Source organism: Tiliqua scincoides, chromosome 3, assembly GCF_035046505.1.
Source record: "Tiliqua scincoides isolate rTilSci1 chromosome 3, rTilSci1.hap2, whole genome shotgun sequence".
Lineage (NCBI taxonomy): Eukaryota > Metazoa > Chordata > Lepidosauria > Squamata > Scincidae > Tiliqua > Tiliqua scincoides.
Window position 1 is genome coordinate 133,122,839 of NC_089823.1, and position 64,259 is coordinate 133,187,097.

Below are 64,259 nucleotides of genomic sequence, written 5' to 3' on the forward strand. Positions count from 1 at the left end.
TCCTAACCTTGCTCCTGATGTGGTTTCTTCAAACACAGATGTGCAGGACTTCTGGTTTCATTTATAGGAACTACTTGAATGAAGGAAGGCTATCATTTGCATGGTTCCTTGAAATCAAAAGTCCTGCACTTGCGCAATCAAAGCAACTGCACAAGAAGTGTGCTAAATGGCTGCTTTGGGTTTCTCTAATTGTGCAGAGGCAGCGGACCCAAGGCAGCATCAGGTGGCATTCTGGGTTGCATCATTGCTGGATGGGTAGGAGAAGCTGCTGTGCAGGTCTGTTGGCCTTCTCCTCTTGTCCTCTCCATTTACCATTAGCCTTTCTCCCTGCAGTGAAGCAGGGGCTTTCGGGAGAAAGTTGAGAGGTCAGTGGAGAGGATAGGAGATGGAGCTGCTGCCACCACTGAGGGAATCGGCAGTGGCAGTAGTTCCCATTTTTCTCAGGCTCTGTTCCCACCAATGGGTGGGGGTGGGACGTGGCAGTGGCTTCTCTTCCACCTTCTTCCTTCAGCCACCTCCCATGGCTGAAGATTCTCCTTGTTCACTGATGGTGGAAGAAAATGCTCAAGAAGGTGTGGGGGCCAATGTGTCATGGGGGACCAGTGCAGGGCTTTGCCCCAACCCTCTGTCACAAGAATGGTCTAAGCCAGTGTTTCTCAACGTTTGTCTTTCACCATACTACTTTGCATGGGCCACCTACTAGAAGTACCACTGGAAGTAACTAGTAATGATATCATTGCCCATTACTTCTGGATTGAGAGACCAGATGCAATGCAACAAACTCTGGTAAGAGGTTCATGGTGAATGGGAGGGTTTTTCCTGCGTGTGCAAAAAGTACTGCCGAGCTGAACCTCCTACCACTGTTTGTCACATTGCTTTGCTGGGACCACTGGGAGTTCTGCAAGTACCACTTGACACCATCCTAAATAACACTGGTAGAGAAACACTGGTCCAAGCTGAACAGAGATGTTCTGATGTCAGAGACACCAACTTTGGGAACACTACAACATACGACTGCAAGGGGTACACACTGAGTTTAGCCATTAGGGAAAAAAATGGAGAACCACACACAGCACAATCCTATGCATGTTTACTCAGAGGGAAGTCCAGTTGTGATCAGTGGAGCTTGCTTCTTAGTAAGCATGCTTAGGGTTGCAGACTGAGAGTCCTCAACGAAAACAGCTGCAGTATCTCAGGACCCTTCAAGTGGAGAAAGGCTCACTATGTTTGTGAATAGGCAGAGTATGTGGGAGGAGAGGGACAGAAACCCTTTTGGAGCTGCATTCCCTGTTAGATTTTATTTTCAGGCAGGCAGGCAGGAGTTAATCATCAGCATCTGCAGACAGAATCCTGTTGATTTCTCTTTGCAATAAGCCCATCTTTCAAGCTCCCAAAATAAATACAATTAAAAATGATTATAATAAAAATAAAACAGGCACTGAAGAAAGCCTCACAAACCTTATGCATGTCTCTGTTTATTGCAAGAGGAACATGAAACCACTTTCTGGGATGTAAAGGTTCAATCACTTTTTCTAAAGGTGAAAAAAATTAGGATTCTTGTAAGCTACAATTGCAACCACACTTTTCAAGCCTAGAATTAAAATACATCTCATTTTTCTTTCATTTGAACACTTGACAGCATTATACCGCAGGATATCATTAGATCTTAAGATTACCATGTTTTAGCAGTTCACTACTTCTATGCTGAAATACTGATGTTGTTGAATTTTTCCAGTTCTTACATTTGTAACTGTTAATCCTAATGTTTCCGGTACTCAAACGCAAGCCTCTCAAGTTTAGACGTACAAATATTGTGTGAAGATGCAATCTTACTATTTGACATGTATAGTGTGCCATTCAGATCCTCAGCCACTCTCTCACTCTTGAGTTGATTTGGCAAACTGATCCCTTCCTCCTGCATTTTGCCACCCAGTTAAAAACAACATACAAAATGGGGGGGGGGGGAATAGGACTAAACAAAGAGCCTTGCAGTACCCGAAAGACTAACCGTGCAATCCTTACCTACCCTGGAGCAGGCAGGCCAGGAGTCCTGAGCTGCATCCAAGGCAGGATTGGGGCTGAAAGCAGCTCAGCCCAGGGCAAGGCAAATCACTTCCCCATACCCCAGGTCCAGCGACAGCAGCCTCAGTGGGGCTACTTGAATCTGCACCACCACGAGAGGTAGCATAAATCTGAGCAGCCCGGGACTGCCCTGGGCCACCCTGGAATGGGGTCAGGATCCAGCATAATTGCCGAATTCTGGCTCTGCCTCCCACTTCCTGCCCACCTGCCCCTGGGAACACCCACCACTCACCCTCCCCCCACCCCAAAAAGCCTCCCACTTCCTCCCCATGCTCCTGCATTGGCCAAGCTCAGCTGACGCAAACTCATCCTCCATGGGGCCTGCATAGGCGTGGGGAGGTACTGACTGAAGTGCAGTTGTGTCAGTGTGAAAGTGCTTTATGGCACTTTTGTGACAATGTTGGGCCAGTGCTGGTCTATCTGCAGGTCAGGATTGCACCCTAACACATTTATTTCAGCACAGGCTTCCATGGACTAATGGTCCACTTCATCAAATGCATGAAGTGAAATTGGTAGTCCACAAACATTTATGCTTAAATAAATGGGTATACCTTTCAGGTGCCACTAGACTGCTTGTTTTTGCTGCAACAAACTAATGGGGTGACACCTGTGGAAGCTCCCCTGGAGCCATCAATTTTTTATGAATTTCCAGAATGAAAAATAAGCCCTAAGTAGGAAGTTCTAGCAGCATAGGACCAAAACCAAGGAAACTCTGCCACCAATCATATCCAAGATGGTGGCGGCAACCAGAATTCTCACTAAGGTGCAAAGCAGCATAGCCACACACCTTCCAGCCAAACTCCACACAGTGAGATCGGCAACCAAGAAGTTCAGTGATGATGTCATCGCCAAACATCCGGAAGTAGCATCGAAACGAGTAGCAATACTGCACAGCTGCTGAAGGAGTCCATACACTGGCACAAACCCCTTAGAGAACAGTGGTAGCAGACTCAGCAGTATCTCTTCCAATCATCTTAGTGTACTGGGAGGTAAGAGGGGGCAGCAGTTGCATCTGGCATGCTATCTCTAGTGCTAGGAGGTTTTGGGTTGACCCTGGAGGCAAGGAGAAACTGCGAATGTTAACTGCTGATGGTGGCACGCTTCAGAGGGAGGAGCAGGGAGGCTGAAAAGGAGGGGAACTGACAAGCCCTTCAGGAGTGAGTGAGTGATGTCCAGCTTAGGAGAGATGGTGGAGAACAACCACGTCGTGGCCAGTGGAAGCGCCACCTGGTCAAACCAACCCCTGAACCCTGCATAGCAGTGGCGTGTCCTTCAAGAGGTGGGGTGTCCACATGCATGATTTTGCCCCAGGGCTTCCAGCAACCTGGCGGCAATGCTGGTGCAGCTGCTTGGCTGATCAGCACCAGCAACAATAAGGTCACAGTTCTGTGGATGATGTCCTGGCAGAAAACCCCATAGAACACAGTGGAAGTCACTTCTAAGTAAACGTTGCACTGCAAGTTATTGGAACCCTCCCCAGCTGCTTCAGAGATCTTCAGAGAGGTGCATACACAGTGGAGACTTCCTTAGTAAGAAAACAATCTGAAAACTTGAGCCATCCTTCTGGAAGTCCCATCTCAGGTGACAGAAGGCCTGGAAAGGTTCTGGCCATTTTAAAAGGAGCTGCACTGATTATAGTCCCAAAGACTTCCCACAATTTTTCACAGGTTTCAACTTGCTTGAAATATCCATCCCCACATTATCTTCCTGAAAAAACTCACAAGCAAGTAAACATATGTGAGGGGTGGAATTCACTCTTCTAGCACTGTTTAATCACAAAACTGTACAGCCATGTTTCAGAGTCTTGATCCTGAGAGGCCCAATGACCCTCCTGTATTTTCAAGCCCATGTGTTAAGGATGCTTAATTGTGAAGTGCATTACAAAGGCGCCACCTAGTGGTTGCTTTCTATACTTTACCTGCAAGAAATTGTCAAAGCCAGAGTTAGCACCAAGATTAAGTGAAGGTTTTTGCTGCTATTGATTAAAACAAGATCAACAGTTAATAAAAAAAACAACCAACGATAGCTGATCTCAATCATGAATCCTGTGTGGGACCAGTAGTGTAGTGGTAAATTTTGAACTGAAGGAGTTCATCACGATAGCCATGTCCCATTAAGACTATACAACAGTGGTTTTCAACCTTTGTCATCTCAAGACACTAAAATTGTCAAGACACACCATCAGTTTTTGACCATTGACAAAGCACACTGCCCTGTCAGCCTTTTCAGCCACACTAGACGCTGTTCCAGAACCACCTTTCAGAGCGCGATACCATAGTCTTTCGAGACTGAAGGTTGCCAACTAATGTTCTATAAATGCAACGTTGGGCAGAAATGGCTTAAAAGGCTGAGCACTTTTCATTCCAAACTTTTGGAGGGGGTTCCAATGGTTTTAAAACAGATGTTTTAAACACGTAAAATATTAAACACTGAAAAACAGAATAAAAAATATGAAAGATGTGTTTTAATGTTATACTATGCATGTTTACTCACAAATAAGCCCCACTATGTTTGGCCAGACTTGCTCCCAGGTAGATTTACATAGGATTGTAGCATTAATGTAACATGACCTAAAGTATACACTATCTTCTGAGGCAGCCCTTGGGAAAGAAAATGGAGAGCTGTCACACTATGCCCCTGGGCAAGTTTCTCAGTTTGCCTTCTGCTGAGCCTGATACTTCTTCTCAGCTATCCTGGGAATTCGTTCCATATTGGAATCCTTTTCAGTTTTATTTGCTGTACTAAATAAGATTGGGGAATTAGAATGTGTGATTTAAAGCACCAAAGAAGCAAATATGTGGGGGGGGGGGGGGAATGCTGACTGACTGCTACTCTTCTTATGTCTGCGGTTCATCAAGATCCTTCCCCTATATACGAGAAGCAAGTCAGCTTGGGAGAAAAATACCATAGAGGGAATTGGGTTGCAGCGCTCAAGATGGTGAGAGGGGGGTTCAGTGCTATCCTCATGCTTCTTCGATGAATCATAACCCACCTCCTATTTTAGATCCAATGCTAGAACTGCTTGTATTTGAACTTGCTGTTGCTGTCATGTGCAGTTTGGCTTGGCACCAGTTCCAATAGCCATCAGCAGAAAGGAAAAGAGCCAGCTAGTCACTCAACAGGATCCATATGTCAGCCAGAGCCATTTCTTGGGTAGGGTAACTGGGGCAGCTGTCCTGGACCCCAAACTTTCATATGCTATAATAGCCTGCTCCCCCCCCCACCCCGCTTGAGTTACCTGGGCTCACAGCCTTCAAGGAACTGCTCTGGGACAGCTCTTAGATTTGCTGAAGTCCTGGACCTGAGCTTGGCCTGCTGGCTTAGGGATGGGACCTTAGTAGTGAGTTTACACAGCTCTGAACCAAAAGCCTTTCCCATTTGCAGCACAGGATAACAACAGCCTGGAATCAGTAGACAAACTCATTGCTGCAACTCCTTTCTTCACCCTGAATTCTTTTCTGTATGAGCAGAGGCCTAGAAACTGTAAAGTGAGGAGCTGCCACAAAGCTAGAGAAGTCATCGTACCACCTCTACAACAGCCTGAACTTTTTTATCCTATGCCAAATGTGCATCCGAAGACACACAGCAGAAACTGGCACAACTCCTAACACAGGCCTGCAAAATTGAGGGACAACAAACTTCCCCCCCCCAAAAAAAAATTTATGGGGGTTTTATATGAATTTGGGGTGCTGATTCCAAAAAATGGCATCATTTTTGCTCTATCACATATAGTTTCCTTGTGAGGATGCCATTGCATAGGTTTCCTCATGAGGAAGTTGCTTGAGCCATTCACTAACAAGGCTATGTACTATCTCAAAAACTAGACTTGATAGGGCAAAACTGATGCCGTTTTTGGAATCAGCACCCCAAACATACCCAGGAATAAGTCTAACTTTTAAGACAGCAAAATGTGTATTAGCTTGTGTAATCATTCTCTTTTCATGGACATGGAGTTTGTACCAAAACAGAGTGCTGCTGTAAAATAAAATTTTTAAAAATGCTGACATTCACACATGGGATTGCAGTCCTTCCTGCTTTAATATAGTGTTAGTTCCTTGCAAGATAAAGACGAAAAAATCCAATGGACACAAAGGTATGTGATCAATAAGACAAGTTGGAGAAGCCAATGTGAAGATGCTTGGAGGCACTGGTGAGCGTAAGTAATGAAGGCTGCAATCCTAACCTCACTTTTCTGGGAGTAAGTCCCATTGAACACAATAGGACTTACTTCTGAGTAGACCTGGTTAGGATTGTGCCTGAAGAGTCTTAAACAGGTCCAGCCTTGTCACACACAGATTTGTATTGGCAACCTTCAGTCTCGGAAGACTATGGTATCGTGCTCTGAAAGGTGGTTCTGGCACAGCGTCTAGTGTGGCTGAAAAGGCCAATCCGGGAGTGACAATCCCTTCCACACCGGGAGCAAGTGCAGTCTGTCCTTGGTCTGTCTCCCTGGCTATGGGCCTTCCTTCTTTGCCTCTTTGCCTCAGACTGTTGGCCAAGTGTCTCTTCAAACTGGGAAAGGCCATGTTGCACAGCCTGCCTCCAAGCGGGCCGCTCAGAGGCCAGGGTTTCCCACTTGTTGAGGTCCACTCCTAAGGCCTTCAGATCCCTCTTGCAGATGTCCTTGTATCGCAGCTGTGGTCTACCTGTAGGGCGCTTTCCTTGCACAAGTTCTCCATAGAGGAGATCCTTTGGGATCCGGCCATCATCCATTCTCACGACATGACCGAGCCAACGCAGGCGTCTCTGTTTCAGAAGTGCATACATGCTAGGGATTCCAGCACGTTCCAGGACTGTGTTAGGAACTTTGTCCTGCCAGGTGATGCCGAGAATGCGTCGGAGGCAGCACATGTGGAAAGCGTTCAGTTTCCTCTCCTGTTGTGAGCGGAGAGTTCATGACTCGCTGCAGTACAGAAGTGTACTCAGGATGCAAGCTCTGTAGACCTGGAACTTGGTATGTTTCGTCAGCTTCTTGTTGGACCAGACTCTCTTTGTGAGTCTGGAAAACGTGGTAGCTGCTTTACCGATGCGTTTGTTTAGCTAAGTATCAAGAGATAAGAGTGTCGGAGATCGTTGAGCCAAGGTACACAAAGTCATGGACAACCTCCAGTTCATGCGCAGAGATTGTAATGCAGGGAGGTGAGTCCACATCCTGAACCATGACCTGTGTTTTCTTCAGGCTGATCGTCAGTCCAAAATCTTGGCAGGCCTTGCTAAAATGATCCATGAGCTGCTGGAGATCTTTGGCAGAGTGGGTAGTGACAGCTGCGTCGTCGGCAAAGAGGAAGTCATGAAGACATTTCAGCTGGACTTTGGACTTTGCTCTCAGTCTGGAGAGGTTGAAGAGCTTTCCATCTGATCTGGTCCGGAGATAGATGCCTTCTGTTGCAGTTCCAAAGGCCTGCTTCAGCAGGACAGCGAAGAAAATCCCAAACAAGGTTGGTGCAAGAACACAGCCCTGCTTCACACCACTTCAGATGTCGAAGGGGTCTGATGTGGAGCCATCGAAGACAACAGTGCCCTTCATGTCCTTGTGGAAGGATCTGATGATGCTGAGGAGCCTGGGTGGACATCCGATCTTGGGGAGAATCTTGAAGAGGCCGTCCCTGCTGACCAGGTCGAAAGCCTTCATGAGATCTATGAAGGCTATAAAGAGTGGCTGATGTTGTTCCCTGCATTTCTCCTGCAGTTGTCTAAGGGAGAATACCATATCAGTGGTGGACCTGCTGGCTCGGAATCCGCACTGTGATTCTGGATAGACGCTCTCTGCAAGTACCTGGAGCCTCTTTAGTGCAACTAAAGAGACACACAGATTTAACTCAATACAAATGACCACTGCAAATGAGAAGGAACGTGTTGATCCCTGGAGAAAGGGAAAAATGCATCCCTTTAAAATCACAGTTTTAAAAACTGCTTTTTACTGTTGTAGACAGTCATGCATGTGATTATAGGTATAACCTAATTATCCACAGATTTTTCTATCTCAGCATGAAGAGAACGGCCCTTTAAATTAAAGGAAAACAATCCTTTAATAATAACCTCATTAGTGCAAGAGAGGGCAGCTGGCTGACAATCCATCAATCATTTTCTCTCCAGGCACAAGGCAAACCCCTTCCTTCCCCTTGAGCAGGAGAAGGAAGCTATATGGCAGTGATTATCACCCCCATTCTTTCCCCCTCACTGCAGTTCCTGGTGAAAGGGGGGGATTGCTGCCTCCTAGTGAAGCCTAAGTGCCTGGAGAGAGACTGATTGCCTCTGTGTGCATTTCAAAAGGTCAGCAAGGCTGTTTTTCAATCACCTGAGCAAAGGGACTTTGTTTTTTAAATTGATTTGCTTTAGTGTGTTTTTTGCTATCCACATGAGTTCTGGGAACAGAATAATGAGACTCAACCTGTAGTACCTTAAAGACTACTAACTTTATTTTGGCACAAGCTGTCATTAAAGCTTAGGCTAAGTAAATTTTTTTCATCTTTAAGTTACTACTAGATGCTTTTGCTGCTACCTCTCTAACTCTTAAGCAGTAAATCCCAGCATTTCACCCTCTGGAAGGCACCTAGACCAAGACTTGAACAGAATCTTTTAGCTTTTAAAAGTATATAGATTTTTTTAAAAAACACACTTCTTTGGGGAAAATCTCAGAATCCTGCAAGCTTTATCAGATGATATAGCCAATATTCTCATCAAGATAGCAGCTGAACAAAATAAAAAGCCCCTCCCCTGCTCTGCATATTCCCTTAGTGTTATCTGTTTGAGGAAAAAGTCCATTGTCATTTTCAGTAGCAATTGGTGGAAAGGGCGAGGGGAATTTATCAGTCCCACATATGTGACCAAACAAGCTCCACTTGCCATGTATGCAAAAACTGCCAAAACAGTGTGCATAAGCTGCATTATTAGATCCACTCCTGTAGACAAACTCATTAATTTAGAAGATCTGCCTGGATGCTACTCCTATACATTGTTCACATACCTTTCTTTCATCATCAGATTCCCATAATTACCTTGGATGCTATCTGCATTGACAAGCCAGTTTTTTCACCTTGACTGGGTGAGGTCCTTAGTAATCTAACAGCACAAGACAAACCTGAACAAATTAACTCTCTCCTTATGGAAACCACAAGGGATCAAATCATCTGCTCTCAGCCTCTCTCTATGAATTTTTCACCAGAAGGGTTACTGGCTGGAATATCAATGCTGGCAGTTCTGTTCTGGAAAGCCAGGGTGGGAGAGTAGCAAGATCCCTTGATCCCTTGATCCAGATCTTTTATTTGGATCCAGATCCAGATTTGTCATGATCTCAGATGAAGCACTCTTTGTTAACAGGACCAAAGAAACTCTGAATGGCTGAAAGCACAGGCCAAACCTCCCCTACCATTAACCTACTGTGCTCCAGGCAAAGGCAGTTCTTTTCTCTGACACTCCCCAATTTTCAACCCTTTTCTGCAACCCAATCAAATATGCAGGCAAGTCTGGTGGAGGTAGAGAAGTCTTTATTTTCCTTCTTCTACCCTCAAGCTTTCATTAAAAAATGTTATATTTTCTAGAATACCCTTCCTAAGAGCTCAGGACAGTACAGATAGCCCCTCTCTCTCCATATACATTCTCACAACCACCCTGGGAGGTAGATTAGATGGAGAGATGGTGACTGGCTCAAAGTCACATAAAGTTTTATTAAGCTTTATGGCTGAGCAGGGATGAACTCAAAGCTTTATGCCTGATCCAGTGAACAGTCCCAGATCACTGTTATAACCACTGTATTATACTTACAGCTATACTTAAAGCTATTGACTTACAGTCAATGCAGCTTCCTCTTAGCTACAATTCCAGCTTATTTTAGCTGGCTATTCACTTCTTCACAAGAAGCTTCTTTGGCTTCTTGTATTTTCTTCCCATGTTTATGCTTTCATTTTTTATTACATATATTAATGCATCTGACATAGCCCATTTCTAAAATCAGGAGGTTGCACATACACATCATGGCTTGTAACCTGTAATGGATTTTTCCTCCAGAAACTTGTCCAAACCCCTTTTAAAGGCATCCAGGCCAGATGCCGGCACCACATCCTGCAGCAAGGAGTTCCACAGACCGACCACACTTGACTCACCAACCACAATTGACTCACATATGCCTGCAAATTACGAACAAGGCCAAGCTGGACAAAGGTTCCCCAGGCTACCACTGCCACCTGAGCATCCAGGAAGGATTTCTTCAGAAAAGGACACCTCACAGCCTGTTCTAATGTCACTTGCAACATCCCCTCCATCAGAGATGCATTATTAACCCTCCCTGTTCATCCTGCCTGATCACTTCAGCAGATCTGGTAATGCATTAGTAAAAATGACACCTAACCCCAAAACAGGGGAAAAGAAACAAGGTAACTATGTAAAGGAGTGTTGGATCCTAGCAGTTAGGTATATAAAGAATGCATTATCAGTAAAAGGGACTTGTTTTTAAATATTGATTGATCTGTTTAATTATTAACCACTTCATTGGGTTATCAACATTAATTACACAGTGTTTTAGGCTGCAATCCTAACCACACTTTCGTGAGAGTAAGCCCTATTGAACAAAATGGGACTTACTTCAGAGTAGACCTGATTAGTATTGTGCCCTTAATCAGATAAAAAACCAAACTGCCTTAGGGCCCAATCCTGTTCAGCTTTCCAAGGCTGATGCAACCATGCCAAGGGGGCATGTGCTGCATCCTGCCATGGGGAGGGGGAATAATGGAAGGCCTCCTCAGTGTAAGGAAATGTGCAGACCTTGAGTCTGCATTGGTGCTGGTTAACTGAACAGAATTGGGCCCCTAGTCCTCCTTCCTCTTACGACCCTCAAGACATACACTGGTCCCACTTCTTTAACAAAGTAATAACTTTGTCCCATATTCCCTACTAAACTGAGAATATACAAGACAAAAAATGATAGAAGGAAAGACAAGATAGGGGAAGGTTGCGTAAACAATGTCTGTTAAACAATGTGTTTAGAGACCTTTGACAGAGCCAGAAGACAAAAACCAATGAAAGTGGGACTGAGAGGCTAGTCGAAGGGCATTTACTCACTTTTCTAGTTGGGTTCAACAAAACAGATAGGCCCTGCAAAGAAGAAATGCTTAAAATTCTGCCCAGCCCAGAGGAAGACACATTTTATCCCTGTTGCTTATATGCAACATTGGGCAGAAATGGCTTTTAACCCATTTTTGCCTGGCCCACAGGTGTGCACATTTGGTCCCTGTTGCATATATGCAACGTTGGGCAGAAATGGCTTTTTAATATTGTCCATGCTTTCACACAAGCTCTTTTTCTGAAATTGCTCTTTTCTGTTCCCATATGTTTGAACAACTGTGGGCCCAATCCTATCCAACTTTCCAGCTCCAGTGTAGCTACAATGCAGCCCTGTAGTAAGGGAATACATGTCCCCATACCTTGAGAAGCCCGCAGTGACTGCCCCTCCACCACAGGATGTAGCACACACCCCACTGGCACACCAGCACCAGCTCTGGAAAACTGGATAGGATTGGGTCCTGTGATGTTATTTCCAAAAAACTGATTTCAATGTTTTTCTCTTTCCCCCTCCCTATATATTTCAGCCCTCAGTTGTGGTGGGTTTTTTCTTTCAAGTAATTAAAAAAGTCGCAATTGAAACTTTGATCTATCCACAAAGAGCTATTGGGGCTTATGTGCGTTTAAATTAAACTGTGATACATAGGAGGCCATTTGGAACAATGGTAACAGCTTCTCACTTTGTACCAGCTTCATGGAATTATTACAAAGTAATGACATCATGATATAACATATGCTATAGGTTAGATATTGTTTCTCAAACTGTGGGTGGGGACCCACTAGGTCAATCGCAAGCCAATTTCAGGTGGGCCCCCATTCATTTCAATATTTTATTTTTAATGTATTAGACTTGATGCTACCATGGTACGTGACATTTGGGGAAATGTTACAGATTTGTACTTTTAACAGGCTAGTATGTAGAAGCTTTTAATAATGATAGCCAATGGGGCTTACTCCTGGATAAGTGTGGGTAGGATTGCAGCCTAGGATTGTGAAAAAATTTCCCACTTGATGATGTCACTTCCGGTCATGACATCACTTCCAGTGGGTCCTGACAGGTTCTCATTCTAGAAAGTGGGCTCCAGTGCTAAAAGTTTGAGAACTACTGGATTAGATTAAACAAAGTAACAGACACTTTCAATGCTGGAAATGCAAGAATGCTACTGGCACAGTAGCAGACTTGTCCAATAGCACAGAAATACTGGATGGATACCCAAGCATAATGTACAAGATTATGTTTTCATAAACAAAGATCCCATTTATTTCTGTCAACAAACAGAAGCTTAGAGCACAATCCTATGCATGTCTACTTGGAGTAAGTCCCATTGAATTCAGTGGGACTTACTCCCAAGAAAGTACATATAGGATTGCAATACAGAGATAGACACTGATGTACAAGAGAAAGGCAGCAGTTGTCTGAAGAACTTGTTTCACTACATTCTCTTTATTTCCAACTACAGGCATGCGCCACTTAACAACCATTCACAACAGACCGCATATATGACCATATATATGACCGCATATATGTGGTCAAAGCACAATAGAGATGTTCTTAATGAGGCAATCCAATCTCCCATAGCCTGCAGCAGATGGTCTGTTTACACAACAGAGAGGCTCTTAATGCAAAGAAGAGGCAATCTAACTCCAATAACCTATGCAGCCAGTTAGTGTCTGGCAGGGTGTTTGTTTACACAACAAAGGCAATAGATTTGACTGCATGTTCACTTTATGACCTAATCACATAACAGGGATTAGAAAACATATCCCTGTCGTTAAGTGGTACACACCTGCAATTTAAATTACCTGTGTTGACATACAGGGAATTCTCCCTTAAGCAAGGAACAGGACTAGATGATCTGCAAGTGCCTCCTAACCATATCACAACTGGAAGCAAAAACTGAAATCATATCTGCCTCTGCTTTCAAAATTCACATTCAGACGGATATAGACTGCTTGAAGCTCATCAATGAAAGGAAGCAATGTTGTTACAAATAATTTGGTATTACACAAGAGCGTAGAGCAGGGGCGTCAAACATAAGGCCCGTGGGCCGAATGCGGCCCCTCGCTATAATTAGGCTCTCCCAGCATGATAATTGGGCTGTCTCATACCTTGAAAATATAAACAAGACTTGCACATTTTATCTTCTACATTTGCAGCTAATGCATTTCTATGTGAGAACAAAGTGATTATTTCAGGCCATAATCTGCTTAATGATGTCACTTCCAGCCCTCCATAGGTACCATGAATGCTAACTTCATCCCTCTGTAGGAAATGAGTTTGACACCCCTGGTACAGAGTATCACCTTGCCAATGTAGTGTACCAAAGAATCTAGAATACCACCTGCTGAAAAGTTTAAACACACTTTGGATTCCTTGCAGTAAACAAAGGGGCTTGAACATCTCTTGGGATCCTTCCTTGTGGCACTGGTGACAGTGGTGCAACTCAGATACTCACCCACAACAGTATCATTCCTGTCTCCTCTATCTTCCCCATCTTAACATTACCATATGAAAAGGGAAGAAAGGATCCATAACATAGACACATGCCCATCTCCACACTCCCAGAAAGTTTTGGACAACAGTATCCACTTTGGCAACTGTCCTCTATACACAGAGGCACAATTGGTTTTGAGAATAGTCCATCTCAAATCTGGCCAAGCCCTACTCCATTTTCTTGTCCTCTGGCACATGACCATTGAAATAGCGGCCATTTAGATGAACTTGGTTGACTTCTGATCTCCTGGACCTCCCACACAGTATGTATACAGCACAGAAGATGCCCCCAAGGCACATGATCAGAACTGCCAAAATATCCAGGCAATAATACTCATAGAAAGAAAGCTTGTAGAGAGCAGGGCGGAGATGTGGTGCTCCATTATGACGAAGGACATACTGCAGCCAGTAGATCGTGCGGTTGAGGGGAGGCATAGGTACATCTCGAAACAATTCTGATATCTTCTTAGCTGCCTTTTGGAAGCTGAAAGAGAGAAAGGCAACAGTCACACAGTCTGGCTGAAGCAGAATGAAGAGTTTCTTCTTGATTGGTACTAGCTCAAAGTCTGACGTGATTGTCCATGATATCCTTTCAACTTCAGTAACAAACTTACCCCTCTTTGGCAGAAGCTCCTAGTGGTGACAATCCATATCTATCACTGAGATGGTATTATTCCTATAAACCACGATTTCCACAATTTTGGACACTAGTCAACCCCACCCCCAACGGTGTTACCTTACTAACACCTTATTGGTTCCATGCTGTGTCATAACATCATCTCACTGATTCTTCAAACAATCAGTCTCATTGGTCTGTTCTGAGTTAAGGAAATCTACTTTTTGTTACTTACACCAGGGGTCTTTAAACTTTTCAGCCGAAGGGCCGTATCAAATATCTGGCACAGTGTGGAGGTCCGGAAAAAAAATTAAACGTAAAATCTAAATAAATACATTAGAGATGGAACTTACATGAATGAATGAATTGGCTCAAATGTCCAGGATTTCTCCAAGCACAACAGAGCCCAAGAAATAAAGCACACACTTAAATGAACCCCCATTCACCCACCCCACAAGCACAATTCTGGTTGTGTTTGGTCAACTGAGCCAGAGGCTCTCAGGGGATCAGAGGTTGGCCACAGGCCAGATAGAGGCTCTCCATGGGCCACATCTGGCCCCCGGGCAGGGGTGTAGAAATTCCTGCATAAGACAGTTGTATTTTTATTTTCTGAAGTTTTGGTCATAACTTTTGATAGAACAAAGGTATTTCACTCTGGTTTGTTTCATTGTATTTTGTTGTAAACTACATATCAAATGATTTATAACATGATATTTCTAACAGCTGCGATTTTGGTCACTAGTTGGTATGACCCCTCCTGAGCGTGGCACCTGTGGCATCCCGCCCCCCTGCATCCACTGCATCCACATTTAGTATTTTTAGAGTATTTATCTAGATGTCCTGGCTGCCCTCCTTCCCTGATCCTTTTGGTGGTGTTATGTTGTCAAGTTGCATGTTTTTTGTTCCAAGGGTCATGAAATTGTGGTTTATAGGAAGAATACCATCATGTTATTTATCAACAGCAAAACCTATGAGACAGAGAAAGAAAGTATACATCTAAGACTGCAAGCTTCAGCAACCACTAAGTGGTCCCCCCAGATAACTGGCCTCTATGAAATAAGATGGATGATTCATAAATATTGGGTTATAAAGTCATGAACCTTGGAATGAAAAACAAAATGCTGATACTACAAAAATAAAATCTGGCAACTGGAATTGAATTGTGCAAGGCAGTCAAAAACTATATTTTTATCCTACTTTGAGAAGTACAGCACAATCCTGACTACCACCACCACGCGGATGCAGCTGTGCCAATGGAAAATGTGCTGTCACAGAGGTCTCTTCATGGTCTCCTCATTTGTTCTCCTACCTTGGCACAAGACTCCACTGGAATGGGTCTCCTCTGATCTGCCCTCCTCCCCACTCTCCCACTGCCCTGTTACACTTCCTCCCCACCCCATTCTACCCTCCCACTGTCCTGCAGGGTGCCTACCTGCTTCAACGGACACTGGCCTCCAGCTAACAGTGAGAGGATGGCACAGGCCTTTCCAACAGTGATACCGGCCTCAACGTTGGCACAACAGGCCTTATCACACGTTTGCAACAGTGCACATGCCTACTGGTGAAGGCCGGCATAGGATTGGGCTACCAGTTATGTTTTAGGTACCTTTATGTGCATCAGCTTGCTGCTCTATCTCTAATACTGGATATATTTATAAGCATTATGTTAAAAAAAAAAAAGACATTCATACTTTTAAATTACAGTAACAAATTCAGCTCTCAGCAACAGATGCACAAGTCCCTGCTAGCAATAGCCTTGTGACAGCTTAACACTTGCACTAGGACAGGTTGCCTGTCTCATTCGTTCAGCACCAACATATGCTGTGATTTTGCATACTACTGTTTGATCTGCACTGAGCTACTTTGCACAGGTGTGCAAAACTGCATTACCTGCTTATATCCAGTAAAAAGCACCAAAGAAGCCAATAAACATGTGCATTGGCTTTCACTGACAAAAGCCTACATCTATACCATAACCAAAGGTTCCTTTCCTTCCCCTCCTTTGAACAAGACAGTTCCGAAGCACACTCACCTGGGGTCAGAATGGACTGTGGACAACGCTTGGTATAAACCATCTTCAGTGACATGACGCCAGTGCATGAGGATCCCCATTCCTTTAGCCTGAATTCGTGTCATAATGTCAAACTGGTCCCCGTAGACAGGGATGCCCACAACTGGCACCCCATGGTAGATGGCCTCGTATATGCTGTTCATACCACAGTGGCTGACAAGAGCTGTCACACTAGGATGGCCTGCAGCAAAATCAAGATTTAAAGTGGTCAGGTCTTAAGACTACTTACCACAGTACATTATTATTAACCAGCAAGGGGATAAGAACTGTGGCTGTATCTAAAAGCTAAACAGTGCCTGTTTAGGTCACTATCTACCTGAATTAAATATGGTTATGAGACTGGATAGAGTTATTAAATATAGACATAAATATAGATATAAATAGATTAAATATGGTTATGAGACCGCGTAGACGGAACTCGTTAGCCTGGGAATGCAGCTCATCTAAGAGAAGGAAAACTCTGATCCCAAACCTCCACTGCCTTGTGGCTACATCCAGTTAAGGAAAAGGCTTCAGGAGTCAACTTCGAGGCAAAATCCGGAGCCAGAGTCCCTGAGGCAGTTCATGGCTGAACACAGTCATATTCTGGCAACTCCTGCGACGCCGCTGGAACCAACTGTATTGGCCTCTGCCTTTCCATTGGACCATTTCAGCGACGTGGAGAGGAGGGATTTGCTGCATGGGAAATGGTCTATCCTCCATATCTACTCTACCCAGGCTTTGCACACTGGAGAGGACACTGTTCCAGAACCACCATTCAGAGCATAATACCATAGTCTTCCGAGACTGAAGGATGCCAAGAGTTATGAGACTGGAGTTACAAAGGCTGGCTGTTTGTCAAGCAGATGTCTGATGTTAGTCCAGGATATGCTTGTGTTCCTGTTTCAAGCACTGAGAGACAGAGAGGAACCTGGAATGTTCCAAATGGGGGAAGCCTTCAGACCTTGTACAGTGACACCCCCCCATCATACAACTATTGGGAGATAGTGGGGTGAGTGAGAAGAACAAAAGAGGCTGCAGTTTTGGAGATTCACAGCACAAGCCTATTCTTTGCTAGTGCCAGCTTGTGATGACTCTGGAGTAAGCAATGCTGGCAAGAAGGCCTGCACTGCCCCACCAATGCTGTATCCTGATCTCTGACTGCTGACAGAGATGAGTGCTGTGCCAAGCACAGCAGGTGTGGGGGGAAGGTGAAACAGAGGCAAGAGGGGTGTTTTGGGATGGAGAAGGTGGAATGGGAGTGAGGCAGGTCCAGGAGGGTGGCAGAATCGGCGGACAAGGCCTCCTCCATATCCTGTCCTTGCTCCTGAGCCTGGAAGCCCTATGAGGGGCTTCTTGGATTTGTGCACATTAAATAGCTGGTGCAGATCCAAGTAGCCCCATTAAGCAGGCTGCTGCCTGATAGGGGGTAAGGTGAAAAATATCTCTTACCCCAGGGAGACCTCCAGCCTGCTCCTAACCTGCACTGGATTTGGCACAGGCCACTCAGCCCTGCTGCGCCAGCACAGGTTAGGATTGGGCTGAGAGTTTTTCTTTAAACTAACTAAGGGTGCAATCCTAGCCCACTTTCCAGCACCAACATAAGGGCAATGCAGCTCTGAGGTAAGAGAACAGACATTCCCTATATTCCCTCCCTATTTTGAGGATGCCTCCGTGAGTGCCACCCAACTAGTCCCATTGGCATCACTATGCCAGTTCTGAAAAGTTGGTTAGGATTTGGGCCTAAATGTCATAAATCTCCAGTGATCTCTTCTTCAGAGGAAGCCCAAGCTGGATTGCACTGTTCCTGGAACTTCTCACTGTTCAGGAAAGTAGGAGTCTGTAACAATATACTTGCATTTGCCATCAGCTTTGCTCTCTGCAGGGGGGAAAACATAGCTAGTTTCTCACAGGGCTGGGTGGGTGCAGTGCAGCGTGACTCAAACTGAGTCACAAGTCTCTGCCCCCCCCCCATTTGACTCAAAGTCCTAATGGGTGAACTTTCCTACTCACCCAGGGCAGTTTCACAACTTGAAAAGACTCAGATCTGAGCCTTTCCCCTTTAAAAAGTCAGCCACGACTCTGCAGAAAAAAACAGGGCTGCTGCTGGGCTGTGGGTGTGTTTTGGAGTTCCCTTTAAACACTCCCCTACTGTCCCTGCCCATCCCCTCTGTAAGGCAGCATAATGCACTGATCAGTTGCCTCCGTAGGATCCCACCCCAGCCACGATGAAACCCACCCCTCTTCACATCATGGGCGGGCCTACAGGGAGGGAGGGAGGATGCATCCCAGCTCGGCAAGGTGGGAAGGGACTAATACAGCTTGGGAGCAAGTGATGCAATGAGCTTTGGGTGGTTCCTTTTCTATCAGTCCAAGAACTGCCTCCCCCCCCCGCCTCCTCCATTTCACTCCACCCCTCCCGCCCTGTCTCTGAATGTAACATACCCTGCTGCTGCTGCTGCTGCTGCTCATGAGAGAAAAGCACAGCTTCCAGATCGATGCAAGACAGAGACGGTGCTTTTTCGGGCGAGACAGAGGCCGTGCTACCCTAGCCGTTTGTGGACAACTTGAACCGCCCAAAACCATAGCAACTCCTAAGACAGGAGCCCCAGACTCGAGTGTTTGCCTAAGTCTTTGACACTCGTGACTCAAGTCTGCATGAGTCAGCGAAAACCACACATTTTTGCGACCTGGACTCAAGTCACTTGACTTGGGTTCCCATCCCTAGTTTTTCTTTCTACTGGATGACAAGGACCTTTGCTATTCAAAAGCATATTAGTGTAGCCATGTTGTAAAACTGTGGAATGTTGGTTGCATGAAGGGAGGGGCAAGGAATATTTTGAGGGGAGGAGAAGGTAGCTGGAGGCCACTGAGAAAGAAAAGAGAGAGAAGCTGTACATGGTGTTAGGAAGCAAGGCACTGACAACAAAATCCTGAAGAGAGGGAGTCATTGGTTGAAGATGGGCACTAGAAGAGAGAGGTGGGAAAGAGTGGGAATTGTTCTCCAAGTCTCTGATTCTTGTCACTACTGAGGAAGAGGAGGAGGATTCAGGACAGAGGCTTTTTGTGCTTCAGGGCCCTCCAAAAGCTGGAGCCACTACTAACCAGGACAGGGAACTTCAAGCAGCACATTAAGTCAAATGGCTATGGAAAGGCTTCCTCTTGATCAGTGGTTCCCAACTTTTAGAAGCCCACAGACCACCGAGGCAAAAATTGGAATCATCATGGGTAATATGCAACCCCCTCCCCCCAAAAATACAGTTAAATTTGGTTGTCCATGGAGAAGAGCTCGGCAAGAGACTGGAAGCGCCAGCTGTAGGCAGACTGTTGTCTACTCTCTCTGGTTGTTTGTGGGGAAGCATCTTGCTGAGCGAGCACTTCTCCACAGTCTACAAGAGAGGGCAGAGAATGGACTGCCCATAGTCGAAGCTCACATTTCAGTGCTGGCTGCTGGCAGTCCATTTGCTGCCCTCATTGGTTGTCCATGGGGCAGAGCTCCCTTGGAAAGATGTTGGAAGTGTTGGCTGTGGCTATAGGTGTCCATTTCCCATCCTCTGATGGTCCCTCAGAGAGATACTGGAAGTGGTAGAAGACAATCTTTTTTCTGAGACCTCACATTCCACTTCTCATAGTCTTGTGGACCACCTGTGGTTCACAGATCACAGGTTAGGAACCACCAGTCTGTATTATGGCAGATAGTTCTTTGCTCTCATTTGGCTGCTATTTCCAGCTTACCCAGCAAGTCATTTTGAGGGAGCCATTCCATCATCAGAGTATTCTCACCCAGATTCTTTGGCTTCTGACCAGAGTATCTACAGTTGGGGGTAGAATAAAAGCAAGAGAGCCATCACTTAAGTAAAACTTTATTCCTCCTTCTCCCAATCCAGGGAGTGGAAGGAGAGGGAAGAGAAGTAGAGGCAAATGGGTGCCCCTCCCCCACCAACCTGCTGCCTCAGGTAACTGAAAGGCCAACCTGCAGCGGAGATTCCCTGGAGTAAAATTGTCAAATATAAGGTTACTCCAGGGACTCTTTCCCTGCAGGGTTGGCCTTTCAGCTTGCTGGTCTATAATGCCAGCACAAAAGAAGCTGCAAGTTGATGGATACTTAGTAGATTCAATTGAACTCAGCAGAGCTTACCTCAGCCTCCATCAGATCAGGCTGTGCTTGAAATATATTTGAGGCTGCTCTTTCACATGTTTTATGATGGACACCAGCTTGACTAATTCTTCTGGCGGGGGGGGGGCAGGGATAGAAAGAAAATATGGTTGCCTATCCTGGCTGGGGAGATGAGAGGGGGGAGCCACTGCATTTATGAGGAAAGGCTACAGTGTTTGGGCCTATTCAGCCTAGAAAAGAGGCGCCTGAGGGGGTGACATGATTGAGACATACAAAATTATGCATGGGAAGGATAAAGTGGATAGAGAGATGCTCTTTACACTCTCACATAACACCAGAACCAGGGGACATCCACTCAAATTGAGTGTTGGGAGAGTTAGGACAGACAAAAGAAAATATTTCTTTACTCAGCGTGTGGTTGGTCTGTGGAACTCCTTGCCGCAGGATGTGGTGACGGCATCTGGCCTGGATGCCTTTAAAAGGGGTTTGGACAAGTTTCTGGAGGAAAAATCCATTACTGGTTACAAGCCATGATGTGTATGTGCAACCTCCTGATTTTAGAAATGGGCTATGTCAGATGCAAGGGAGGGCACCAGGATGCAGATCTCTTGTTTTCTGGTGTGCTTCCTGGGGCATTTGGTGGGCCACTGTGAGATACTGGAAGCTGGACTAGATGGGCCTATGGCCTGATGCAGTGGGGCTGTTCTTATGTTCTTATGTACTCATGTCAGGTTACATGGGCCCTGGGACAAAGTATGATTCCCAGCCATTCCCATAGCCGCCGCCACCACAGGGGCTGCAGGAGCTGACCAGGTGAGCCCTCTGATGGGTGTGGGCCCCTCTTTGCCAGTCCCTGATGCTGACCCTAGACACACATGTAGACTCTCCTCTTGCTTTGCCCTTTCCCCCTTTCTCAGGCTATAATGCCATCTGTATCTTCAGCTGAACAAAGAGTCAAAGTGACAGGACAACCCAGTTGTGGCCAATGTATTTGTTGCTCTGCTCCATTCTGCCACTCCAGAGTGAATGCCATCCTTAATCCAAAATCCAAGCACCAGACAAACAGCTGGAACACTGGAGCTATATTCTTTTGCTTGCCTGCTGCTAGAAGAAAAGTGGTGTCACCCACATCAGTCACGCTTTGAACTGCTATCATCCATGCACTGTTGGTGACAAGGCTACACCACCACAAATGCTACACAATACAGATTACTAAAAAGTAAGACTTACCTCCACACAACCCTCTGTGGAAGGCGAGCAAATGCCCCAGCCATCTTCTCCACTAAGTCTCCTGGGAGTGTGTATATACCATTGCCAAACGAGACCACAACAACACCAGCATCTGCAGCTTCCACCCAAAAACGCAGGCCCTATACATTCACATGAACCCAAGTTGGGCATTAACACATAGCCAATGTTTCTTCCAGCAAGATAAGCTAGAAAGTGCACACAAACAGGAGGCAAACTACACATTACAATTAGTGCATATGATTGGTTCTTGTTCTGTTTCGCCCCCCCCCTTTCAGATAGCATGGGGGGGGGGACAGGCCATTAGGACAACTCCTTATGCAGTGGTTCTCAAACTTTTAGCACCAGGACCCACTTTTTAGAATGACCATCTGTCTGGGACCCACTGGAAGTGGCAGGATCAAGCAAATTAAAATTATAAATTAAAGTAAAACAAATTATAATTAAATACGGGAAAGCCAGCCGTGTTCCGTCAAGTGAATTTTCTCTGCAATAAACACCCCGCCACAAAAAAATCAGGAAGACTTTCAGCCCTACCCAGTGCCCAGCACAATTTATGTTGTTATATTTAAATCACATCACTATCAGGACCCACCTAGCTTTACAGGTCTAAAAAAGAAAAAAATTCACCTTACCAGCTCAAGCCTCAGTTTTATTCTTTGGGGGTGGGGTGGGGTGCTGCCTTCTGGAGCATTTGTTGAGCTCCACTTTCATCAGACCAAGACCATTCTGGTGGCCTTGAATTCCTCTCTGCCTGACCTGACCACAAGCCAAGGTATGTTTGCTTACTCACCAGTAAACACAAATGCGTAGCTTCCTTTTGCTTTCCATAGGGCTCAATACATTCCTCCGCTTCGAGGGAGGGACTTCCTTATTGGATGTTTTTTTAGGGCTGCGTTCATCTGATCAGGACCATTCTGGTGTCATTGGGTTTCTCTAAAGCCTGCCCTTTCCAGTGGACTAAGGCAAGTTTGCCTACTCATGAGCAAACACACGATATGGCTCAGTTTCATTTTCCATATGGTTCCATGCATTTGCTTTCTCAGTTATCAGCTAAAGCTTTGTGATCCACCAACAATCAGGTCAACCCACAGTTTGAGAAACCCTGCCTGATAGAAATTCTCCTTCAGATCAATACCAACTGTTTGTTTTGAGCCAGAGCACAATGCCAGTTAAGGAACAGAGAACTCAAAATAGGTATAGTTGATGTGCTCTGCTTTACTCCCTGATGCAAATTCCTGACCCATGCAAATTTCCATCTCTACTTGTGCTTGCACTAAGGGCTGTGGCTCCCCTACTGTGGCCACAACTGCTCCTTGTTAATTATTCCTCCCTCCCCACCACTGCCCTGCATTAGAGGAACTTTTGCATATCCTCCATATCTTGCCCTGTGCCCTGTGTACATCATTCATTCATCACTGCTCATGTGCAAGGTTCCCACACATCTATCCAGCAAGAAAAGAGATGGGTGCGCAGATCACTAGAAAAACAAACATGGCTATAGGGTCTCTGGAGTATTATTATTACCTACAATTAGCAGTAACTGTACTGGCTTAACAACCTTCCGTTAATGAAGAAGTAGTTAATGTATCCCACACAGAGTGTAAAAGGCAGTTTCAGGAGTACTGTCAGAGTTTGCCCAGGTCTGGCACTTGTCAAGAGCACACATCAATGTTGTTTGAAATGACACTGTCAGCCTCAGCTCAATAGGTAAACACCCTCGATCAAAGCAGATATTAGTGGTGAATGAGCACAAGGAACCATCTATTTTAACAGGCACATTATGTTACTGCACTTACCACGGGAAGGGGCTCCGCAGGTTCCAAGAGAATTCCCCCAGTGAAAATAACGTGGGGAAGAGAGGGCCGGGGGAAGTCAACCACCATATCGTGGCATAGTAAAAAGAGGCTGGTACCTTGAATAATCTCTAGCATTGATTTCTGTGGTTCCACCCCATGTTTCTCCATTAGATAGTCAAATTTGGGCAAGATCAGCAGTTTGGTTATTATGCGAGACGTGATAAAAACCAGGAGGTTCCAAGTTCGGCCTATAAAGCCCATCTGGTCAGTCATCATTGAGTTAAATTCAGGAACATAAGCAATGGGCGAAGTCGCTCCAATCTCTGCAGGAAACCACAAGCCAGTGGAGAAGACAACATACTTTACACCTAAGAGGTGGGCGATAATAAAGCCACACATTTCATTGAAATCTACCAAGACCAAATCAAAGTCCTCCTTCTGAAGCTGCTGCAGAACATCAGTATTTCCCAGCAACAGATCGCAATTCTCCAGGAATTTATCCAGGACTGTAAACAGTTCAAACAAGGTAATCTGCCCCTCAAAAACTTGCTTCAGCCTCTCTTGCAACCAGTCCTCAGCACTCTGTGTGCCAAAGATACCCCTGTACCTCTGTACTCTGAAGTCCTGGAGAAGGGAGTCCATGGCTCGACCTTCATGGAGGAGAAAGACAGTGTCGTGACCATGACTGTTCAGCGCTTGTGCTACCCGCACAAAGTTTTGCAAATGGCTATCAAAGACTATTGCAGGCATTGCCAGGATTTTGGCACCCTGGCAAGGATCCATGCAGATGGCTTCCACAGCAAAGAAGGTAGCAATGAGGTGCAGCTGAAGCTTCATGGCAATCTCTGCAGAGAAAGGGATACAAATTGTTTAGTTGCGGAAGTTGGAAGTGTTCATAATGCTATGAAGGAGTCAAGGGCGGAGAAAACAGAGTACTGAAAATGATGGGGTCCTTATTGCAGCCAAAACCACGCATGATGCAAACTAAAAAGATTATACTATCCAGGGGGTTGCACCCTAGTGCCAGGATCATTACCAGATTTTGCTCTGGGAAGGCCCCCCAACTGACACGATCCCACCAACCCTAACTAGTGCCTGGCTAGCTTCCCACAACATGTTCCCAGCCCAGTTTACTGGATAGTTGCAGCAGTTTTTTCTTCAGTGCAGCCACCTGTGGCAGTGCCACTTCAGAATTCCCATTGCTGCCATCCATCACAACCTGGTAGGTTTGCCAAGCACCAATGCAGGGATAGCTTACAGGGTAGTAGTGGGTAGCGGCAGACACTTCTTCAACTGCAGTACCAGAAACACAACAATGTGCTTGATCAACCAAGTTGCTCTTTCATCAGTTCTTCCCACCTTCCGAAGAGGCCAATACAGTGCTGACTTCCTGGTTGGCATGCTCCTTCCAGGGGGTAGTTCCACTGCCTGGTATAAATCCAGGGTGAGGGGAAAATTGCCTCACCTGCCTGCCATAACCAAACCCCCAGGTAAGCTGGAGGGAATGCAAATGAACAAAGGAGGCAAAGAGAGTCGGGGGGGGGGGTAGGGAACAAACTGTGAGCAGAGAGAGTTGGGGGGAAGCCAAGGGGTAGGATGCCCATGTATGCCCAAAACAGACCTATACCCCCAACCTGTCATATCCTGGTGCTGGTCCTGCTAGGAAATCATTGAGGCTATCATGCACCAACTATTAGTTAAATCTTTTATTTCAACATCTTGACATTAGTAAGAAAAGAGACAGCACCATGTCAACAGAACTGTGAGAAAAACCTGAAAGGCGGTTGGCTTTTGATTCAGAATACTAACCCATGCCAGCTTTAAAGTTACACATAATTTTATCAATTATTAAATATTGATAAATATTTATCAGGTGACCATCCCCAAAACCTGCCCCAGTGAACAGAATGGTTCCTTTTGCATGGTTCATTTTGCCAGCCAAAAAGAAATTCCCTCTATGTTCTTCTCATGCAAATGCTTTCCCTTTGTCCTTGGTAGTGCCTTCCTTTCACAAAATTGTTACAGTCAAGAGCACCTGGACCAGGATCAAAGTCAGAGGCTGCCACCATCAGACAGCTGCCAAGACCCAAGAAGAGCCACCAGTGCAGACCCTTGAAGAGCAGCTACTGAGGAGCAAAAGTCACCATCACTGGTTTAAGGATTTGTGGGCAGCCTTGAATGGGCGTATCCCCTTCTGCTCTGTACCCCTGTGTGAGTGGCAGGTCAAAGATGCAGCCACCTACATTCACTTGCCTGCCCTTTCCCTCTGGGTGTTGTTGGGGATTGGACCTAGGACTGCAACCCAGAGGAAGAGGACAGGAAAGCAGAGAAGGATGCTCCTTGGCTGAGTGAGGGAGCAACTGCGGCAAGGAGCAGCCACTCACTGTCCTCAACTGTCATCTCCGTCCAGCCAAACCACGGGCTCTGTTCCTGCAGCCATCTCCACTTCTCAATCACCTACTCATAGCTGGGAAGAGGGGAATGTGAACAAGATGTACCCCCCACCTGCAGAATGGTAAGTTCAATTAAAAAAATAAACAGGATCAAGAGTATACAATAATAGGGAGGGAGGAATCAAAAATGTCTCTCAGACAGGGTGACCAGATGTCATAATTGCAAAGGAGGACAAGGCATCCCAAAATGTAGGACATCCAAGAAAAGTGTAGGACATGACCAAATAAAAGCTGAAAACACTCACATATTGTTTTCATGTGGTCAATTTAAACACTAAATTACTTATTATTAAATTTAAAACTATGTGACATATAGTTTATTACATAAAATTTATTAATTACAAGACGGCTCTGCACTGTCTGCACACGGGAAAAGGAGGGCATTTAACTTCTTTCCCAGTACACAAGGCTAAAAAAGAGGACATGTCCTGGAAAACGAGGACATCTGGTCACCCTGCTCTTAGACAGCCTGAAAAGACCAGGTAGTCTTTGGGTCAAGGCAGAGAGGTGGTCAGGGAAGTCCCACTACAAGCCTGCCCAGGGTAGCTACTTAGCTGATGCCAAGGGAAGTACAGCTCAGGGTCTCACAGCGTGCGGAGTCTCTACTGTAGAGTTCATCTGCTGCTTCAGAGATCAGAAAGGCAGGGAGATCTTGTCACTTGATAGCGTTCCAATGGAGGGCTGCCCGTCCCCCCCTTCCTCACCTTGAGCACCCGGGAAGGCGAAGCCACCTGTCTCCTTGTCTTTCCAGCGCGTCTGGTTTCGAGCGGTGAAACTTGCTTCCTGCCCCCCCTCCCGGCTCTTTAGTTCTCTGCCCCGCGGCTTCGCTCAGGACGGGCGTGGCCGAGCTCAACCCACATGCTCCGCTTCCATTGGCTCCGCGCCCCGCTGGAGAGACTGATGTGACTGCCGGGCCACTAGCTGGCCACGGATGGCGACCATCAGCCGGACTTAGGCTGCAGTCCTTCTATACACACTTTCCTGGGAATAAACCCCATTGAACACAATGGGACTAACTTCTGAGTAGACAGGCATAGGCTTGGGCTCTGAGGCTGAAATCCTCTCCTTGCTTTCCTGGGAATAAGCTTCATTGACTATCATGGGACTTACTTCTGAGTAGACATGGCTAGGCTTGGGCCCTGAGGCTGAAATTCTGTCCTTGCTTTCCTGGGAGTAAGCTCCATTGACTATAATGGGACTTAATTCTGAGTAGTCATGGATAGGCTTGGCCTCTGAGGCTGAAATCCTGTCCTCGCTTTCCTGGGAGTAAGCTCCATTGACCATAATGGGACTTACTTCTGAGTAGACAGGTATAGGAGTTATTTTCTTGGCCCAGTCAGATCTCTTCCTCCTTCGCAGGAAGAAACCAACCCTTCTCTGGCAGTGGTGACAATTGGGTTGGCCGGTTACAACTACTTTAGGAAGAGGGGATTGTTCTTGGATAGAAACCTCAGGCACCTATGGCCTCTCCCAGGCTGTTCTGCGCCAGCTAGCAAAGATCTGAGCAGGCACTCCCCCAGTGGGGACCACTGGCGCACAAGCAGCTCAGCAGGGCTTGTGGGCTGTGTATTGCAACAGGTTTCAGGGCAGCTCAGGCAGAGACAACAGCAGCAGAACATCCCAGGAAAGCACATCCTGAGCTCCTGGGAGATCCTTTCTGGGCAGAGACGAACTTGCTCCAACTCTCTCCTCTCATTCAGCTTTCAGAGGCAGCTGCAGGGATTTGCAATTGGACAGGCTCAGACTTGCAGGCAGGTGGCTCTTCAGGACACACTAGAATGAGCACCTGCTTTTCATACCAAGGAAGAAATTAAAGTTTTTAAAAATCTCACATACCACACAGATCCCAACTGGGTCTTTGCTGTCATCATTCACCTAAGAAAGATGCTTTTTGCCACCCACCCAGACAGACAGAGTTTAAAGGCAGGGCTAGGTTTACCTTCCCAGAGCCATCACTGATAGTTCTCATCAGGACAGAAAAGCTTCAGTGGTAAGGATGGACATGTACAGCACTGGTCAGGACCAGTATTCTGAGCGAAGAAGCGTCTTGGCTGCACTCCATGTGAGAGATGAAGGAGCTGCTGTCAGCTTGTGTGGGAGGAAACTGGAGGCCAGAATGTGATACCAGATCACAAAGATCCATCTGAAATGCTGTGGTTCTTGAAAGATAGAACCTTTCTTCAATTGTAAAAATCCCTACAGGGATTTAGAACAGCCTGCCCATGTAAACCGCCTTGAATAAAGTCTGAGGAGAAATCTGATGACCAAGAAAGGCGGTATATAAATACCTGTATTATTATTATTACTACAGTGTTTGGGGATTGGGTGTACCAACCTGTGAATGAAACTTGCCTCTTTTTGTGACTTGCAATCCCAGGGTGGCTGTGGACACCCTGGAGCACTTCCTGGAGGTTGTTGGTAGTTGGATGCAGGTGAACAAGCTGAAGTTAAATCCGCACACAGAGGCCCTTTTAGTTTGGAGAACAACAATGAGGTATTGGACTATCAGCCCGTTCTGCACTCACTCAGTGGAATCTAATTTAGTTTGGGTATTCTCCTGGATTCTCTACTACTCCTGATTAACAAGTTGGCAGCACTGGCCAGAAGGGCATTTGCTCAACTTTGGTGAGTGCGCCGACTGCATCCTTAACTGAATCAATCAAACCTGACCATTGTGGTTCAAAGCATTGGTGACAGTGGGCAATTGAAGGTACAAATTTGACCTTTACCATTTAGGACTGGAATATCTGAGGGACTACCTCTTCCTGTGAGATCTGATCTAACTGGTGGCCCCTCTTATGCATGCCACTGCTTGCTGAAGCTGGATGGATGGGAGAATGGAGAGGGACTTTCCTTTGATGAGACCACAGTTTGGGGACTTCCTCTGACTTCAGCTAAGAACCACATCCTCCCTGTTGTTGTTCAGTCAAGAGCTTTCCTGTTTCACTGCACTCTCTTTAGTTGATGCCTAACTCCTCTTATTATTTGTGCTACTGTTTTAACGTTCTATAAGTTTTGTTTTTATTATAAACCACCTTGAATATATAACTCATTTAAATAAATGGCTAAGGTGGCTATTTAAATTGGCTAAGAAATGGAGCTGTTTCCAAGCCTCCCCCTCCAACAGAGTGTGTTATTTTAACTGAAGAGCCCATGTCTCCCAGCACCCAGTTTTGCCCTCCCACCAACAGTTACGCTGGAAGAGGAGGAATCAATCACCCACTAGTCACTGAAATGATCATGCAAAAGGGGGGGGGATTTCTTCAACCTTATGCTGTTTGAGGGAAACAAGCTGGTCTCACTGCACTTGGTTTTGGGACAGGTGGAATGGGTTTTTCCCATAATTTTGCTACAGTTCCACCTATAAAGAGGTGAAACGCCTTATAGAGGTGGAACTCCTTATAGGAACTTCACTGCAGCCGCAGTGAAGAAAGCCAATTCTATGCTTGGGATCATTAGAAAAAGGTATTGAGAACAAAATAGCTATTATAATGCCATTGTACAAATCGATGGTAAGGCCACACCTGGAGTATTGTGTCCAGTTCTGGTCGCCACATCTCAAAAAGGACATAGTGGAAATGGAAAAGGTGCAAAAGAGAGGTGCAAAAGATGATTACTGGGCTGGGGCACCTTCCTTATGAGGAAAGGCTACGGTGTTTGGGCCTCTTCAGCCTAGAAAAGAGACGCCTGAGGGGGGATATGATTGAGACATACAAAATTATGCAAAATTAAGGGTAAAGTGGATAGAGACACTCGTTACCCTCTCACATAACACCAGAACCAGGGGACATCCACTAAAATTGAGTGTTGGGGGAGTTAGGACAAACAATAGAAAATATTTCTTTACTCAGCGTGTGGTTGGTCTGTGGAACTTCTTGCCACAGGATGTGGTGACAGCATCTGGCCTGGATGCCTTTAAAAGGGGATTGGACAAGTTTCTGGAGGAAAAATCCATTATGGGTTACAAGCCATGATGTGTATGTGCAACTTCCTGATTTTAAAAATGGGCTATGTCAGAATGCCAGATGCAAGGGAGGGCACCAGGATGAGGTCTCTTGTTATCTGGTGTGCTCCCTGGGGCATTTGGTGGGCTGCTGTGAGATACAGGAAGCTGGACTAGATGGGCCTATGGCCTGATCCAGTGGGGTTGTTCTTATGTTCTTAACCCCATCCACTTGCTCCTGCCTTATGGGTATCTAACACCTTTGCAAGCTGAAGATCCATTTTTCTTGCAGGTAGTTATTTGTACTAGCCCACAACAATCTATTTTGATGACTTTTGCCCTGTTCTTCAGCTAATACAGGTCTGAAAGCATCTTACATAATCTCTACTGCCTGCAACTGGAGATTTCAGAAATTGTGGTGGCAATAATCTTATTGCTTCTGTAGTGAAAATAAGAAACTGATGCAACTCCCAAATCATTTCTTCTGTACCTACACAGCTGGTGTGCCAAAATAAGGTCTTCCTATTCTGCTGGAGCACCTGTATGGCCTGGGAATTGTACATGAAGTCCCCTGGTGCAGTTTTCCACATTTTGAGTGAGGTGTCATCAATATGCTGGTGACACATAGCTTTATTCCTTTATATATCATTGAGATAAGGCACCAATTCCCCTTAATAAGTTAAATGCATTAACCAACTACATGAAAACAAATAGAGCAGACTCCAGCTTTACAATGGTAATCTGTTGTAGACACCACTGCATTGTGAAATTTCCACTAAGTGATGTGGTATCTGCTGCATGCTTTACGGGCCACAGTTATCAGCTTACAACATAATGCTGTATTTATAAAACAAATTACAAGGCTGCATCCTTCCTTTAGTTAAGGGAAACAGTGTTTTAACATCGTAGCTGTGTATCTGGATGGAAGGATATAGCAGATGCAGACAGAAGCCTTCGAGGTAGCAGCTAGCAGTATTTTTAACATCATATTAAAAATGCTGCTACCTACTGAGATGCTACCTAGAAGGTTTGCATCTGCGTGAGCTGTATGCCTTCCTCCAGACAGAGCCATGATGTTAAAACGTTGCTATTAGCTGAGATGCTGCCAAGTGCTTATCACCCATAAGGTCCTGTTGACAGCAGCTGTCAGCCCATAGGAAAGTGAATAACTATGGTGAACCTCATTTTAGTACAGAGAGTCCATTTTTAAGAGATTGTAAAAAAGAGGGTGTACTGTAAACTGTAATTTGGACAGGACTGAGCTGGCCATGGTGCAAGACATGATTAGCCAGGAAGAAGTTGTTCTGTCTTCATTTCAGTTTCATACTGAAAAGTGACCAGGGAAAGGAATTTTAAAATGCTACTTTGTCCCTACTCAGGACATTGTGCATTTCCCTGTTGCAGATGACTTCCACCTTTGAGATTTAACTAAAAAAATCTTTGACAATACATATCAAAATCATTCTTTGAACTCAGCTTCCATCCTGGTGGCCTGACTCTTGGCCAAAGCTTTAGCAAATCACGAAATCTATGCTATGCATGGAATACCTTCTTCTGCCTATCCATGCTTTTTCTGTCAGATCCTTAGCTGCCCTCCTCCCCATTTCCACATTACATTGCAACTAACTTTTCCAGATTTATATTCCCATTCTCCAAACATGCTCAGCATACATGACTGCCCAAAAACATTCAGAAGATACATATTTAGACACCAGAGTCAAGGCTGATATACAGCAGCACAAGGTGATGAAACTGTCACTTCAGACTGTAAGTGGAGGATGTCATTTTAGAATATGCCTCTACAGAAGTCTTTTTTAAAAAAGCTAGCATGCCCTGCAGCCTACTCTGTTCCCTGCTATGCTAATTCTCTAGTTGCAAAGAGTCTTTTTTAAAATTATATATGAGGAATAATTTTAAAAATGCAATTCCTATCTGCATTCTGAAACTCACAGTTCATTCTGTACCCAAGGACTCTACCATCTCATTGTGCTGTACATGTAGACCCACCTGAATTAATACATATGGCAAGTTTACCAATTCCACACATGGGACATAAAGCTGTCGTAGTAATATCATTGGTATGATATGCACTTTATAAAATTATGCTTATCTCTGTTAAATCACCTTTATAAATATGAACAAAAACTATGAATGTTTACAAACATTTTAATTGTATTAGATGTCTATCCCAATACAATCTCCATCGACCTCCACACAATTTAAAAGTCATATCTTGACAGTTTCTTGCAAAATCTAATGGAACAAAAACATACAAGAGGCTAGAGTAGACTTTAAAAAACAGCCTCTTTAGACATTAAGACACTTTGTAACTTTTTCAGTCCCCTTGCTCGCATAGAAAGGGAGGCTGTAAACAGCATTTTGGAAAGGCCTAAGATGTCTCAAAAACTTTATCACACAGAAAAACTGTTCATGGACTTCCACCACTTCGGGTGGTGATTATACAACTGAACATTTCTCCTGTACAACACTTCATGTACAGAATGAGATATGTGGGAGAAAAATTCTAGTCAAGACTACTTTCTCAGGATAGGAATTGCTTTCTTTGCCCCACCACTGCAAAAGCATATCATCATGTAATAACCCACCTCAAGTCTCAATTGGTACAGTCCAGGAATGGTTTTACTATGTTTGTCTAAAAAGCCTCTACATCAACCCAGCCTTTAGGTGATACTTTTTCAACAGGCCTGGCTCCTTTGCTCTCTGATCCCAATATAGCAAGGTCAACTTGGATGTACAAGAATGATGTTGTCAGCTTCTCATAGCTGAGTTGGAACCGGAACTAGCCCTGCTGGGAAATAAAGCAATCATGTTCCCCAAAAGCAAAGCAACCAGATGAGCAAAGTTTTCATACAGGCAACTGCACACTATCAAAATTAAGCAGGGATCACTAGTTTGAAGACTAGTGGCTGAGAGGTCTTGTGTAGTGACTCTGAAACCATGAGTTCCTTTTGACAGCATCATATGGGCACCAAAAGAAAAATACAAGAATGGCATTGCATTCTGTAGTTATTTCATTCTTGAATCTTTCTGGAAACTGAAAGGCAAGAGACATGTGTTGATGTCTGATCTATGCAAACAATGGGTCCAACAACAAATCTGGGAGCCAGCAATTCCCAGTGGTCATGGCCAGTCCACTTGAGAAATTTTTACCCTTGAGTTCACACAAGTTATCTAGCTCGAGGACACAAGAGTGTTTTAAGAATGCCCCAAATGAAGAAAGATGATCAAAACAGAATCATGGAAGTTGATGAGGTATCCCAGAAAGAATTTGAAATGGTATGAAGACCACAAAATAGGGCATCTAAAGTACAGCACATGGAATATTTGCTTCCCAACCAAGTGTATGTTCTTTGTAACGCAACACAGAAATAGAGATTGTACATTACTTTCAATACATATCTAAGGTTTTAAGGATTTGTTGGTAAAACATTTTTTGTTTCCAAATTAAAAGCAATGCTTTATGGGATATGCAATAACTGAATTCCTGCCTTTTCGAATAGAATGGTACATAACTAGAAAAGTATGATATCCCCAGGGCACAATCAGGCAACCCCACAGATACCAGATCCCCAGGTTTTGTCAGTAAGTAAACTGGCCTTCCGTGTTAATCATTCATTACATGTTAATCATGTACGTCAATGCTCTGCAGAAGAAGTATCTGCTACACTGGGTCTTTTCACATGCTGAAGCCTGCACTGCACCAGACAACTGAAGCTTAGTCACTTTCAAACTTGATAGAATTGATCTGCGTAGAGATAGTACCACCGCAGTAACTTCCCCTTTTCTTCTTTGTCTTCTCATGTCGGAAGGATTTGCCTTTTGTAAATTTCAGAACATCATTTGCCTTTTCACCCCAATCGCCTGTAGCTCCTTTCTGGAAGAGAGTGACCACCAAGTTAGCAAAACATACAGAAAGCATTAAAAAGGAGCATTGCTTCTCAGCCACATTATCCCTTAGGCTTAGGCAAAAAGCCTCTTCAACCCAAGGAGGCTATTACTGAGGCATGCATCTTTATCCTCCACTTACCTTGGCATCAAATGAATTGTCTGCTACTCGCTCATCTACTTCAATTTCCTCTGCCCTTACTCTGCGAAATGGACTGGATGGCTATAGGGAGGAAAAAAAAACTGGTATTTTGGTATTTCCTACAGTAACAGCCAAGACATTTCAATGCAGGAACCCCAGGTATATTGGATTTCTGGCTTGAAAGTCGGCCTAAAGTTGCTTCTAGAGTCCTTGATGACTGCAGCCACAGATATCAGGCCATTCCAGACAATTTTATAGCACTTTATAAGATCCTACAAAGAACTGAAAACAGTGGACTACAGTGGGAAAAATCATCAGTACTTTTCCTATCTTCATCACTCACCTGCTTCACCTTGGGGAATGAATGTGGAGTCTTGGGTTTTGTCTTGCTCTTCTTGAGGTCTGGTGTCTCCAACTCCTGATCATCCTCCCTCTTCCGCTTCTTTTTGGTCAGGCCTGTCACATTTCCCAGATATATAGTAAATTTTAATACAATCAAACTTACTCTAGGAAAGGGACCCATTACTCAGCCAAGCAGCACCCTGTTGCATAAGCAGTCAGGAAGGGATGGTGAAATACTCATGCCTGTCATTAACTAGATCTGCATCTAGATTAGAGGTTATAAAATTTACAGCCCAATTAGACAGGGCTCCCCCACTGGCAGAATTAAGTGTTCTGCCAGTGTTGGCTGCAGAAAAGCAGTCATAAAGTGTGTCCTGGCCGCATGCGCTGTTAGAGCGCTGGTGGGAAAGCTCGAGCCTTCCCACACACTTCATTGTGGGAATGACCATCCGCCAAAGCAGGTAAGCCAGCGGGAAAGGCAGGAGGGGAAGACTGAATGAGGCAAAACTGGTGGGGAGGCTGCTTCCAGCAGGGGTTAATCCAGCGGCAATGGCATGTGCTGGGTGCTGCCTCCTCCAGCAGTAGCCTCCCCACCCCCTTTATTTCATCAAACTTGTTCCCATGAAAACACTGGTATATGTCTGAGGCAACCCACTGCAGGGCAGGAGGTTTACGGAGGGGAAAGCGGATTTAAATCTCCTTTCCCTTCTGAAGGCTGCTACTCTGCTCCCCTGTCCCCTGCTGGATACATTGTGCGCTTTTTCAGCATGGGTGGAAAAGGTCAGGGCAGGAGAGTTAGTGATGACATGAGATATGGCTCCCCAGTAGAGAAGAATTCTCTATTGTTCAAATTCAGAACCTCCACTACTAGTTACCTACCTCCATTCACTGTCTTTTCATCAGAACTGCTGCTCTCTGCATCACTAGCTGCTTTGGATGCTGCAGGCTTTGATGCAGATGCTTTGCTCGAAGGAGTGGATGAAGCCTTTGGTTTCTTTTTCTCAGAGTTACTGCAGCTGTTCTTCCCTTTCTTCTTTAGTTCCACTTTGACTTTTTTAGGCTCTTCATCACTGGAGCTATCAGAGGAACTGCTGCTGCTGCTGCTGGCTGCTGCTTGCTTCTTAACCACCATGCCAGTGCTCCCTGGAGATTTGCCAGCTGACTTAGGGACAGGTTTGCTCTGTTCCTCTTCACTACTTGAGCTGTCAGAGTCTGAACTGCTTACTTCAGGTGCAGGGATACTGGATTTGGAACCAGCTTTGGTAATCTTTGCATTAGACTTTTTTGAAAGGACTTCCTTATTCTTATCAGAGCTGTTCACAAGTTGCTTCTTCGTTGTCTTTGGGACAGGTCTAACTGGAGACTTCTGAGGAACTTCATCTTCAGAACTGTCAGAATCTAGGGAGGAAATAAAACAGAAAATTCAAGACAAAAATCTGTTACGCAATACAAATTGTATTCTGTTCATACTACAGGTTTAGTCTGGTTATGAGGGCTCCGTTCCAGAACTCAGGTGGATGGCAAAAATCACATTAAAGCAAACCAAATTTAAAAAAACAATGTCCCTTTGCTAGGCGATTTAAAAGCAGCCTTGCTGATCTTTGTGATACAAGACAGAGTAATTAGGCAGACAATCCATCAATCCTTCAATCAAGTCTCAATTCATTTTGAAAATCAATTGTCAAGAGAGACAATCAAGTCTCTCTTCAGGCACTTAGAAGGCTTCACTCTGAGTCATCGACCCCTCCCTTCACCAAAGCTCAGGGAGAAGGGAGGGGTTGCTTGCCTTGGAGTGAAGTTGTTCTAAGTGCCTGGAGAGAGAATGATCAGCTGGCTGCCCTCTTTCACATTAATAAAGCCACTGTTAAATGACTTTTTTCCTTTAATTTAAAGGGCCCTTTTCATCATGTTGAGATAAAAACCACAGGTGAAAAATCCATGATTAGGTTATACCTGTATCGTCACAGTTCAGTTTTTTATTTGCACACTGAAGACACATCCAAAGGAAAGGAGAAAAAGCCTCAGACTCCATGAAAAGGAAATGCCATCAGGAATGTCTACCTATGAGAGCCTGAGATTAATTCTGAAGTCCTTGCTATCCTCACATGGGACATATCCTCCCAGAAGGGGTGGGGGAAGAGGATCACATGCTTGTTTTTCAGCATGTCTACCCAGACGCCAGTCCAAAGAAACTTACTTCCAGGTGTGTACGGGATTATAAACTTAATGTCATGAATTTTAAATGTTATTTCAAGGTTCTGTTTTTTGGATCAAATCCTGTAGAAGTGTAGATCTTCTTGCTGTTATGTTACCATTTTCCAAATTTTCCTGCTGCCACAGGTTGAAAATTTGCTTATTAATGTTTAAATGTAAAATTGAATTTATACCATTCACTGGTGGCCTATGAGACTTTTGGAGGGGCAATAGTAAGACAAATACCTGAAAGTTGAAAATTTGCCTCGCTCCTAGAAACAAATCAAATTTATTTATTTATTTATACATACATGTATTTATATACTGCCTTTCTTTGGTCATCAGATTTCTCCTCAGACTTTAATCCAAGGCAGTTTACATAGGCAGGCTATTCTAAACCCCCGCAGGGATTTTTACAATTGAATCCTTCTAGTCTTTCAGAGAACTCCTCCTTCAAGCTGGATTCCTTCCCATTCTGGTCTCTCTCTGGCCCTTCACCAGGGCCACTCATGCCCTCTCATGCTCCACTTGACGGCAACTCCTCTCTGCCACCTAGGGTCAGCTCATCAGTATATCAGCGTGCCCTCAGTTCTTGGGTACTTCCGGTTGTTTCGAACTGGCAGCCTCAGATCTTCAGGCATACAAGGCGGCAGCTCTACCAATTGAGCCAGACCTCCTGCCCTTTGTCAAGAGCTGTACTAACGGATCTCTTGTAAGAGGAAAAAATGCTTCCTAAGCTGAACTGGTAGAGCTACATTTAAAGCCAACTTAGTAACAGAAAGTACAACAGATAGGATAGAAAACTAAAGCTGAAAACAATGTAGTAGTTCCATTACTGTTGTTTAAATCATAGGTCTAGGAGTTTAGACCAATTATAATCAGTCCCTGGAAGGTATAACAGGGTTGCCACTAAAATTTTATTTTTCTTTTCCCTGACTTCAGACCAATTTCCCTGACTTTCCCTGAACATTTACATTTCCCTGACTTTCCAGAAAGTGGCAACTTTGTGTAACAGTGAAACACACACAAAGTTCTTGTTTCTCCAGAGCCCTAAAAATGTGAATTCTTAAAAATACTGCATTTCTAACTGCTAATGTGAGATACAGAAGTCTGAAAATAGACAATAGAGAGATTGTTGGCTATAGACAACAAGAGAGATTATTCCTGGGCTTGGATCAAAAACTGAAATGAAAACCATGCAATTGTGCTGGTAACTATAGTACCTGAACTATCAGAGGAGCTGGCTGCTTTCTTTGACTGGACTGGTTTGGTAGCAGCCTTCACCGCAACAGATTTAGCAGGGGGTTTGACCAATACTTTCTTGTCTTCTTCAGAGCTGGAATCTACACAAGGAGCACACAGTCTCAATGATCATTCACTTGTTTAACTTTACTTCACAGCATACTCCACAGCAATACAAGCACTTAAAAGCATAATCAGTAAAATATACTGCATAGCTATGACTTGAAGTAGAATTTGCCTCTGAAATCTTTTCATGAATGACAAGAGAAAAAAAAGCAAACATCAGAAAGGAGAGAAAACAAAATAAGCTATCATGTATCACAGTGCACACCTTGACGACATAAAAACAGCCTTTTCATTACCACTCACCAGTGCACTGAGAACAAGCAGAAATTGTGCCTGAGGCAGCAGAGTGGCGAAACTACTTACTTGCCCATCATTCCTTTTACCTTGAAAAGGATTCCTACCTTACAAGGGAATCTTAAAGTTATGAAAAGAGGAAGGCAATATGCATGTGTAGTTTGCCAGGTAGTGCTGCATCCTCCTAGATTCAAGGCAAACAGTGGCAAGAAATCAGTCCCCATGCTTATCTTCTTGCTGTGAGAGGAATGGCAAGACCAAAAGTCGTTGTCTCTATTTTCCCTAACTCCAAGAAGTGCCAATGGAAGCAACAGATGACAGGGGAATGGGGATAGGCAGTTATCATCTCAGACATTCTGTGAAAGGCTACATCATACCACTGGGCCTCTCCTTACAGCAGCCTGAGCAGGGTGACTAGGAAAGAGGCGAGCTGCATGGATACCATTTTGGTGTCCACGTATCCCTCTGGCTAAGAAATATGCCTTATTGGTGCAGCCATATGTAGGTCCATAGAGAACAGGTACATGGCAAAGAAAATTAAATTGCAAGAGTGTGAATTTAATACTTATTTTTATTTCCTATGTTTCAGCAATAACGTCCCAATTTAGATAGATGTAAAAACTAAAAGATTCCTTCAGTGTAGTAAACATTATACAAGTAATATGGTTCAGAATTTTTGGTTCATTTCATAAAAATGGTGGATTACTCCAGTAATATTCCACACACACATCCCCAATGATGCAACTGCTTTAAAAAAAATGTAAAGAATGTAACTTGCTGGCTTGCAAGATGGTGTCTCTTTTCTAGTGTAATTCTATACTAATTGGGCATAACAAGAACAAGCAGCAATCTCTCTCTGTACTGCGAAAGACCAAACATTTCCTCAAAAAGGTCATACTAAAGATCCAGAAAGTTTGCTTGAATCCAGGGTACTCACCTGAATCACTTTCTGAACTAGTCTCTTCTTTTCTAGTGACAGATTTGGAGGCAGATGTTTGTTTAGTCACAGGTCCTCCAACTGCAATTAAAATAAAAATGTTGTCTTTGTACTTTCTTTTCAAGAGCATCAACAATCCCCAGCTAACAGATCATATAATTGGCTTTAAACCTAATACCAACCTGGGATCAGGCAGCTTCATATACTTGATATACAGCAGCCTAAGGTTATTAAAGCAGCAAATTTGCAAATGAGCTTAGAAAGCACCAAACACTAAATACTTTATACAGAGTCCACGCACAGCTGACTCAAAACCAGTTCTTTTCCCCATCATACCTTCTATAAGTTGCTTCACATGGGAAAGACAACAGCAGGCAAACATGGAATACAAAATTGTGTGGAAAAGACCATCATTCATTGAACTGCAGTGGTAATCATTAGCAGTACACATAATCTTTTTCTGATTAAAAAACCAACACACCCCTGAAGCCCCAATACGAGTCATTCTACATCATCAGATAGCACCAATCTATGAGGGTTCTGAGATAACAGTCCTCCCTGGCAGCTGACATTTTAGGTGCCAAGCAAGTCTTTCCACACCAAAAAAAAAGATACCGTATTTTTCGCTCCATAAGACACACTTCCCCCCCCCCAAAGAAGTGGGGGGAAAAGTGTGTGCATCTTATGGAGCGAATACTGCAAAAAAATAAAAATAAAAAATAAAAAAGCAATTCCCCCCCAGCCCTGGCCCCGCCCCCTGCCCGCTCGCTCTGCTCTGGGCAGTCAGAGGCTACTCAGTAAGTCTCACAGTCACTGGGGCTCACTCCCAGGAAAGCGTGGGTGGGGTGGCAGTCTCACTGCCCAATCCTGTGCATGCCTACTCTGAAGTAAGTCCCATTAGTCAGGGGGGCTTACTCCCAGGAAAGCCTCTCTCTTCCCCCCCCCAAGCCTGGAGTATCACATCCTCTCTCCCCCCAAGCCTGGAGCATCACAGCTTCTCTCTTCTGCCCCCCAAGCCTGGAGCATCACAGCTTCTCTCTTCTGCCCCCCAAGCCTGGAGCATCACAGCCTCTTTCTCTCCCCCCACCCAAGCCTGGAGCATCACAGCCTCTCTCTCCCCCCCCAAGCCTGGAGCATCACAGCTTCTCTCTCCCCCCCCCCAAGCCTGGAGCATCACAGACTCTTGCTTCCCCCCCCCCCAAGCCTAGAGCATCACAACTTCTCTGCAACACAAACACTTTCCCCCCCTCTCTCACACACAGGCTGCCCCCTTCTCTTACACACACAGATGCTCTGCCCCCCCACACACTCACACAGCAGGGGAGGGGCACTTTCACTCACCTCATCCAGCATCTGAATGTAAGCCCCCCCCCCCATCACAAAGAAAAAACTGTCTCCTTGGTCAGAATGCCAGTGTTTGCTTATTGCACAAGCCCCAGGTAAGGCTCGGTTCTCACCATAAATCCAGAGGTTTGTTGTGTCTTGAGAATTCAAGTTGTGGTTGGACTTTCCACTTGTTCATTTGTATTGGAATCACGGAAGAACTGGCGAGGAGGTAGATGTGGTGTCAGCAGTGGCCCCTTTAAGGGTAAGGCCTGGGCATTCAGCAGAGTGTGCTGCACAGCTGCAGCCACTGGAAGGCAATAGGGCCCTCAGGGATATAAGGAGTACCTGAGGCAGAAAGGGTTTGTGGGTTTTGAAGGAGTGCAGGTTGGAGGTAGGAGAGGAGACTGACTGGGTTTATTGAATTTGGAATCTGACTGTGGATTGTGACTGGACTTGGATACCCTGATGGATTTGACTGACCTTGGACTGTAATTTGGCTTATTGGTTCTGGACTCTGATTTGGCAACTCTGATTGATGGGACTGATTTACTTGGCATCTGTGGACTGGAACTGGACTCACTTTTGCTTGCTGCGCTGGTGAGTTGCACAAGGGGGACTGATCAGCCTTAAGCGGGCACAAGGCCCAGTGGAATGGGATTTGGCAGAACATCATTGTAGCAGAAAGATAATGTGATCCCCTATTTGTGTGCACCTGCTTTTGTGAGCTTCATAAATTCTGACTCTAGCGATGATGAGTTCTTGGGGTTTCCAGAAAACTAGAGTACTCAAACCTTTAAGTCTCTCCATTTGTTAATGACAGTGATAATGGTTCTTAATGCCACTGTTGACTGCTGTTCACTTTACATGGTTCAAATGTTATTCTGTTATAGTTTATTAAATATTTTATTACACTATTTGGTTCAGAATATTTTTTTCCTGTTTTCCTCCTCTAAAAACTAGGTGCGTCTTATGGTCAGGTGCATCTTATGGAGCGAAAAATACGGTAGTTTAATTCCCTTGTGGTTCCCAACTTCAGGTGGCATTCCAGAGAAATGCTGCCTTGAATGGAAGTTATCTACATGAGCAGAAGGAGCAGTTTGCTTGCATAAAGAGCCTTCTGTGAGTGAAATGCTCTATCAATTCTTAGAAGGGATTTCTGTTCACACATAGCTCTCCTGCAAGAATTTCTACTCTGTACATTACAGCACTTGATTGGACAGTGGAAAAGCAATTTGTAAGTGTTAAAACTCAAGTAAAACATACTTCAAATGCTATTGTAAGTAGTATGCCTGAAATACATCTTGTATGCACTAATAATTGTTAAAATGATTTCCACAATATTTTAAACTTTTAATATACCTTAAATACACATGCAACAATCTTAAATCAATGTTTGGTAACAAAGTAGGCTTTATAAATTGTATTTTATGAAGGAGGTTTAAAGGCCTTTTCAAAAGAACTGTATTTAACTGTTAATATTTCCATTTGGCAAGAATTAAGTCATCTTAAAATTCTAATGTTGCCCTTCTAAGCTATTGTTCCCCATGCTTCTGAAAACGGAGACACACTTATTTCTGAATCAAAGCTGGAAGTGCACTTTATACTGAAAACAGAGGCATAAGCTAGGTCATTTGACACCCGGGGCCCATAAAATTTTGTCACCCCATATGATTTAATTAATTAATTAAACTCACATTTTTATACCACCCTCCTCTAAGCAGCTCAGGGTGGTGTACATGGTTCCTCCCCTTATTTTGTCCTCACAACAACCCTGTGAGGTAGGTGAGACAGAGATAATAATAGTCATAACATGAAATAAATAATAATAATAATGGCCAGAAAATAAATGCAGTGAATATTTCCCCCCAAGCAGTGGATGAAATTCTGCATAAAATGGTATATAACATGATGGTATTATTCCTAAAAGCCACAATTTCCAGAATTGTGGTCACTAGGAAGATTGGGGGGGGGATCCCGGCTTGGAGGGGGAGTAAAAAGGGAGATTGTGGGGGGATCCAGGCTGGGGGGGGAGAAAGGGAGATTGTGGGGGATCCAGGCTTGGGGGGGGGAGAGTAAGCATATCACTCTAAGGAATCACCCAGCTTTGCAAACCTAAAAACAAGTAAAAATTCACCTTACAGCTGAAGCCTCTGTTTTATTCTTGGGGGGGGGGGGAGGCTGCCTTCTGGAGCATTTGTTTAGCTCCACTTTCATCAGATCAGGACCATGCAGCTAGCCTTGCACTCTCCTGTGCCCAACTTGACCAGGAACCAAGCGAGTAGGATGCTTGCCTACTCCCAAGTAAAACACAACCATGTAGCTTCCTTGCGCTTTCCACAGTGCTCAATACATTCTTTAGCTTGGAGGGAGGGACTTCTTGGGTGTTTTTGGGGGGCTGATTTAATTGGACTGAAACCGTTCTGGTATTGTTGGATTCCTCTCAGCCTGCCCTTTCTGGTGAACTAAGGCAAGTCTGCCTACTTGCGAGTAAACACGCAATATGGCTCAGTTTCACTTTCCATAGGGCTCCATGCATTTTTGGGCTTCCGTTTTTTTGCCATAACTTTTGATGGAAAAGGAGATATTTCACTTTGGTTTTTGCATTGCATTCCGCTGGAAATTCTGCATCCAACAGTATATGGCACGATGGGGTTACTCCTAACCTTTGCAATGTTAGTGATGTTGGGGCATTTGTGGTGTCATCCCCCCAAGGGTGGTACCTGGGGCAGACTGCCCTCTCACCCACCGCTAGCTACACCACTGACTGAAAATGGTATATTTACCTCCTGTCACAAAAGCCCACCCTGGTCACTGTTCTGGGCTTGTCTCTTCCAAGTAAACTCTACTGAGCCTCTGCAAACAAATATCGAGTGCAGAGGGGTGACAGGCTTATCTGTCCACAGTGAAAGTTTACAGGAAAAGGGACAAGGCCAAGGTACTGTACCATACGAAAATATAGCAGACCAGTTATTTTGCAGCCAGTGCTCTAGGCTCAAAGGAGACATCACTTTTTAAAATTTTAATGTAAAATGCCTGGCATATTTGCAGTTCAGAGAGCCCAGGACAGTATGGGAATGTCAGACTTACTGGCTATTTTTAAAAGTATGGGAAAACATTAATAGTTTTGAAACTCTTCAAAATAAGTTGGCTGCATTTTAGAATACACATCCCATAGTATCTCCCTCCTTTTTATTGACAGAAAAAGCACTGAATCCATGAGAGATCAGACAGACAAATTCAACACCCTGCTCAAAATCCAACAACTGTACAGGAGAAAGTCTCTTACATTCATTTGCTTAAATTCGGACATTAGCTATTTTTAATCCTTCATTTCATACACACCTGCTGTTTTCTTCTTGGACAACTGCTCCTTTTCATCAGTACTCTCATTCTTCTTCTTACAAGTTTTTGTAAGACATTGTGCTTTGTCTTTCTTCAATTTTATGGACGATGGAGGTGGCACAGCATTGTACTGGCCTGAAGACAGATAAGATCAGAAGGAACAAAGTATGTGTTAACAGACCAAAGCATACAGCTTGCTTGTTCACCTTAGGCTTCCAACCTGCATACTTTTATTTTGGATCAGTCAGCTTCAATTGAATGTGAACAGATCAGTGTGGTGACAGAAGGGCATGAAGAAAAACTGCAACAACATGTTTAGGAACAGCAACTAGAGAGCACTAGAGATAGAGGAATAATCATGCTTGCATATTAAAGATATCCAAGTGTGAAGAAGTCATAACTAGTTAGAAACTCTCAACTGGTGACAGACAATTTCTACAGACACATGACTAGCAAACAAGAAGCACAAGTAGAATGACTGTATAACACTGCCGTTAAAGGATGTCAAAACCACTTCCCGTACTGTATCAGTATGTATTGTATCAGTATTATTGATACAGGTGCTAGGCTTCCATGCACCCAGAACCCTAAATGTACCCCTTCTCTTTTAAATATAAACATCTCTAGCCTTCAAATTTATGGCAAAACCACTAGGTGGAACACTACTGTTAAGTATTCAAAAATGAGTACTTGAATTCAATGACTTAGTTTTTCTCAACATGCACACTATGAGTTTTTCATAGCATCTATGGCTTCCTCTAACCTCTCCAAATCTTATGCATTCCATATTTTTCAAAGGCCAAACTAATTTTAATAACAAAAAATACACTGAGAGCACAATCATTGATAGTACAATCCTATGCTTCTCTCCTTAGAGGACTCGCTTACCTCAATGGGGCTTAGTCTCAGAAAAATGTGCATAACTAACTGCAGCCTAACTACTGCAACTTTAAAATACTAGCACTACCCTGCTACTGCAGTTTTCCAGAAGCTAATATAACTCAACCATACAGCTGGTTCTGTAGTGACAGAATTTAAGTTTCTCAGGAACTGAATTCTAGATTTTGATCTAATTTAAAGCATTTACAGTCTGTTACTTGCCCCTAAATCAGGTGTGTCAAATTCGTTTCATACAGCAGACATGATGCCTTCTGAGGGCTGGAAGTGATGTCATTAGACAAGAAGTGATGTCACTAAACTGGTCATAACCAAAAATATGCACCACTTTTTCTCACTTAGGAACACATTAGTTGCAAATGACAGAAGAGAAAATACACAAAGATAATATTTCAAGATATGGGAGAGCCCAATTTTCAAGTGGGCTGCCCTTTCAGCAGTAACACCTCAGCACTGTTCAGCAGCTAAGAGCCTAAGGGTCAGATTAAAAGCTTCTGGGGGCTGCAGCTGTCCCCCGGGCCTTACATTTGACATCCCTGTCCTAAACTAATGTATCATTTGAATTAACTCACCTGCTTTGGGCTTTGAGGCTTGCTTTTCATCATCTGAACTGTCAGAAGAATCCTCACTGCTACTGCTGCTGCGACTTTTGCTTAGGGTTTTGCTTTTATTCAGGGATAACTGAGCAGCCCCAGGTTTGGATGGTGGAGCTTTTTTTGAAGCACTCTTTTACAAGAAAAAGATGTCACATCAGTACCCACTCATTATGGGTGAAGTTTTCAAACCCCGATTACTACTCAAAACAATTCCCTGGCCACCCATATACTGCACACAGTATCAAAAGTCAAGGACATGGAAAGCAATTATAATAACATACAGCATTTATTCCAGAGGGATAGCCGTGTTACATCTCTTGCAGAACAAAAAGATGCATGGCTCTTTAAAGAGCAGACAATTTAATGTGACATAACCTATTGTGGACCCACACCTTTCTTTTTTTAAACTTTTAAAAGAAAGTTAAACCACAAAGTGCAGCCAAAAGGTCCAAGAAATTGCTGAAAGGGATAGCAATATAGTACTTAAACGCTGAGTTCCTTTTATTTTTAAGGGTTTTCCATTTCAGCAAGACAGACTGAAGACAAGAAAATTAATTCCCTTCACACGTATGAGATGATCACAGCCCATTTACCCAAACACACAGAAATACTGGTAATACAACTGAAGTGCCACAAAGACCTATTGCGTACCTTTACAGCAGCTTTTTCTGTGTCAGAATCTTCACTGCTGCTGCTGCTATCACTGCTGCTACTATTTTTTGCCTTGCCATTTGTAAATTTGGGTACCGTTTGGTTAACCTTCGCTGCCAATTAAGATAAAACAAAGATTTCATGCACAGAAGCATCAGGCAATACAAGACTGACTTTTTTCAAAATTATGTATACTCACACATACAGTGTTAAGAATTCACTACTACTTCCTCAGGTACAGCTTGCTGTACTGTATAGTAGTCTAAGTTTGCTGTACTGTATAGCAGTCTAACAGTAGTCCACTGGCAGAGACCCAAGTTACCATTTGCAATGTCTCCTGCTTTTGATGAGTTTTATCTAATACAATTTGTGTTGTACAGGCATCCCCCATATCCACAGATCAGGTATCCATGGTTTCAGTTACCCATAGTTCTCTGTGCCCCCCCCCCACTAGCTTTCATTTTCTTCATTAGCAAGCAGTCATGTTTCCTGCAGCCTGTTCGCTAGGAAGACACAGTCAGAATGTTTACAGGAAGCAGGAACTGTCCTCACAAGGAGGACACACAAGGAATCCTTTGAGATACTGGTAATGGATGAAACCAAATGAAAGCCTAGATAAAGCTTGGCAGATGTATATCCCTTGTCTAGAGGTCTGCCAAAATCCAAGCAAGAAATACTACAAAGTATTCATTTGAACTAACTTAAAAGGCAAGAGTTAAACAGGAGAGAGTCATTTTCATCCATTTTTCAACTTGGGCATCATGCTAGTGTTTTTCTAAGCTGGTAACAGACCCATGCCCTAGAGCAGAAATTTTCAACCTTCTTCATCTCAAGACACTAAAATTGTCAGGACACACCATCAGGTTATTGACAACTGACAAGGCACACCATGCTGCCAGTGGGGGGCTCACATCCCTCATTGGCCCTACTAATAAATGACCTTCTCCCAAATTCCTGTAGCACACCTATGGACCACTCATGGCACACCAATGTGCCATGGCACAGTGGTTGAAAATGGCTGCCCTAGAGTCTGAAACTCAAATACTGCCTATTTCTGTGTCAGTCTGTAGGTTTTCCTCCATTTAGGTTTTATGTGTGAAAAATAAAACTAGTATTACTAAGAGAACACTTCAAATATCCATATTACTACTAATAATAATCCACTTTTCCAGTTTAACAATTACAATAAAAACAAGAATCAGAACTCAACCCAAGCTTCTAGTCAATAAAAACCATACAAGGCAACAGCAGATTAAAAAACATATAAAAACATCACAGGAGACAGACCAATAGCAGCAATAAAAGTGGCACAACAAGCAGAGGCAAACACCATAAAACTCCACCCTCTAAAAGCCAATGAACAAAAAAAAGTCTTCAGGTCTCACCAGAAAATTTCCACTGAAGGGGTCATTCTTAAATTCCCTGGAAGAGAATTCCAGAGACATGGTGCCACAACGGTAAAAGGCCTGCTTCTTGCCACCATTTCTTTCATCTCAATGGCTGTGGCAGAACTGTCACTAAAACACTATCTGAAGTTGTAAGGCATCACAACGCCCCAGCCTGAGGGCCCTGGCCTCTTTTCCCTTAATGGGTGGGGGCAGCCAGGAGACAGTGGCACGATCCCCAGGATCGCGCCACTCGGGGCTGCAGGGCTTTGAGTGCATTTACCAGAGCCTCCTGCAGCCGTCTAGAGGTGCAGGGAGCCCTGCGTTGCCGTCTGCAGGGCTCCCTGATGCTTCAGAAGTGAAAGTGGAGCAATCATGCCCTGCCTCCCCTAAACTGGAAGCGGAGCACAATTGCTCCACTTTCACTTCTAACAGGCCTGCAGGGACTGGGGTGCACTCACCTGTCCCCTCAGCAGCCATCCTGGGGTGCAGGGAGCCCTGCGTGAGCCTCTGCAGGGCTCCCCAGGTCAGTAGAAGTGAAAGTGGAGCAACTGCACTCCACCCCCGCAAAACCGGAGGCGGCACTCCACTTTCACTTCTGCAGACCAGGAGAGCCTGCAGATGCTTGTGCAGGGCTCCCCGCACCCCGGGAAGGCTGCTGGAGGGAGTGGTGACTGAATCCCAGTTCCTCCAGCCCACCTGAGCCACGCTATTCTGGGGATCGCGTAGCCGCCTCCCCCGCCCTCACAAGGACTTACTGCGGGTTTCAAACTCTAGGAGAGTTTGAAAACCACAGATGTAAAGGAATGGGCTGGACTATCGAAAGTATACAGGTGTGCTCCCTTATCTGTTGAAATTCCATTCCAAAACCCACTGTGGACAGCTGAAACTGCGGATATGGGTGAACACCTGTCCCCACAGTCCAGGAGGCTGCCCCCCCCCCCGGAGACAAGGGGAGCTCTGCAGAGGCGAGATCCGCAGATATGGGGCCCTCTGCATTAAAAATAAAACAGGAGGCAAGAAACAGTCAACTGGGCCTGCTTCGTGAAACTCCAGACCTCTTGTCGCAACTAACAGATTTCAAAAGTTACAAAATCACCTCAGGGCTTCTACTTAAGAGCTTTCCAACTGATATTCCTGTTTATGCCATGCAGATTGTAAGTACCATATATATGACATAAAGTCAAAAAACTTCTGCCTAAAAATTAACCCTGAAAATGGGTCAAAACAGTAAATAAAGCTTCTGAGAGTGGCTTCCTGCTGAGGTCGGAGTGGAACTGGGCTGGGTGGAGAAAAAAAGAGTAATTTTACTTACCAGTAATTATTTAGAGGCAGCAACAAAAAAGGTAGCCATTTTAGCTTCTTCAAAGTGAAGGAATTTATGAGAATTGTAGTCTGAGGGCTGCTGCTATGAAAGTGCAGCAGTGTACTCCTCCCAAAGCCTACAACTCCCATAAGCACCTATGTGCTTGGAAAATAAGGTAAAATGACTCCTTTTTGGCTTTTTGCTGCTGACTCAAAACAATTCTGGGTAAGTCATTTTAAAAGAATTTCACACACCCCTAAGTTTTACCCCAGACCTATCTGAGGGTCATAGAAAATTCCATTATTTTTGGCTCAAGACCTGTCCTTCACTTATCTGTGAGATCGACATAGGCGTATATCTGTGTTAAGTACCTGATTTAGGAGCTGGTTTTGTTCCCTTTTTGGCTCCCTCTGTCTTTGGTGGCTGCTTCTTTGGAGCTTCATCTTCAGAGCTAGTAGAGTCTGAACTAGAACTGCTAGACTTCCTCTGGGTCTTTGTTTTCAGAGTTGCTGTCTTCACTTGGGGACCTGTTGCCTTCTAAAGAAGTTACAACACAAACCATAAAACTAAATCGTACTTACAGGCTCAGACACAGAATTATTTGACTGACCAAATGCTCAGCGCTAATAATCATCCTCTTTTGCTCTCCCAAAAGTTACATTCTAAATTGACCTGGGCACACGAATGAAATGTTTATGCCATTTCTGCCCAATGTTGCATATATGCAAAAGGGACCAAATATGTACACCTGTGGGCCAGGCAAAAATGCGTTAAAGCCCAAAAGCAAATATGGCATTGAAACACTTCACTGTGGTGTATCGCTGGTATCTGCCCAGATAAATGAAAAGTGCTTGTACACGTCTAACGTATCAGTTTCCTAAGCTGTGAATTGCATCATATTCACCCGACAGTGGATTAGGCTCACTGTCAGGGAAACACTATGTGATTCACAGCATCACATCATTTGATATCCTCATGTTAAGGCTATTGGTTTCAGATGTTGTGCATGATGTATTCTGTAGGCTGTAATCCTACCTTGCTCACCAGAAACACATATAAGCTATTTATAGCTTCAAGGAACATGTCCGCCAAAGAACCCCCGCACATTTGGAGGAACCATAGCAAAGTCCCTGGCATGCATTCCAGAGAGATGTGTTCTTAGTCCATGGAGAGCATCAGTTTGGCTTGCTATTGGTCCACATGAACTGAAAGGGCAGCACACCACTCTCCTGTCCTGGTGCACTGCAGGGTAAGTACAGTACTGGCGGAAAAGCTATCTTTCAGGGAAACCTGCACACCATCACTGATCTTTCTGGTGAGAAATCACAGGGTTCCCTGGAATACAGGCTGAAATTCACTGTCAGACTTTCTCAGAGGAAAAGCCTGAATCACAACACTGCCAAACTAAGCCTGGTCTCTATGCCCAGCTCTGCTACTTCCTATAGTATTTTCTGGAACCACACCAGCCTTCTCTGGGAATATGATCCATCCCAACTTCATTTCCAGTGTGTACCCCAACACCTTTTATGAACCATATTAATCTATTTAGTCGGCTGCTATGAGGCTATTCAAAAAGGCAGGGTATAAATCAATAAATAAATGGATACTGCAAACAGTTTGCACCACTATTTTAAATTTTGGGTGAAGGATAAGAATTCCTTGTAAACATCTGAAATAAGTGTTGAGGACCATAGCAACAGCTCTTTGCCCTCAAATATTTTCTTTCACCCTAAGAACCATTATAAAAGTTCATTCTTCATTAAGGCCAAGAATAATAAACCAAGCCTAGTAGAGGCCAGCCTATACAAACTGTTCAAGAGCATTTCCACAGGATATCTTTCAGGCCATCTCTAGGAGCAAAGCAATTCACCAACCTTTACTGGTTTCTTCTTTTCCTGTTCAGAGTCTGAAGAATCACTTGAGTCCTCGCTGCTGCTCTCTGCTGGAGCTGCCTTTGCTGGCATTTTGGACACAGAGGCTGGCTTAGTGACTAGGTGTGAAAAAGCAGATATTGAGATAACTTAGCCGGAAAACATCAGTTTCTTCATCTTGGTGGTAGACAAAATGGAAAAGCATTTTTTTTTAAAACTGCAAAGCATCAATAATAAGCCCACACACCATTTTCTCCATGTAACCTGCCAGCCAATGTAGACAGGAGGCTGGTCCAAAACCACCACATGAAGTAAATGACATTTGCTTGACTCATCTGCAATTATTTGCTATGCAGGCACCTTGTTCATTCCTGCAGCCCAGATTAAAGATGCTAGGAGAAGTGCCACGTTCCCTTACTGGAAAGTTAAACCTGATGTCTCTTTCATCCCGTTCAACGCAGGGACTCAAAGAGCTTATTTAGGAAGAAAAATTAGAGTTTAAATGTTATCAGTCTGTTAGGATATTGAATCCAAAGGATCCAATAGAAGTGGATTGCTCTTCAATCACCCACTATTTCTGGTTGATAGGTATATCAATGGCTTATAATCATATGCATTTTTTAAATGAAAAGTGGTACATAATTATTTAATAATAATACAGCTAATTACAACCTCATTTTTCACAGCACAACTCTCAATACTAAATACTGAAGGACTGTTCTCTTTACATACTGACTTCCTTCCAGGAGGTTTTTTGGTTGGCCTCTGTTGAAAACAGGATAATGAACTAGATGGATTCTTCGGCCAATTCAGCAGGACTCTTATTATCTTACTATTTGGGCAAAACAGAACGACTACCTTCAAGGAGGCAAAAACGGTGACACTGCAATCATGTCTGATTTAGAGATGTCATAAACAAGCCTCACCTTGTTTTCTGGATGAGGGCTTCTCATCCTCACTGGAGCTCTCAGAACTGGATGAAGATTCTCTCTTTGACTTCTTTGCAGGAGGACCATTGGGAACAGTTCGTCGTTTTTTGGCTTCAGGTGATCTGAGGAAAAAATATATTTGGCACTACTTTGTATTATGCAGATTCAGGAACCTTTTATTGGCATAAAATAAAACATAGGATAATACACTTAAACCATACCTAAAACAGCCCCCATGTATCAAACCAATACACTGCCATTACTCGCTTATACCGTGCTTCCTCAAAATTAAATAAAGAAATTTCGCAACCTGGCATACCTCATCCTTTCCTAATAGCAAATGATATAGCACAAAGTCCTCCGACCCACATATGGAAGACAAAAATGGCCTGAGCAACTGTGAACGCAGATCGCCAAACCATTTGCAAGTTAGAATCATAAGTGGAAGAGATTCAATGTCCAGAGAGTTGCAACTACACACCCTTCCTTGCACACTCAGGTCATTGTATCTCCCCAACGTAAAATTAGATGGCATAACATTGCAACGAGCCAGGAAGAAGGCTCTCCATTCCTGTGAGTTAAATAAGAAATATAAGTAAGCGGGCTGTTTATCCAGGATTGGAAAAAGTGAAAACCCAAAGGGGAGAAAAGGTCATGGATGCGGCTGCAAATAGCTCTTGCCGCTCTATATCCTCTATATCGTCCAACCAGGTTTTCAAAGTTTTAAGTGTCAGCTCTGGAGAGAGGGTTCCTAACAGATCTGCTGAGAGACCTGTAGTATTATGCTGTGTCCATTACCCTGGTTGGTCAGTACAGAGTTTCTATTCAGCGCATATACATGCATATTCCTCCCTGTAGTTACTTCACTAGAGAGAAAAAATTAATACTTCTGGCTTGGACAGCAATGAAACAAAGCTGAAACAGCAGACAGGCAATTTGAGATGCAGAACTGGATGAAAAGGGGTAATGAGAGAAGAATTGCTGGACATTGTTCAAGCGCTCAAAAAACTTTACATACATTCTTGCTAAATCTTCACTAACAGTTTGTTAAGGCAGACCAATATAATCCCCTTATTGCAGAAAATGATAGGTGAAGTTGAGGCTAAGAAGATTGCTGAAAGTCATCTCAGCATGCACACTCTTAGCCACCTCATTACACCACTTTTGTCTAGGAGGAAGGAAACACTCAGCACCTGCTCTTTAGAGTGGTCCACCTAATTGCCCCAAAGAGGCAGGGAAAAGATTCATAATTACCAGCAGTACACCTTCCATATGGAGGAAGCCCTGTGTAGACCATACCAGGGCCAACCCACAGATGACATGACTTGAATGCCTCACAAGTTTGAGGCAGGATGAGCAGAAGACAGGAGTCCCACACTCCACATCTTCCCAGGGCTGACGGAGGCACTCCAGTTTGCGCTCTGATCTGATCCTTCTCATCATGAACAGGGAGAGGAAGAAAGAGGGGGAAAGCTGCAGTTTTGGCCAGATCTATCTTGCTATCTCCTCATCCCCTGACTGCTTAAGAAAGCCAGGGCAAGGGGAGGGGGTTGCTTTTCTCAGAGCAGGCTGAAAATAGCAATTCTAATAATATAAGTCCCTAGAAAAAGCGGTTTTTAGAATGGGGATTGTAAAGGGACTTTCCCGCCCCCTTCTCCAGGGATTGTCAGGGTCCTCCTTATCTGCAGTGGTCATCAGTGTATAAAAAGGTTGGACCTGTATAGTGATCCATCCTGTTACTCAAGAGGCAATGTTCATTTGGTTTGGCACATTTCAACACTCTTCCTAATAATACAACAATTTTAAGGAACCATTAAATCAGAGAATTCAGCTAATTTGAATGGTTACAACTCCCCTGCACATACATCTGACATAATCCTAAACTTGTCTACTGAAAAGTAAGTAAGTACTGAGTTCAGTGGAACTTACTCCTAGATCAGAAACCTTTATTGGCATCACAGACAACAAATAAAAGCAAGCAGAAAAGAAACAGCCAATAAAATAGCCTAAAAAAAAAAATCACACATCTTCCAATTCACATTGAGCTGCCCAAGACACACACAGTTCCCCCTACACAGCTTCGCAATGATCATAGCTCATATATGAATCATGGAGATGTTTGTGCCTACTAAAAATCAGACAAAGTCATACAAATGCGTTCTTGATTTCTTCCTGCTAACAAGAAACACACCATGTCCTTCCCCTCCCACCCTGACAGGGTAACTATCTGATCTAAGTATTGTAGTTGCAAATCATTATATAAGCAGCAAGTAAATGTCATATGCGCTAGAGTCTCAACAGTACATTTATCACAAGGACATGATCTTCTGCTTATCTCCAACTTCCTCCTAGATAAGTACCTATAGGATTGAAGTATAAGGGCCCAATCCTATCCAACTTGCTCACATGAGGCATATGCTGCATCCTTTGGTGGGGAAGCAATAACAGAGTCCTCCTCAAGGTAAGGGGACATGTGTCCCCTTACTTTGGGACTGCAATGCAGTGCTGGAAAGTTGGATAGGATTGGGCTCTTAGACTCTAAAAGCAGATGATAACAGAGATCAAATTTTAGGTAATCAATAAGAAGAAGCCTGAAACACAAACAGGCAGAATTTTTTTCACACCACTCACTTCAGCCAGTAGTTGAAGACATCAAGGAGAGAAGCAGCATTAGGGTCTTGTTCAGTCTAAAAGACAAAAATAATACATTTTAAGAAATTAACAGCATCTTTTCCAACAAAAAGTTTTTATATAGTCTGAAAGTTGACCGCTTAGAAAGACAACCTTGCATTACTGCAATCACAATAAACCGTATATTTCAAGGAGTTAAGGAGAGGTTTCCCCAAAATATAACACCAACGTGACTACACAGCAAAGTTCAGATATTTGAAAAGCTATGATACTTTACACAGTTGTGACAACTCCATTTCTTTACAAAGCCCCTCTGTATGACCATGATAGCACTACTGCAGAATATAGTAATAATCAGAAAAATGCAACATTGTGAAGCAGGACAGATTAGAATTTTAAGCCAAAGCATGCTGAAGTGGTGGAATTTCTACATACTGCTGTATGCATCTGCAATATTCTGACAAGCCATCTAAGACAGGAGTGTCAAACATAAGGCCTGTGAGCCAAATGTGGCCCCTGGAATCAATTTATCTTGCCCCTGTTATAACTGGGCTCTGCTATCATGAAAATTGGGTTCACTCATATCATCAGAATATGAACAAGATTTGCACATTTTCTCCCCTGTCATTTGCAGCTAATGAGTTTCCATGTAAGAATAAACCACTTCTTTCTGACCACTATCTGCTTAATGATGTCACTTTCGGCTTTATGGTGACACTTCTGGCTCTTAGCAGGCACCATGAATGCTGACTTTGGCTCTCTGTATGAAAAATGTTTGACACCCCTGATCTAGAACATCTTCAAGTTGACCACTTCAAAGATCCTCAGACAATGGTAGGAAGCTCCAAATCATGCTTTTTTTGTGCTCAAAGCCCTCCTGCCCACCCTGAGCCTCCTATTGGTGTTTATCGCATCACACTGGTCCTCCCAACCCAGAAGGAACTGGCAATGATGTCGTCGCCAGTTCCTTCTGGTGGTACTTCAAATAGATGGACTATGTGAAGTGCTATGATTCAAGGATAAAGGAGCTAATAAGCAGCCCATCCTGGGGCATTCCATGTACAAATGCCCCATTCCATTTATGCAATGCACAAAGTCTCCGAGCGAAGATGGGACAACTGGAATGTCTGGTGACAAGGGAAAACATTGACATAGCGGGCATAACGGAAACCTGGTAGAATGCGGAGAATCAGTGGGATACCGCAATCCCGGCCTATAAACTCTACAGGAGGGACAGGGAGGGGCGGGTTGGAGGTGGGGTGCCCACTGACATTAAGGAAGGGATAGAATCCAGCAAAGTAGAGATTGAAGGTAGGTCCGACTCCATAGAATCTCTATGGGTTAAATTACCAGGCCTGAGGAGTGATGCAATACTGGGGGCATATTATTGTCCTCCAGACCAGAAACTAGAAGGGGACCTTGAAATGAGGAAACAGATCAGGGAGGTGACAAGGAGGGACAGGGTTGTAATCATGGGGGACTTCAATTATCCTTGTATTGACTAGGTCAATTTGTGCTCTGGTCACGAAAAGGAGACCGGATTCCTTGACATGCTAAATGACTGTGCCTTAGAGCAGCTAGTCATGGAGCCCACCAGAGGACAGGTGACTCTGCATTTAATATTGTGCGGTACTCAGGACCTGGTTAGAGATGTCAATGTTACTGAGCCATTGGGGAACAGTGATCATGCTGCGATCTGTTTCGACATGCAAGTTGGGGGAAGAATACCGGGCAAATTTCTCTCAAAAACCCTTGACTTCCTATGGGCGGACTTCCCTCAAATGAGGAGGCTGGTTAGGAGGAGGTTGAAAGGGAAGGTAAAAAGAGTCCAGTCTCTACAGAAGACTAAGTCTCAAATCAACAGTAATAGAGGCCCAGCAGAAGTGTATACCACAAAGAAAGAAGGACTCCACTAAATCCAGGAGGGTGCCCACATGGCTAACCAGCCAAGTTAGAGAGGCCATAAAGGGCAAGGAAGCTTCCCTAAAAGGACGTCTTGCCCTAATGAGGAGAATAAAAAGGAACATAAACTGTGGCAAAAGAAATGTAAGAAGGTGATACGGGAGGCCAAGAGAGACTATGAGGAACACATGGCCAGCAGTATTAAGGGGAATAATAAAAGCTTATTCAAATACGTTAGAAGCAGGAAACCAGCCAGAGAAGCGGTTGGCCCTCTGGATGGCAAGGGAGAGAAAGGGGAAATAACAGGACACTTAAGAGATGGCAGTTGAATGAGTTCTTTGCATCTGTCTTCATGGCAGAAGACCTCGGGCAGATACCACTGCCCGAACGGCCCCTCCTGACCAAGGAATTAAGTCAGATAGAGGTTGAAAGAGAAGATGTTTCAGACCTCATTGATAAATTAAAGATCAATAAGTCACCAGGCCCTGATGGCATCCACCCTAGAGTTATTAAGGAATTGAAGAATGAAGTTGCTCATCTCTTGACTAAAATATGCAACTTGTCCCTCAAAACGGCCACGGTGCCAGAGGATTGGAGGATAGCAAACGTCACGCACATCTTTAAAAAGGGAAAGAGGGGGGACCCAGGAAACTATAGGCCAGTCAGCCTAACATCTATACCGGGTAAGATGGTGGAATGCCTCTTCAAAGATAGAATCTCAAAATACATAGACGAACAGGCCTTGCTGAGGAAGAATCAGCATGGCTTCTGTGAGGGTACGTCTTGCCTCACAAACCTTTTAGAATTCTTTGAAAAGGTCAACAGGCATGTGGATGCGGGAGAACCTGTGGACATTATATATCTGGACTTTCAGAAGGCGTTCGACAAGGTCCCTCACCAAAGGCTACTGAAAAAACTCCACAGTCAGGGAATTAGAGGGCAGGTCCTCTCCTGGATTGAGACCTGGTTGAAGACCAGGAAACAGAGCGTGGGTGTCAATGAGCGATTTTCACAATGCAGAGAGGTGAAAAGCAGTGTGCCCCAAGGATCTGTCCTGGCACCGGTGCTCTTCCACCTCTTCATAAATGACCTGGAGACAGGGCTGAGCAGTGAGGTGGCAAAGTTTGCAGATGACACCAAACTTTTCCGAGTGGTGAAGACCAGAAGTGATTGTGAGGAGCTCCAGAAGGATCTCTCCAGACTGGCAGAATAGGTAGCAAAATGGCAGATGCGTTTCAATGTCAGTAAGTGCAAAGTCATGCACATTGGGGCAAAAAAATCAAAACTTCACATATAGGCTAATGGGTTCTTGGCTGTCTGTGACAGATCAGGAGAGAGATCTTGGGGTGGTGGTGGACAGGTCGATGAAAGTGTCGACCCAATGTGCAGCATCAGTAAAGAAGGCCAATTCAATGCTTGGGATCATTAGAAAAGGTATTGAGAACAAAACAGCTAATATTATAATGCCATTGTACAAATTGATGGTAAGGCCACACCTGGAGTATTGTGTCCAGTTCTGGTCGCCGCATCTCAAAAAGGATATAATGGAAATGGAAAAGGTGCAAAAGAGAGTGACTAAGATGATTACTGGGCTGGGACACCTTCCTTATGAGGAAAGGCTATGGCATTTGGATCTCTTCAGCCTAGAAAAGAGGCACCTGAGGGGGGACATGATTGAGACATACAAAATTATGCAGAGGATGGACAGAGTGGATAGAGAGATACTCTTTACTCTCTCACATAACACCAGATCCAGGGGACATCCACTAAAATTGAGTGTTGAGAGTTAGAACAGACAAAAGAAAATATTTCTTTACCCAACGTGTGGTTGGTCTGTGGAACTCCTTGCCACAGGATGTGATGACAACATCTGGTCTAGATGCCTTTAGAAGGGTATTGGACAAGTTTCTGGAGAAAAAATCCATTACGGGTTACAAGTCATGATGTGTATGTGCTGCCTCCTGATTTTAGAAATGGGCTATGTCAGATGCAAGGGAGGGCACCAGGATGAGGTCTCTTGTTATCTGGTGTGCTCCTTGGGGCATTTGGTGGGCCGTTGTGAGATACAGGAAGCTGGACTGGATGGGCCTATGGCCTGATCCAGTGGGGCTGTTCTTATGTTCTTGCCTCCCTTCCTTGCCTAGCGCAAGCCAGACCAGCAGCCCCCCACAAGCCTCTCCACCCACTTCAGCGAAGGCTCCCCAGCAGGCCAGACACGGGTGCGAGTGCGCGTGTGAATGTCTCGACGCGTACAGGCACACGTGTGCTCGCAGGCTGCACGCCACCTCCTCCCCGGCCGCCCCTCCGCAGCTCCGAAGCCCAAGCAGAGAGCGGGCACCGCCTCACCACTCCGGCCGCCTTCCCGAAAGCGCGTGCCGCCCCCGCGAAGTGGTTCTCCCTCAAGAAGCCGAAGACCAGCGGGAACAGGTCGCTCGGCACGGCACGCGACTTCGCCATGCTGCCACCAGAAAAGGAAGCCGTCTCCACCGCCAAGGCCGGATATGACGTCGGGACCGTCTTGCCGCCCCAAAAAACCATAGAGAGAAGGCGCGCGAGTGCGCATGCACGTGCAGCAGAGTAGAACGTCTGCAGCGTCCAACAGCTGCTCTACTCAGGCTGCAGTCCTAGACACGCTTACCCGAGAGTAAGCCCCATTACAGTCAATGGGGCTTACTTCTGAGTAGGCTGGCATAGGATTGGGCTGTAAGGCTACAACCCTATCCACACTTAGCTGAGAGTAAGCTCCATTGACTGTAATGGGGCTTACTTCTGAGTAGGCTGGCATAGGCTTGGGCTCTAAAGCTACAACCCTATCTACACTTACCCAGGAGTAAGCCCCATTGACTGTAATGATGTAAGCCCCATTGACCTTTGTGATGTTAAGATAGAATCATTAATGGCGCATTCCTAACCCCTTATGTCAGTGCTTTCCAGCACTTTCCAGCTTTCCAGCACTGACATAAGGACAATGCAGCTCTGAGATCAGGGAACAAACATTCCCTTACTTTGAGGAGGCCTCTGTGAGTGACACCCAACTGCAGGATGCCGCACATGTCCCATTGGCACTGCTATGCCAGTGCTGGAAAGCACTGACATAAAGGGTTAGGATTGCGTCCTTAGTGGTCTTTGTAGGCCTGGGCTACAAACCCAGAAGTAACTGGCAATGATGTCATTGGCAGTTACTTCAGGTGGTACTTCGAATAGGTGGACCACGTGTATTGGAATTGCGGAAGATCTGGCGAGGAGGTAGATGTGGTGTCAGCAGTGGCCCTTTTAAGGGTAAGGCCTGGGCATCCAGCAGAGTGTGCTGCACAGCTGCAGCCACTTGAAGGCAATAGGGCCCTCAGGGATATAAGGAGCACCTGAGGCAGGAAGGGTTTGTGGGTGGTAGAAGGAGTGCAGGTTGGAGATGAGGCTGGCTTGGCTTATTGACTGTGCCTTGGATACTCTGACTGACTTAGTGGCTAACAGACTACTTGAACAGGCTGGGGAGAGCTGAGGTGTGCTGCTATACCAGGAAGGACTGCTGCCTTAGGAACTGGGTCCCTGCAGTTTAAACAGACAAGGTAACCTGGTGGTGAAGGCTAGTAGTGCTGCTGTAGAGAATGGGGGCCATTGTTTGGGACTGAAAGGGGAGCTAATTAGTTTAGAGTGGGCATAAGTTACCTAAGTGAGGCTTGGAGTGGGAATCTGGCAGAACACCATGTGAAGTGGTACAGCAGACAACAAACCTTGAGAAACACTAGACTGACCTACTAACTGGAAGTCAGTGTGTTTGGGTGGCTGGGGGGTGTTGCTGATGTCTTCCACACTGCTTAGCATTGTTTGCTAATGTCTTCCATGTCACTCCTTAATGGAATTAAAGCAACACATTGCAAGAAGAAGAAATGCAACCTGGACAGAGGTGTGACTACAAATTTGATCAGTGTCAGCCTGGAGGCAGGGAAAGAGGCACTAACAATACTTTCATTCATGCTGTTTTCACATGCAATCTTTTATTGTATTGAGGTTAGGGGATTTGATTTATATTTCATCTTACCATGAAAGGTTGCAGTAATAAACATGTATTCCAACTTTCTCAAGTGAGAGGAAATCAGACAACTCCTGCAGAGAGAGAGAGACCCTCTTTTCCTAAGGGTTGGTGTTGCAATCAGCTTCACACTCTGCCTATGCAGTGAGTTTCTCTTTTAAAAAAATGCTCCAAACTCTGGGCAACTGATAAAAACCTTGGATCACATTGCAGGATTGTTGTATACTCCTCCCATCCTTTCCCAACATCCATATGACAACATTAAACTACTTTGCAGAGCTGTTGTAAACCACGCACTTTTCAGTTCCCATAAAACCCCTCCCACTTCCCAAAGAACAAGGGTGTCAAACATAAGCTATTTCTCTGGCCCAACTGATGATTGGGTTGTCCCAGCACCACCATCAGCTGCTGACCTGTGAATAGACACCTCAGCAGAAGCAGAACTGCTGAAAGGGCAATGCAGTGAGAGCCCAATTGTCTTGCAGCTGCTGTCAGTTTCTGAACTGCCGCCTCAGGAGAAGTGTCACTGCTGAAAGGGTGGCTGTGTGATAACTGGGCTCTCCAAGTGCTGCCCTTTCAGCAGTGCTTCTTCTGCCAAGGCACTGGGAGGGAGAGGTGGAAGGAAACCTCAGAAGATAAGAAACAGTATGGCGGAAGGGGCAGACCAAGAGGTGTGAGAGGAAGAGGAGCTGCTGCCAAGGTGCTGAGAGAGCCCATTTATCACTTGGAGTATCCTTTCAGCAGTGTTGCTTCTGACAATGCATCACTTCACAGAGCACCTCCCAGCTGCTGAGCTGCAAAGTGACAGTTCAATAGAAGTGGTGCTGCTGAAAGGGCAGCCAATGTGATCATTGGGCCCTACCATATCTTTAAAACATGAAAAGGATATGCATATTTTTTCTTTTGTCATCTGCAGCTAATGAGTTCCTAGATGAGATGGTCATCACCTGCTCAATGATGTCACTTCCTGTTTAATGATATCACGTCCTGCCCTCAGCAGATGCCATGAATTCTATTTGGCATACTGTATGAAATGAGTTTGACATCCCTACTATAGGGGGATACAATGGACTGTCTTTGCATTAGCAGACAATTTTTCTTGTGTTCAAATCTTTTAAAAACCCTCTTTTCACATGAGTAAAATTTGCACTAGAACAATGGTTCTCAGACCGAGGGCCGTAACCCCCAAGTGGGTCATGATCCAATTTTTGGTGGGTCAAAGGTCCAGTGTGACCAGGAAGCCACCAGGCATGTGTGCAACCCACTTTGTGGACTGCATTGCATCCCAGAATGCCTTGTGGCATTGTGACCTGGAAGCACAAGGCATTCTGGGGTGTGATGTGTCTGCTATGGTTGATGATATGGATCACAGTGATAAAAAGTTTGAGAACTGCTGTGCTAGAAAAAGCACAAATTGTCTCAGTTACAGCCTTTTATATTGCAAGGCATACTGCTCAATCACAGAGATGTGAGGTTTCTCCATTGTTTCCCATGAGGGATGACTCTTCCCAAAATATTCAGATAATGGGTGTGTCACTCTTTGAGTTTCTGTGGGAACAAAGAAAAGGAAGGCAGATCTATAGAGACATGAGTGGTTGCCATCATACTATAAGCAAGTGCTTGTCTTCTCCATCCCCACCCTCTTGCAGAGACAGGTAGGGAGTGCTTGCTTCTGTTGCAATAACCTTCTCAAAGAAGAAGAGTCTAGGGTGACCATTGTATAGGTGCTCCAGACTGGACCACCAGTAATAGAGGATTCACAAATAATATGTATAGACATCTGAATGGCATGTTTTTAAAAAATTTGCAGGCCACCCAAGGAATCACAAACACCAATCATGAACCCAAGCAAAAAATGCTTGGCAGCGCCTCTCAAAACCATGGCTCTTGGGATGAATGCCCAATGAAAGGATGGCAGTGAACTGAAAAGATAGTGTCCCTAAAGGATAGTTTAAAACAAATGTAAATATGTAGTGTAGACGTGCCCACAGAGAGTGATACAACTCCCATTTATTCAGCTACTTCTTTGCAGATAAGAACATAAGAACAGCCTCACTGGATCAGGCCATAGGCCCATCCAGTCCAGCTTCCTGTATCTCATAGCAGCCCACCAAATGCCCCAGGGAGCACACCAGATAACAAGAGACCTGCATCCTGGTGCCCTCCCCCTTGCATTGGCATTCTGACATAGCCCATTTCTAAAATCAGGAGGTTGCACATACACATCATGACTTGTAACCCATAATGGATTTTTCCTCCAGAAACTTGTCCAATCCCCTTTTAAAGGCATCCAGGCCAGATGCCATCATCACATCCTGCGACAAGGAGTTCCACAGACTGACCACATACTGAGTAACCCTCCCAACACTCAATTTTAGTGGATGTCCCCTGGATCTGGTGTTATGCGAGAGTGTAAAGAGTATCTCTCTATCCACTCTGTCCATCCTCTGCATAATTTTGTATGTCTCAATCATGTCCCCCCTCAGGTGCCTCTTTTCTAGGCTGAAGAGATCCAAATGCCGTAGCCTTTCCTCATAAGGAAGGTGTCCCAGCCCAGTAATCATCTTAGTCACTCTCTTTTGCACCTTTTCCATTTCCATTATATCCTTTTTGAGATGCGGCGACCAGAACTGGACACAATACTCCAGGTGTGGCCTTACCATCGATTTGTACAATGGCATTATAATATTAGCTGTTTTGTTCTCAATACCTTTTCTAATGATCCCAAGCATAGAATTGGCCTTCTTTACTGATGCTGCACATTGGGTCGACACTTTCATCGACCTGTCCACCACCACCCCAAGATCTCTCTCCTGATCTGTCACAGACAGCCAAGATCCCATTAGCCTATATGTGAAGTTTTGATTTTTTGCCCCAGTGTGCATGACTTTGCACTTACTGACATTGAAACGCATCTGCCATTTTGCTGCCCATTCTGCCAGTCTGGAGAGATCCTTCTGGAGCTCCTCACAATCACTTCTGGTCTTTACCACTCGGAAAAGTTTGGTGTCATCTGCAAACTTTGCCACCTCACTGCTCAGCCCTGTCTCCAGGTCATTTATGAAGAGGTGGAAGAGCACCGGTGCCAGGACAGATCCTTGGGGCACACTGCTTTTCACCTCTCTCCATTGTGAAAATTGCCTATTGACACCCACACTCTGTTTCCTGGTCTTCAACCAGGTCTCAATCCAGGAGAGGACCTGCCCTCTAATTCCCTGACTGTGGAGTTTTTTCAGTAGCCTTTGGTGAGGGACCTTGTCGAATGCCTTCTGAAAGTCCAGATATATAATGTCCATGGGTTCTCCCACATCCACATGCCTGTTGACCTTTTCAAAGAATTCTAAAAGGTTTGTGAGGCAAGACTTCACCTTACAGAAGCCATGCTGATTCTCCCTCAGCAAGGCCTGTTCGTCTATGTGTTTTGAGATTCTATCTTTGATGAGGCATTCCACCATCTTACCCGGTATAGATGTTAGGCTGACTGGCCTATAGTTTCCTGGGTCCCCCCTCTTTCCCTTTTTAAAGATGGGCGTGACGTTTGCTATCCTCCAATCCTCTGGCACCGTGGCCGTTTTGAGGGACAAGTTGCATATTTTAGTCAAGAGATGAGCAACTTCATTCTTCAATTCCTTAATAACTCTAGGGTGGATGCCATCAGGGCCAGGTTACTTATTGATCTTTAATTTATCAATGAGGTCTGAAACATCTTCTCTTTCAACCTCTATCTGACTTAATTCCTTGGTCAGGATGGGCAGTTTGGGCAGCGGTATTTGCCCGAGGCAGATGGGCAGCCCAATCCTGAGCTACTCAGCACACGGGGCTGCAGCCAAAAATGGCTGTCGCTACATCCTGAGCGCAATCCATGCAGTGCTGGCGGCTCCTCAGGAGAAAGGACTTTTGTCCCCTTCCCCTGGGTAAGGCAAGTAGCTCCACAATGGGCCCACTAGATTCTACGGTGTAACACAAGGAAACCCAAGGGTCAGCGTAGATTCAAGAGCCACTGTATCAGACTGGTGGCCCAACACTGAGGCTCAGGATCCTGTGGAGCAAAGCTCCACTGGTCCCGCCTTCCTCCTGCCCTGCTCCCTTCCATGGCACACCTCATCCCACTTCCCCCTGTCCTGGAACACCTCCTCTCCGCCTCCCCCCATGCCCCCATCTACACTGCCTGACAGTTCAGGTGACCTCTGAGTAGCAGAGCAGTAGTGGTACCTGCGCTAGCCTAGGACTGGCTGGTGCTGAGTTAGCACCGGTGCTGTGCTAGCACCGGCGGTGAACTGGTGCTGAGGGCCGCAGATGTGCCTTATGGCCCGTTTGTGATAGTGCGCACCCGCAGTAAGCCGGCGTGCACTGTTAAGGATTGGACCCTAAAACCTGAGAAGTGCATATGCAAGATCACAATTACAGCCCAA

The 64,259-nt window shown here is 44.7% G+C and overlaps 2 protein-coding genes across 2 annotated transcripts; both read right to left on the bottom strand.

The window, feature by feature from the left end:
* Positions 1-13,801: 13,801 nt before the first annotated feature.
* On the bottom strand, positions 13,802-25,863 carry LOC136645132 (2-hydroxyacylsphingosine 1-beta-galactosyltransferase-like). Its single transcript, XM_066621379.1, has 6 exons — positions 25,848-25,863; positions 23,464-24,308; positions 21,647-21,786; positions 20,035-20,111; positions 16,282-16,501; positions 13,802-14,117 (listed from the first exon to the last, which is right to left on the bottom strand). Exons 1-6 carry the CDS (start codon positions 25,861-25,863, stop codon positions 13,802-13,804), a joined length of 1,614 nt encoding a protein of 537 aa, XP_066477476.1.
* A 6,144-nt stretch (positions 25,864-32,007) lies between these two features.
* On the bottom strand, positions 32,008-58,295 carry NOLC1 (nucleolar and coiled-body phosphoprotein 1). The gene is made up of 14 exons (XM_066622451.1): positions 58,164-58,295; positions 53,916-53,971; positions 51,282-51,406; positions 50,359-50,474; positions 48,856-49,021; positions 45,794-45,906; positions 45,119-45,272; positions 43,650-43,784; positions 38,982-39,062; positions 37,666-37,785; positions 35,129-35,647; positions 34,251-34,363; positions 33,908-33,988; positions 32,008-33,754 (listed from the first exon to the last, which is right to left on the bottom strand). The coding sequence occupies exons 1-14, from the start codon at positions 58,272-58,274 to the stop codon at positions 33,596-33,598; spliced, it is 2,049 nt and encodes a 682-aa protein (XP_066478548.1). The 5' UTR covers positions 58,275-58,295; the 3' UTR covers positions 32,008-33,595.
* Between the last annotated feature and the right edge of the window lie 5,964 nt (positions 58,296-64,259).

Coding starts and splice junctions, on each gene's coding strand:
- LOC136645132 (XM_066621379.1), bottom strand. Junction 20,112..21,646: donor CCACAGAGGGTTGTGTGGAG/GTAAGTCTTACT, acceptor CCCCAACTGTAG/ATACTCTGGTCAGAAGCCAA. Junction 16,502..20,034: donor CCCTCAAAATGACTTGCTGG/GTAAGCTGGAAA, acceptor ATTTTGCTGCAG/GCCATCCTAGTGTGACAGCT.
- NOLC1 (XM_066622451.1), bottom strand. CDS start 58,274: ATGGCGAAGTCGCGTGCCGTGCCGAGCGACCTGTTCCCGCTGGTCTTC. Junction 45,273..45,793: donor CAGAAAAAGCTGCTGTAAAG/GTACGCAATAGG, acceptor TTCTTGTAAAAG/AGTGCTTCAAAAAAAGCTCC. Junction 33,755..33,907: donor ACAATTCATTTGATGCCAAG/GTAAGTGGAGGA, acceptor ACTCTCTTCCAG/AAAGGAGCTACAGGCGATTG.